At 37.0% G+C, this 72,089-nt stretch overlaps 1 protein-coding gene across 2 annotated transcripts; it reads right to left on the minus strand.

Annotated features, from left to right (window-relative positions):
* Window positions 1-16,619: 16,619 nt before the first annotated feature.
* On the minus strand, window positions 16,620-33,723 carry LOC123876218 (zinc finger protein 205-like). 2 transcript variants are annotated; one of them, XM_045922402.1, is made up of 16 exons: window positions 33,564-33,723; window positions 32,940-33,024; window positions 31,586-31,762; window positions 31,057-31,168; window positions 30,577-30,705; window positions 29,880-30,043; window positions 29,085-29,196; window positions 27,882-27,991; window positions 26,669-26,772; window positions 25,413-25,689; window positions 20,695-20,778; window positions 19,581-19,734; window positions 18,519-18,596; window positions 18,032-18,112; window positions 17,001-17,080; window positions 16,620-16,768 (listed from the first exon to the last, which is right to left on the minus strand). In XM_045922402.1, exons 1-16 carry the CDS (start codon window positions 33,623-33,625, stop codon window positions 16,739-16,741), a joined length of 1,839 nt encoding a protein of 612 aa, XP_045778358.1. In that variant the 5' UTR covers window positions 33,626-33,723; the 3' UTR covers window positions 16,620-16,738. The 2 variants fall into 2 exon arrangements, with proteins under 2 accessions (XP_045778358.1, XP_045778357.1); XM_045922401.1 differs by having other exon boundaries at window positions 18,519-18,644.
* Between the last annotated feature and the right edge of the window lie 38,366 nt (window positions 33,724-72,089).

Here is a 72,089-nt window from a genome sequence, read left to right on the forward strand (position 1 = left end):
TTTGGCAGAACACTAACAATATATATTAAGATCTGTAAACTAACCCAAATTCGCAATAAAGAAAATTGAATTGAATTGAAAACTAATAAACCGATTTTAATTTAGTTTTTTTTTGTTTGAAAGGTGGTTTGATCGAGAGTGTTTTTGGCTATATGTAATCCGAGAAAATCGGTTAAGCCGTTTGGCAGTTATAAGCTTTTTTCTAGTTACTGTAACCTTCACTTGTCGGGGGTGTTATACATTTTTAATTTACACCTGTGTTCTCTAATTAAATTTACTTAAAAACTAGGCACTCCGCTTACGAAATAATCCATTTTTAAGCCCATATCATACCAACTTAAATTTTCAAAATTAACATTAACAACATTAAATAAATGCCAATAGCACCCCTACTGTATTTATTACTCCTAAAACGCTATCATAAAATGATGCAATTGAAAAATATGTATTTATATTCACTATGAATGATATGACACTTTGAAGGCGTTACGAATTATGGAATGGGACCACCATAATTTATCATCGATTCAAAATTGTACAATCCTTATTTCAAGTGGCATAAAGTATAAAATTGATTGCCATTCAATTTTTAAGTGACAAAATTGGGGTTTTGGAATCTTATTGTATTTTTAACACTTGGCCCTAGTGTTGGGGTAAGGGGTGTTTTACACCCTCACTGATTAGCGTTCTTAATCTAGTAGGGTTGTTTGGATGTTTGTATGCAATGCCAAAAAGAAACAATTTCGTAATGTTATTTCATACTTGCCTATCAATTAATCCATACTATACTTAATATTATAAATGCAAAAGTGTTACTGTCTGTCTTCGTGTCTGCTACCTGTAGGAACTCTTTAATTTTCCGTGAAAAAAGTAGCTTATGTCTGACTCTAAGATGCAAGCTATACTTAGCTCTAAAGAAAACACACAAAATCGGCTAAATAACTTTCAAACGGCTGAACCGATTTTCTTGGATAGCTAAGAACACTCTCGATCAAGTCACCTTTTAAACAAAATAAACTAAATTAAAATCGGTTAATTAGTTTAGGAGCTACGATGCCACAGACAGATACACACGTCAAACTTATAACACACCTCTTTTTGGGTCGGGGGTTAATAAATAGTGATTAATAAACTTGCTATGTACTGCATAGCACCGACCGGTTATACAATAATATTTCAATGTTTATTTAACTGTTGCTTAATGAACTACGGCGGGACTAAGCCTGTTTACTGACATGTTCATCCCGTTATATAAAATACCAATTGTCACAGTTACTTCTACGTGTAAATAAATATAAGTTGTAGTGTAAATAAAGTTTTGGTGCAAACACGACAGATACATTATAAATGAAAGCTTAAACAGTGTTTATTCTATCACTTGTTACTTTATTGTTGTTACAAGGACAAGTGTAAGTAAATTAAAAATTTATAACACCCCCGACAAGTGAAGGTTACAGTAACTAGAAAATCTATAACTTTCAAATGGCTGAACCGATTTTCTCGGATTATAGCTAAGAACACTCTCGATCAAGCCACTTTTCAAACAAGAAAAACTAAATTAAAATCGGTTCATTTGTTTAGGAGCTACGATGCCACAGACAGATACACAGATACACACGTCAAACTTATAACACCCCTCTTTTTGGGTCGGGAGCTAAAAATACATATGTGTTGTGTGTATTACGGGTATTGTACCAACTTACCATTATTTAAAATATCATTTTCCTATCAGAGATAACAAATACATCATCAAGTCACGCAAGTTTTATCCTCATGAAAGGATTCGGGCCAGCTTTGATAAAACCCTCTACAAAATCAATTCCTGGCTACGGTCACGGGTACATTACCTAGTACAAAAATCCATAGACATTGGGGTCCCAAGGTAGTAGAATACCTATTTCGCACCAGAAAGGGCAGCGCCAGAACTACGGAAGACCCCCAAGTAGGTCCCATCAAACTAGTCCCATGTATAGCTGTTGGATCCAGGCGGAGGTGCAAGACCCTCCAAGAGGCCTATGCCCAGCGGTGGAAGTTAATCTGTTGATAATTATAATGATGATGATAGTCTACGAGTTACCTTGACGAAGTAATGTGCCTACTATTCATGATAACTCAAAATTTAAAAAACCTCCGGACACAAAAACCTCTATAAGAAAACTAGAAAAGAGCTGTGATGACTTTCAATTTGCTGAACCGATTTTCTACGATTAGGTATAGCCACATAGCTAAGAAGTAAGAACACTCTCGATCAAGCCACCTGTCAAACAAAAGGTTCATTCCTTTAGGAGCTACGATGCCACAGACAGATACACAGATACACAGACACACAGATACACAGATGCACACGTCAAACTTATAACACCTCTCTTTTTGGGTCGGGGGTTAACAAAGTATCATTAGTGAAAATCAAAAATATGCAAAGTGCAACATTGTTACCTATGGACATAACCACAACAATGCCGACATTATTTCCGCCTCACATTAAAATTCGAAATTGCCCGAACAACGGTCGTTACGTGATCGTTACGTAGGCACAATGAGACCCCACGCGGCCCTATTCTGGAAATTAAAAACGAAATTCGCATCGAAATCGTCGCGGATTCCGCACGAGCGGCCGCCGAAAATGGAAACTTAACAACCGCGGTAAATAACCACAAATCACCGCTTCCTAACACCCGAGGCGAGATTTAAATTCACGCGCGAATGTGGCCATTGGATTTCGTGCTGTGTTTCCATTGTTCTACGTCATTTTTTATACGTGATCCCAATCTTTCTACTGAATGATAGTTTTACAAACAAACACAGCATGCAATTAAATAGTGATAAAATTAAGTTAGGTACAATTACATACAGATTGTTATTAGTAGTAGGAATATTTACAAAAAGATTACAAGAAAATTTACAAAAAGATGCCAAAATATAAGCTTTATTACATTGTAGAATGTAGACAAACAGAGGAAACTATATGGAGCGCCAAACAATGCCTAGTAAAAAATACAGCAACTAAGCAGAGGAAAATTTGTACAGTTGTAGCAATAATATCAGGTCACTGTTCGATAAATAAACTCCTCTCAATTTAGGGATATTAATTACCCTCTATGAAAAGATTTCATTGACAGCAACGATTAGTTTTTTTTAAGTTGTGGTGTAAAATAAATTTAAAAAAGCTATGTTACAGCCATAAGCTTATTATACATAATACTTACTGTAGTGTTTCTGCAGAGAAAGTGCTTTTACCTTAAATGGAAAGTTTTAGAAATGCCAGTTAGTATTTACTTTAGTTTTATCCCTCAAAGGTAGGTAAACTATAGGATACAATGGAAACGCACCTTACATACTCATCAAATTCAACATACGACCGTAACATGCATTACGGTACACTGAATCAAAAAGACAGAGGGACCGAGCAATGACGTATTATTACTTTTAAATTCATACACCGCGTGTTTTTGGCCAGGAATATTTTATTTTTTCTTCGCCTACCCTCGAACGAATTTGTCACTTATTGCGTTATGTTAGAGTTTATATCATAGGTTTATTGTTATTAATAATAATAGAGGTATTTCAGTTGCTAAATGACGTCATTGTTGCACTTGTAGCGTGGGTAGACGCGGTCGGTGCGTTTCGAATTAGCGGTTTTTAGAATTTGAATTAGGTACGAAGCGAATTTTCGCCCGTAGCGAAAGCGAGTCGAGATCTTTTGTAGTGGTTTACTGAATAGGCTTATGAAGGAGCTGTGGATAATTCAGTAGACATTATAATGATGTATGTAGGTAAGTAGGAACTTAGGAAGAATATTTTGTTTACCAGTGACTCTACCATCTTTTTTTTTAGGTATTTTAAAAGATAACCGATTTTTGTATTATACCTAAGCTTGAGTTAATACTAAAAACGAGGTGGATTACATATTGATTTAAATGCTATACGTGGCTAGTCACCACCCTACTAATGGGCAAACTATGTGCCACCAAGCGTTTTACCGTTTCGGTACGATGCCGTGTAGAAATCAAAGGGATATGGAACTATGGACTTAATAAAAGCTGTCATACCCCTTCTAGGTAAGCTCGCTTCTTAGATTGCATCACCACTTACCACCAGGTGAGATTGCAGTCAACTAACTTGTATCTGAATTAAAAAACTAAGTATTTCCAATTTTACGGAGACATTATAATGGATCAATTTTAGCCAAACTTCACCTGGTTCATGAACTTTATATTCAAATTCTGAAACCGAGCGCAAAGCTCCCTGCAGCGAGGTCCGCGCCATTTCACTAACGCGGATGTGACGTCATAATGGATGGGACCTACTTCCGGCGCGCGCGCACCGCATCCGCCCGCCAATGTCGCGGACATATCCGCACGCGATTTACTAGCTATTTGGAAAATATTGCGGTTAATGGGCTCGAGTAATGGGGTTTTGGTTAAGTATGCTCATTGCTATTAGTTTTATAACTGTAGTAAAATCGGTCAAGTGCGAGTCTGACTCGCACACCAAGGGTTTCGCATCATCTTTCAAGAAATGGCACTTTTTTGTCTGTCTGTCTCTCTGTCCATTTATCCGGCTGTCTGCTAGTTTTTCACGGCCCACCTCTTTAACAGTGTTTATGAAAAGTTAAGAGATTGTATCCTAGCCTTAGGGACTGCTGTTAGGACGAGAGTGGTCCAATTTCCTTCATCCATTTCCTTTCAAAAACAGAATCAAATTATTATTTTTACTGAATATATTAAATATAACTAAAGAATTCTAGTTATATCTCCGCCCTATTCCAGCAAACTGCCATACGGCATACCTACTGTTTCGCAGAAGATAATCAAAAACTCTACAATCGAAGTGATCTAGAGATTCAAATCTAGTAAATCCAATCACGGCGTCAACGGGACAGACCCTCGGGTTGGGATCGAATTTTCCCAAAAAACCCTTTTGTTCAAACAAGGTGCCACGAGCAAGTGACGTAACCCTTCCGTGACTTCGTTGGAAATTCAGTTTGAGCCGCCCGTAGAGTTAACACACACTGGTTTTGTAAAAACGCAGCGTTTTTGTAAGCGTTACTTAAATATGAAAAATAGTGTGGTTCAGTATACCCACCTATAATTACATTATATCATTCTATAACAATTTAAGGTCGCAACCCATTTTGCGCGACTAAAGTAAAGTCAAAAGGAAGGGTTATAATTTTAGCAGTCTAGTATTTAATCGCGACCTCAACGGGACAGCCTCTCGCGTTGGGACCGAATTTTCCCAAAAACCCTTTTGTTCAAACAAGGTGCCAGAAGCAAATGACGTAACCCTTTCATGACTTCGTTGGAAATTCAGTTTGAACCGCCCGCCCGTAGAGTTAACACACACTGGTCCTGTTGTGGCGACCGACCACTGTAGGTTGGTTAGACCGCGTTTTGGTCGTCGCGCAACTGTTTGTTGTGTGACGACGGTAAATCGCGGCGGGCAAATTCCAAGAATGCCACCTGCATATTGCAGCTGCGAGCGCACCTGCTAAACACACCTGCGCGCAGCCGGTAAGAACCGGTATTTACTGGCTTTTGCGTAAACAAGTACGGTGGACGGGGGAAAGACTATAAAAAGGCTTTCCCCAGATTCCCAGTGTTCAGTGCGTTCATCAGTCTACTTTGACACTCGTTGCGTCCCCTTCGTGGACGACTCGCGATAATGAATAGAACGCATTCTGTTCCATGTAAATAATTAGTTAGCATTGTAAATACAACTTTAGTGTAAATTTTCTTATTGTGTATTATATAATGTGGGTAACAATAAACCAGTGTACATAACTTTGGGTGTATCATTTAACACCAGCGGAGTCATATATTTATACCCACACTGTAAAACGCAGCGTTTTTAAACTTTAATTATATATTTTTTTAAACATTCAAGTGTGAGTCCAACTCGCACTCAGAGGGTTCCGCACTTGTAAGTTAATGACACACAGGGCCATCTTGATGTGATTTAGTAAACTATTAGGTTGGAAACACAAATCTTTCATTTTTTAAATGTTGTCATAAATTCACGGTTTTCGGATTTTTTGCTTTACTTGTGCTGTAAGACATTACTATGTGTCCAATTTCATGTTCTAGGTCAACGGAAAGTGCCTAACCCTGGGGGGTTTTGATTCCCCCCAATTGATAAACACGACAGGCAGACAGAAAACAAAGTGTTCTTATTCTTATAAGGGTCCCTTTTTTCTAGATTCCACTTTTAATAGATTTGCAAGTTAGTAGTTATTTCAATAAAATGCTAAAATCTGTTCATTAGTATTCTATGTGACTAAAAAGTAAAATATATTTGTAAAAACCAAAAATTCAGCGGCATCTTATTGCCAGTGTGAAGAAAATAAAGCGCAGAGCTCACCCAAGAAAGCGGTGGATTTAAAATTTTGTAAATTCACAAAACCGGAGCTTGAATGGATTTACGTTTGCTCCAGACGGTCGGGGACGTAGAAATTATTATTTGGAAGAAACGACGGATAAAATAGGTACATTTTCGTAGAAAAATCTTACAATAGTTACTAGGTACATATTATGTAATTTATTAAGTACATAAGTAGGTACCTAATTACCTGCCTACTGTGTTCAGAGTTCAGACTTTAGATAAAAGTGTTCACAGTTGAACCTATGTGATTCTGAAAACAAACAGTATAGTATCACAAAATATAAGAGCCCTTTGCATCTGCATTTATTTAATTAGTCTTTATTTACATACGAGCAGGTAGGTATGTTCATGTTCCTGAATCACCACAAAGCTTTTGCCTACTTATACGATTCACTCACGCTATTATCGTCTTTTTTATTCATGTAATAAAGGAGTATATTGCGTGACACATATTACGTAGAGGATACAAAAATGATCTCAAAGAGAATAATAGGTAAGTTGTAGGTGCTATAGTATTTTTGTAAAACAAAGGCACGTTTTGTTATTATGAAGACAACGCGAACGCATCGCAAATTAAGTTTTGCTTTTTGACTTCTGTGTTTTTTGTTAATAAATTTACATAATATTGCTACCTTACGTTTATGTAATGCTGCCTATGAAACGGGACTTCATAAATGAACAGTTAATATTATATTAATAAATTAAAATTATTAATAATAAACAGTACCTACCTAAGTAGGTATGATTTTTAAGAAGGGTTTCTCCGTCACTCGCTCTATACAAACGTAGTTCGTCTCTCATTGGAATACTAAACAATCATACTCAATGGAAAATTGTAGAAATGTTCCGGGATCTAATATCTATGCCGTGGTTTTCCAGATTTCCGTTAAAATACTCGGTTTCAAAATTACACGGTCTTCAAAATACACATACAAATCTTTGAGCCCCTGTAATTTTAAAATTACATTTTTTTTGAAAAATCTAAAACACCACAGGCACAGATATTAGTTTCTAGAATATGTCTGCAAAATTTCATGGACTTTGGTTTCTTAATATTCAAATGAAATTGGGGCTACGATTGTATGGAGTAAGTGACGGAGAAAGCCCTGTTAAGACGATAATTTATTTACTGGCATTTTTAAAATTTTAATTAATCGTGCTCTATCTCCATCCAGTTATTGTTACACTAAAATAACAAGTCAGTGTTTGGTTTGTGTTACAAAAACTCGACTAATGTTATAAGCACAGAACAACCCTTGGTTCTTCCGACATCAATGGCTAAAAGTCAGCTTAAAACGAAATAATCTAATGTCCATGATACGCCACTAGATGGCGCTAAACGGCGGTTAGGTTACGCTAAACTTTGTGGGTTTGCGAGGTACATTATCATTTCACTACACTGTGACGGCTATGGACCCGGCATCTGCATATTGCGCATTCGACAATTTTTGAAGTTGTGTCCTTTGAATTTCGAGAGACACAATAAAGATAAGAGAACTATCAATTAAACGATTGAACTAAAATGGTCTGTGTAAGTGTATTTTATAAACTAAAAGTGATAATAAGTGATTATTGCTGCGTCTCCAACTCCTCAACTACTAGCGTAGTGAATAGTTTTATTATTATTTATTGGGTATAATAAGATTATGTAGTGCATTCGCGCGTTTTTTAGGGTTTCGTAATGTACTTTGAAAGGAAAAACGGAACCCTTATAGTATCACTTTGTTTTCTGTCTGTCTGACCATCTGTCCGTTTGTAGTGTCTGTCAAGAAAACCTATAGGGTACTTCCCGTTCACCTAGAATTATGAAATGTGGCAGGTAGGCAGGTCTTATAGCACAAAAAACCGGCCAAGTGCGAGTCAGACTCGCTCACTGAGGGTTCCAAACTCGGGTATTTTTTCCAACATTTTGCACGATAAATCAAAAACTATTCGGAACTATCAGAAGTCCACGGGAAGTAGTCGGATTTTAAATTTTTTTTTTAAATAATCCGACTACTATACTTAGTAACATAATATGTCACCAGATGGAGCTAAATGACTTCAGCTTGCGCTTAACTTTGGATGTTTGAGATGTACATTAACATTTAAATTCTTGTACAGCTTGACTGAACTGATGACGGATCGGGATAGCTAGATAGCTATAACGTAGGCATAAAAAAAATACAATTTTTGAAAGTGTGTCTTTTCTTTCGAAACGAAACACTTTAGTATTTACTAGCGCGCTCCTACTTAGACCTCATTGTTGCTATCTTGTAATGAAAAAGCATGATTGTAGCATGCCTATCCATCCTGCAATAAAAAACTCAAACTAAATATTGTGAAACATACTAATCTAATAATCTAATCTAGTCTAATAGAGAACCTCTCCCTTTTTTAGAAGTCACCGTGAGACGTCCACAAAGTCATAAAAAATGTGATTAGTTTAATTATTACATAGCCAGGTTTATCGTAAAACTAGAGGATGCCCACGACTTCGTCTGCGTGGATTTAGGTTTTTAAAGATCCCATGGGAACTGTTTGATTTTCCGGGATAAAAAGTTGCCTTTGTCAATTGCAGGTATGCAAGCTACCTCGGTTCCAAACATGAAAATTGGTTAAGCGGATGGGTATTTAGGAACCCCTTGGGAACTCTTTGATTTTCCGGGATAAAAAGCATCTAAAACTACCAAATTACTGGACTTAGGAAGGAAAAGTTCTAGATAAAGCTATAGTCTCTATAAATAACAGTCAATCATAATAATGAATAGTCTCCCTCACGCTAACCCAATAAGGGTCGGCGAGGTCTTTATGCAATAACTGGCTAATTCAATTTTTATTTTGATCTCGTTTAGGCGAGTACCCCCGATTGTCCCCGCGGGCCGCTTCATTTAGGCAGTTAGCTACCTACCTACAATCTACTTACATATTTTTAACCCCCAACCCAAAAAGAGGGGTGTTATAAGTTTGACGTGTGTATCTGTGTATCTGTGTTTCTGTCTGTGACATCGTAACTCCTAAACTAATGAACCGATTTTAATTTAGTCTTGTTTTGTTTGAAAGGTGGCTTGATCGAGAGTGTTCTTAGCTATAATTCAAAAAAATCTGTTTAGCTGTTTAAAAGTTATCAGCTCTTTTCTAGTTACTGTAACCTTCACTTGTCGGGGGTATTATAAATTTTTAATTTACACTTGTTATTATAGTGGCAATAGAAATAAATGCACATTCTGTGAACATTTGAACTCTACCTACCACGGCCGGCAAGATATAGTCCGCCGACATACAGACGGACGGACGGACAGCCCAGGATGTGGTTATAGAGTCCCGGGAACCCTAAAAAGCTAGAAATTCAGAAACTTATTAAGTCCTCATTGTAAAATACAAAATAAAATCAAACGGCATTTGTTCAGTGAGGGCAAATTTAATTCAGTCCCCAACTTCGGTGAAATCGAATTACCTACCAAAATCGCTATCCCACTGTGGTAGGATACAATAATGAATTTAGAGAATCTATTAATTTACTGTTGAAGATTGCTTTGAACTGTAACAGACTTGTGTGCAACTTGTTTGCCTTTATTTTTTTCATTTTATAGGTATTTCCTGATGTACCTAAGCAAAGCATCCCTTTACCCTTGGTATCTTTTTGAAATACATAGCACGATTGTATCATAAAATGTCTGCTTTCAGAATGAAGGTGGTGAGATAAAAACTGCCGATAGATGGTGCTAGTAGTATTAGTAGTATAATATACTTAGTTATTTTTTTAAGTTAGTAATTTTTTTTTCTGTCGCTTAGTGTATTTTAAGCATAGAAATAGGAAGTACTAGTGACTAGTACAGCCGAAGTAGGTACTTTGTAATTTTATGATTTAAACATAAATGTAATTCCATATTATTATATTTGTGAACTCAATTCATTTAAATATCACACTTGAGTCTTGACTCTTGACATAATAGCAAACCCCCCCCCCCCCACACTTTTCTGGGTGTAACATCTGCCGTATTGATTTTGTTCGTATACATTGTAATTTGTAGCCATGCTACCCGGCCCATAATAACGAATCGATTGAGACCGCATTCATCAAAATCAGCGCAGTAGTTGAGGTGCTACGGTGGAACACGCATAAACACATGCATACATAGATTTTTAAAATCATAAGCATTTGCCATAGTCGGATGATAAAAATATGAAAAGAATGTGGAAGCAGGTTGTAGCAAAATGTTTAAATTGTCACTCAAGCACTAGATGGCGTTAGACGGTGTTATTTTACGCTTAAGTTTAGGTGTTTATGCGATACATCTGTCAGTACGCCACATTTTTCTGTCAGACAGACGGATGTGATCCTATTACGGTTCCAACAAATTTTATAATTTGTTAAATTTTTTCAAAGCGTTCATGATTCGTCATGTGTACGCTCTATATTATCACACTAATATTATAAAGGCGAATGTTTGTATGTGTATGTGTGTGTGTGTGTGTTTGTTACTCCTTCACGCATAAACTACTGGACGGATTGGGCTGAAAAGAATGGAGATAGATTATACCCTGGATTAGCACATAGGCTACTTTTTATCCCGGAAAATTAAAGAGTTCCCACGGGAATTTTAAAAAACCTACATTTCCGCGAACGAAGTCGCGGGTATCAGCTAGTTAGAAAATATATGTGACAGTTAAAATATACCAAAGTAACAGAAAACCTGATTCACTATTATTTCACGTTTATAAGAAGTAGTCGGATTTTAATTTTGATTTGAACTACATATACTTATCTGATTTGATTTCCTTTGATACCTATGTTTCAGTTTTCAGACTTTTTGAAGTTGGATAAAAATTAATTTAGATTTACCATGTCAACAAAGCCGAACCGGACCAACCGATAGTAAACAAAAGGAGTACAATAGTACCTATTTTGAATAAATGATTTTGACTTTGAACTAATTTCACTATATTTCAGCGTTTATTGAGAGGAGTAGTCGGGTATTAGTTTTGAACTATGTCTTGTTTCCTTTGGTGCCTATGTTTCCGTCTTCAAACTTTTTGAAGTCGGATAAAAATCATTTAGATTTACCATGTCAAGAAAGCCGAATCGGACTAACCGACAGTAAAAAAAGGAGTACAATAGTACCTATTTTGAATAAATGATTTTGACTTTGAACTAATTTCACTATATTTCAGCGTTTATTGAGAGGAGTAGTCGGGTATTAGTTTTGAACTATGTCTTGTTTCCTTTGGTGCCTATGTTTCCGTCTTCAAACTTTTTGAAGTCGGATAAAAATCATTTAGATTTACCATTTCAAGGAAGCCGAACCGGAACAACCGACAGTAAACCAATTTCACTATTAGTATTTCAGCGTTTATTGAGAGGAGGAGTTGGGTTTTAGTTTTGAACTATCTTGTTTCCTTTGGTAGGTAGGTTTCCGTCTCCAGACTTTTGAAGTCGAATAAAAATCATTCAGATTTACCATGTCTAGGTAGCGGCACCGGGGTTGCAGCCGTGGGGTTTGAAGGAGGGGTGAAGGGGGGAAAGACAATGTGGAACTAGCAGTTGTAATCAGTTTAGCGAGCAATTTGCCTCTCCGGCCATGCGTGATATATGCCTGTACTATTCGGCCCCCGTCTCCTCTGTACAATTGATTTTTTAAGTCCGCCCCTGGCTTCCTGGTTGGGTTTTTGATATTCGAAATAGTTTATGGATTTTCGTAATGGCGGACTCCTTGGCATAGTGCTAAGTAGTGTGGTCTAATAAGTGGGAGATCTTGGGTTCCCGGTTAGTTTAGGTATTTTCTAAATTGTCTCTTGGTTTCATGGGAGAGTTCGGCTGAGGCTAGTTACACTACTCTACTGGAAATGCTGAGGCCTGAGCCACCAAGCGAGTAATGTTCCGGTTCGATGCCGTGTAGAAAGAAACCAATCAGGGGTACCTATGACCTATCTATGGGTTAAATGAAACTGTCCTACTCTTTCCAAGTTAGCTATCTTCCATCTTAGATTGCACCATTCACAGCATAATAAAAAAACTGGTCAGGTGCGAGTCAGACTCACGTACCGAGAGTTCCGTACTTGGGTATTTTTCCGACATTATGCAGGATAAATCAAAAACTATTCTGCATAAAATTAAATAAAAATCTGTTTTAGAATGTACTTACGGGCCCTTCCATATTATGAAACCCCTCTTGGTATTATATATCTTACTTTGAAAAATTGAAAATACTAATTTATTTATTAGTTCATGAAACACATTTTAATTTGTTTTGTGTTGTAACCACAAATTCTTAGGTTTCGGATTTTTTCCTTTACTTGGCCTATAAGATCTACCTATCTGCCAAATTTCATGATTTAGATTTTAGGTCAACGGGAAGTAGCCTATAGGTTTCTTGACCATCACGACAGACGGACAGACGTCCAGACAGACAAACAGAGTGATCCTATAAGGGTTCCGTTTTTCCTTTTGAGGTACGGAACCCTAAAAATCACAAAATCCCTGCCGATGAAGATATTCCGTTTGATGTGTCAAATTGGGATAATCCACAAAGTGTGGCGGCCGCGTGTCTTGCTACATGTCTGCGCGGGACATCGTTAATTATTGTCGCAAGTATACAATACGATGGGTTGGGGTAATTGCGAGAGCGCATTACTTTAAGCATTCATTTTGAGAAAAACTCGCCAGTCGCCATATTTTTACCCGACTAGGTAGGTACCTACTTACAGCAAAATACAATTTTACTATACATATTTCATTTATGAAATGGAACCCTAAAAACGTAACAAGATAAAGTTGAAAACTAAAACCCTACTGCGATCGTCTTAATAAACGCTGAAATACATGTTAGATTAAAATTGTATTTTTACCGCTTGGTATATTTTAATGTTGTTGTACATTTACATTTTTGAGTTCAGAATTTTCTCCTCTTTCATTTGACATTCCACTCGATACAATAGAAAAAAAATTTTTTGAGGGCCTCCACTTTTTTTGATGTCATATCCGTTAGGTCAACTTTTTTCGTATAATATGTAGCCTGTCACCTGGACCTTTACAGCGAATCAATTTACACCTCATTCATCAAAATCGGCCCAGTAGTTTAGGTACTACGGTGGAATATACAGAATCTGGATACAAACATACGAGTACCTTCCTTTTGGCGTTGCCGCAGTCGGATAAAAATGTACCTACCTATCTAGGTAACAAAAATTAATTGAGTATACTAGTTAGCCAATCATCAAAATATAAAAAACATTTATATCAATAAAAAAAGAAACTATTATACAACATTATGCGTGTGAAAAGCAATATGATGTCGGCACGCGACTGTTAATGGTTTAATTCGTGTATTAAAGGACAATAGGGACACAAAAAGCAGTGGGCGACATTGATATCATAATCAAAATATGAATTTTTTGGGGGCACCCTTCAGAGGGATTAAATTATGGCCTCTTTGGGATTGTGTTTGTTTTGGAATGATATTATGTGAAATTGATAGTTTGTTTTGTTGTACCATAATAAAAGTCCCAATTACAGAGGTAAACATCGAACAAATCAATGAAATGTAATCTCAGTTAACAAGGTCTCAAAATTCCCAGTAACAGAGGTATTTTAATGAAAAAGTGTTGGGACCTTATTGTAATTATATCAGTAGGTAAATACAGACTTCTCCCATATTATCTAAGGCTCAGTTAAACAAAAATGCTAAAAATCATGCAAAAAATCACAAACAACGAAAAATATCATGTCAGGTCCAAAGTGAAGTGTTCCAGGGTGTAAAGTAGAACAAGAAATAGGCAACCGAAGCAAATTTTTCGACTTTTTTTTGATTAAGTAAGTATTCGTATTTTCCACATCCCAAAAAATTGTAGAAAGGCAATTTCTCAGCCAATTCTTTACCTACTTATCCAAAAATGAATAACCCTATATTCTATATCGGAGATCTTTTAAGTCGTTCCCACAATAACTCTATTCACCATTGTAAGGCCGAGTCTGCACCAGACGCCACTTCGGCATTCGCACGAAAATAAAAATTCGATAAAAAACGGACCCACACGTGCTGGAACATTATTCGATAACCGTCGGGGGCGGTATTTAGATCATTGACGACAACCCTAATTTTACTCTCCATACCTTCATTCTTAATTCAATCTTATTACTAAGACTATAAGACACTAATTTAAATAAATGTGTTTGATTACATAGATGTCTTCCCTGTCCAAGTAAATTGAACTGAATGTTATATAGCAATAGAGTTGAAATTACAACGTAGTAGATTTGATGGTTTAACTCAATAGGGCTGTCAAGAGATTTCTCTATTTATTGGTGGGAAAGGCCGCGTGTCAGATCTAACACCAGTTTTAATATTTTCAGACACGTGCCAAGCACGCGTTGGTCTTTGGTAAAAAACTGGACGAGCGTAATTCGCATTTTATTGTCGCATTCTACTTGTTAATGTAATGTCGTCTTTACAATACTTCTATATATTTTTTGTGGTTAATGATTATAGCTTGTATGTAATTAGTTGGAAATTGACTGGTTTCGAATGGAATTATTGGTTTGGAAAGTGGAATTTACAGTTTAAATTGCGTCTCGTTTAAAGCCTTTGTTGTAAATTGTTAGTGTGGGTAGTTAGGCAACATTGACCTGATTGGTGAGCGGATGAGTGAGCTATGGTCATTAGGACACTGTAATTCCAATTTCCATCTCTTGTTAGCCATGCTACCTACTTATCTATAATCTAAGATAATAATCTAAGGCGGTTTCTAAATAACTATAATAGGAAATTACTTGTTAGGTTAGCTAGTAAGCAAGAGTTGAGTCTCTTGCTTAGTACCTACGACTTGACCTTCCACGTTCGATTTCAGGAAGAGTTTAATATTATGTAAGTAAATGGTTCTCTTAGTAGGAGGGGCGCATCGCATTTAACAATTCATCGTAATCCTACTAACTAATATTACCTATAAACACGAAAGTTTATATGTATGGATGTTTGTTATTATTTCACGCAAAAACTACTAAACGGATTTGGCTGAAATTGGGAATGGAGATACAGATGTAGATTATAACCTGGATTAACACATAGGCTACTTTTTATACCGGGTTCCCATGGGATATTAAAAAAACCTATAGGTATCCACGCGAACGAAGTCGCGGGCATCAGCTAGTCAATTATATTTTATTTCCGACGGATTTTTTTGAAGTCAAACCCAACACTGTCTTGTTCATTATATCGCCAAAAAGCTATTTTGGTTTTCTTGCGAGCCTACTAACGCCATCTATAATAAAATCAGGTAACTATATTTATCGAAATTACTTTATCATAAAATACTTTGATGACGTAATAATAATTCGTAATAGATACCTACTACCATTATATTTTAAACTATCTTCATTAGTAAATTATTGAATTAATTAAATTATAAATACAAAAATCTGTTTGGTGAGCATAGTAACGCCATCTATAGTAAAATTGGATGACTGTTTTTTTGAAATTATTTTAGTGTAAAATACATTTATTATTTAGTATTACAATATATAAACAATTTATAATTTTAGAATAAATTTTTATAATCAATAAAAATACTGTCCGGACACAATTTCCACACTTCATAAAAATGAGACTACTAACGCCATCTGTTAGCATTTTCTTTAACTACTAGCCCTAAAAAAGGGCTAAAGGCACGGCTAAAGCGTCTATTTCCGTCCACGTGGCGATCACGCTATATTCTGAAACAACGCGACGGCGATATGACAATGCACGTCGTCACTACATCATAATAATATCGCTTTATTTTCACTGCGACAGGAAATTGCCTTCTTGCATTGAGAAGGGGACTTTAAATAATATGTCGATTATATTATTTATATTATATATTGAATTTTTACTTAATTTTAGCCCAGTCATATTAGGTAAAAAAGGGGGGCAATCTCGGAATGAAAGATAATAAGCTGTAAATTGGTATAAGCCTTTGTTTTGTCGTTCTAAATGTTGTCTCAAAAGCTACAAATGCTATCGTGTTCGCGTCTTAAGATATTATAAGTCGAAGATCATAAAAATCGGTTTTTCGCGAATACCTCGGTTCCTATTGCTTAAATGAGATTTGCATTTATTATAATACTTATTAAATATATAGTAAAGAGTATGGAAGTATGGATTAGGTACCTACTAATTACATTTATTCTGTATTACACATATTGAGCCCTTCAACAATTTCAATGATGTTCTGAATATCAGGGAATGAAGATTAAAAATAATAAATAGTACATAATTAATTAAACCAAAATCATTTATTTGAAAACAACAAAAAACTTAGCTTATCACTAAACTTCACATATATGTATTGTTAAAACTTTATTCGTATTTAACGTGCATGCAAAAATAAAAATGATCTTCTTTTAGTCCGAGTCAGACAGCGGGATACTTTCCTGAAACATAAAATCAGTTTAAATAAATAAAAATATTTTTTTTCAATGAAACTTTTACAAGTAGGTACTTTTGAATCGTCAAATGGTATATCACTGGTTCGGAATGCCTTTCCTACTGAGAAGAAACAGCAAGAAACTTAGCGGTTGCTCTTTTCAAAGATATTTTGATATACAATATTACCTATTTCCTTCTCTCGAAGGGAATAGTCTACAGGTAGATAGGTCATCTTACCTCAAAATTCCCAATAAATATGTCAGAATCGTCCGATGGTGGAGACTGGTCAATGCTGTCCACGGTTGTAATTTGAGGGCCTAGAAAAATACAAACGGAAAAATTGTAGTAAATATTGGCCTGTAAACGTGAAACATACATGAACAAGGTATGAACTTATTTTCTTGAGCTTGATGAGATGCTACTTAATTAAAACCAAATTTAGCGACTGCATACTGGCCATGCTAGAAATTAGTATATTTATTTTAAAACATCATCTGTGGGCTGATAGAAAAACCTAATGTTCAAAACAGCACCATCTATTTTAAAACTGTTGCAATAATATTGTTTATGGTTCAACTACTAGCCGCCAGATGGCGAAAGTGGAGTTTTTTAAGTACGTCTAAGATAAAGCCGGTGTCAAACAAGACATACTTTTATGTAATTGTAGGAACTTGTTACAAATAACTACAAACTTGACATTGGCTTATCTTTGTAAAGCCAGACGAGAGAGAAAAAAAAATCTAATTGTAGCGAAAGTGTGTCTATCTGTCTGTCTGTAAGCTTTTCACGGCCCAACCGTACAACCATATATAAAAGCATATTATACTATCGAAGATTATGTAAATGATAAAAAAGCGTGGATTTGACCTGCAATTCGCTCCAGCAATGCGCAGGACTTCAATTGCTTTTATACATGGCATAATATTGTATATCAAATCTTTGAAAAGAGCAACCGCCGAGTTTCTTGCTGGTTCTTCTCGGTAGGAAAGGCATTCCGAACCAGTGGTAGATGCTTTTGACGATTCAAAAGAACTTGTAAAAGTCTAATTGAATAAAAATATTTTGAATTTTGAATTTTGAACCGATTTCGATGTTTGGTACAAAGTTGGCTTACATTCCGGGGGCGGAGTACAGACGTAGGCTACTTTTTGTCCCGGAAAACTAAAGAGTTCCCACTATAAAAACCAAAATTCACGCGGATGAAGCCGAGGGCACAGGGCATTATCTAGTATGAAACATAGGGAAATATAGTTTACAATATTTCTAACCCAATGGAATGCAGCCCATAGGTTCAAAAAGATCAAGAGAAATGAAGTCCAGAGGCGGCGATGGCGCACACAAATGGTCACCTGCAGACAAAAAAATAATAATAATTAATTAGCTGAGTTTGTTGTGGGCTCTTCTCAGACCTAGGCGCGTTTGGAACCCTCGTAGAAGTCATCCTAAGCCTAGTCACAGGCCTATAATAGTTGCGACAGCGCATATCAATCGATCGCGATTGTTAAGCAATGATGACCCAAGTACGTAACTGGCTGGGTGACCCAACTTTCGAGATGAAAATGTATGATCATGAACAGATATAGTTTTAAATTACAAAATACACACTGTCACTAATATTAACATTGGATGTCGTACCATGCATCTGGGTAGAAATATCAACGAATAAAATCTCAAATTACTCGTGGTATGTACTCGTTTATATCATTAAACCACGAAATAAGCTTAAAATAAACAGATAAGATTGTTTGTGATTACCAGATCTCAAGTTCTGCTCATCAAATCCAGTGTCCTCCGCACGCTGCAAGGGTTCCAAGCATGGCAACGCGCCCGCCACTGCCGAAGAAGAATAGCTAGAACATGGACCCAGATTCGGCTCCCCAGCTGAAAATTTAAACGATGCCTTTACTGATATAGAACATTTTTAGTGTTTCTTATGTTAGCCCTTGACTGCAATCTCATCTGGTGGTAAGTGATGATGCAGCCTTAGATGGAAGCGGGCTAACCTGGAAGGCGTATGGCTGTTTTTATCAAACCCATACATATCCCTTTGGTTTCTACACGGGTTTAATGTAAGGTGGTCCTATTACTAAGCCTGCGTTGTCTGTCTGTCCGTCCGTCTGTCTGTCTGTAAGCGGCCTGTACCTATCTCATGAACCAAAAATTTTCCAGAGTGTACCTGTTTTTTTAGGGCTACAACAATAATAAAAAAATTTGCCAATATATTCCATACTAATAGTATAAATGCGAAAGTGTGTCTGTCTGTCTGTCTGCTACCTTTTCACGGGCCAACGCGACGGTTTAACCGATTCTGACGAAATTTGGTACAGAGTTAGCTTATATCCCGGGGACTGACATAGGCTACTTTTTATCCCGGAAAATCAAGGAGTTCCCACGGGATTCCTAAAGACCATCCGCTTTACCGATTTGTATGAGGTACCAAGGTAGTTTGCGTCCATATAATTGACATAGGCAACTTTTTAATCCCGGAAAATCAAACAGTTCCCACGGGATCTTTGAAAACCTAATTCCACGCGGACGAAGTCGCGGGCATCCTCTAGTAATACCTAAATAAATGCTCAATGGAAAAGCGTCGGGATAACCAACTCTTAGGCTGAGCGTACTTTGACTGTGCTCAGACTTAAGACACTGTTAAAACGAGACAGCGTTATACCGCTGGCATAAATCCGTCTCGTTTTAACTGAAACTTAAGTCTAAGAAAAGTCAAAGTGCGCTCTATAGATTTCAACCTTAGGTTCTTAACATTTGTGAGATATGGCAGAAGATATAAAATAAAAGTGTTTCTTTCTTTATAATTACCATCGGAAGACATGTCAGTATGGTACTCATAGTGCGGTTCTTCCACAGACAGCTGCAGCCTGCCTCCCGGCTTGACCTTCGGGATGACGGTCGCCACCACTGGCACTCGGATTTGAACAGCGCCGTTGTCTGGTGTGGATTCCACGTCTATTACCTAGTAACAGGTCGAAGATTATGGAAAAACCGGCCAAGTGCGAGTCAGACTCGCGCACCGAGGGTTCCGTACTCGGGTATTTTTTCCGATATTTTGCACAATAAATCAAAAACTATTATGGATAAAAATAAATAAAAATCTGTTATAGAATATACAGGTAAAGCCCTTTCATATGATACTCCTTTTTGGTATAGTTATCTTACTTTGAAAATTGAAACATATTTTTTTTTTTTAATAATGTAACCACAAATTCACGGTTTTCGGATTTATTCCTTTACTTGTACTATATAAGACCTACCTACCCGCCAAATTTCATGATTCTAGGGCAACGGGAAGTAGCCTATAGGTTTTCTTGACAGACACGACGGACGACAGACGGACAGACAGACAGACAACAAAGTGATCCTCTAAGGGTTCCATTTTTCCTTTTGAGGTACGGAACCCTATAATTACGTGCTACCTGTGAAATGATCCATCTTTGGTTGATAGGAAGTCGACATTTTTCGGCAGGGTTTGATTACTTTTAAAAAACGTATTGCGGCGGCTGTCTCTGTTTTGAGAAATTTATCGGCCAGTTCCTAATTTTGTAGTTATTTCAATCACATTTAATTGCGTAGTTAATAATTAAAAACTTATAACAAATATTTAGAAATAAGTAAATTCAGTCATTATTTTTAGGTAATATTTGTTAATATTATCTTGTTTTTGTTTTATTATCCTTCGGAGCTATATAACTTTTCCAAATTTATTATGTACTAATATTATGCGATCGGTCATGTATATTATTACATTGTGTTACCTGCATGAGTTGTGTGTGCCCGTAAGTGGTGTGTCACACTGAATAAGACTATACTATTGTATTTTTAAGTGTGAAACATGCTGTGGGCGTACCGTAAAATAATAATAAATAAATAAATAAATAAATAGTGTTTCTATTGGCAGATGTATAGCAAAGTATACCTGCGGTTCATTGGAATTTTCTTCAGATCCAAGGATTATTTTTCCACCGATTCTCAAGTCTTCTGCTGTTGCAGGCACAAGCATCTGGAAAATGGAAACATTTGAAACAAGAATTTTTTTAGAAACATTTTCGAAAAGTTTACAGTTATTTTCGATTAGAATATAAAAGTAGAATATCTATACATGTTTTCTTCTCTCGACTATCTTGGTCGGTTCAAATAAATACCCCGTCCCGCCACACGCAGGAAAAAAGGTATTTATGTCCCCATGTTTAAATTATAAAACCTACGCTACTACTACAACTTTTTTTTTTTTTTTTTTTTTAATTTTTTTTTTTACTATTTATATACTCATACACATACATACGTACATACCATATTTAAATTATAAAACCTACGCTACTACTACAGATATTTTATTTTTTTATTATTAATTACAATTTATATACTCATTCACATACATACATACACATACATATTCTTAATTTGCGATATTATCACGTAGCGTATGTTGTTCCGGCTGTGTGTGGTGAACAAAAACAGTATCTCCTAGCACTTTGGATATCATAATTTTTCTTTAGGCCCTATATTATAATCTGATGGAACTGTTATATCTATTAAAAATGTTCGGTTTTTATTCTTATCTATGTAAATTAAATCGGGTCTGTTATGAGTTACGGTGACATCAGTTTGAACTGGCATTTCCCATAAGATTTTTGCGGTTGCGTTTTCTATAACTTGCGGTTGGGTGAGAATTTCTTTCCACCACAGGTTGGAGACTTCAAAGTTGTGTTTTTTGGCCAGACACCAGTAGACGTATTGTACAAGGTTATTATGCCTTTTGACATAATAGGTCCCTGCCAATTTTTCACACCCTGAAATAATGTGCTGCGTGGTTTCATCTTTGGTTGCACATAGGCGACATTTTCCATCTACTGGTTCTTTTAGTATGTCGCGTTGATGTTGTCGCGTCATGACGGCTTGATCCTGTATGGCAAATATTGAGGCCTCAATGCTTGGAGATATCTGTTGCCTTTTCATCCATTTAAATGAAAGTTCCTTGTATACATTAGCCTGATCTAGTACTTTCTTAGGAAATTGGCCATGTAACTGTTTACTTCGCCATGCTTCATTGTGTCTTTTTATTATTGCGTCCTTAATCTCTTTATTCGTATGTATATTTTTTTGTTGTAAATGTAACTCTCTTTCTATCTCTTGTGCTTCCTTCATTATTGAGTATTTATCCCTATGTGTATCGTGTTGTACTATTGCTTTAATAAGGTAATCGCTTTCTTCATTTAAATATTGTTTATATTTCACTATCTGTGACTTATACATGAACTCTACATTTATAAGCCCTCTTCCTCCTTCTGTTACCGGTAGGTATAGCCTTTCAACGTCTGCTTTCTGCTTATGCGCTTTTTTCATTGCTAACATTTTTCTTGTTTTAACATCTATTTTCTTAAGATCACTATTTTTGTAATTTATTATGCCGAATGAATAGAGTAAGATTAGAATAGCATATGTATTTATACCTTTGATCAGATTTCGTGAATTAAGATGTGTATTTAGTAGCTTTTTAACTCTTTTGAAATATTCTTTTGTTATTTGTTCTCTAATAGCATTATGTTCTATTTTTCCTGATTCCTGAACTCCTAAGTATTTATATTTCTGTCCAAGTTCAAGCTGTTTGAAGGTTTCCCCACTTAATAATATATGTCCTTCTCCTATTGCATTGCTTCGACATCCAGAACTAATATGTAATATATTGCACTTGTCTAAACCGAATCTCATACCTATGTCATTGGTAAATATTTCTACGCTGTCTATTAGTACTCTTAAGTTATTTGTATTATTTGCATAAATCTTTAGATCATCCATGTACAACAAATGATTTATCCAGACGCTATCTTTGAGTTTGTATCCTTTCATTTCATACTTATTGAGTATAAATGAGAGAGGATTGATGGCTAAACAAAACAACAATGGTGAAAGGGAGTCGCCCTGAAAGATGCCTCTCCTAATATAAATCGGTTCAGTAGTTATCAATTCCTGGGAGCCACGGGCTGTCATAATCACCCTCCAAAAAGGCATTGTTAACTGAAGGAATCTTTTTATGATGGTTGGGCATTTATATATTTCTAGTAACTTAAGAAGCCATTCGTGAGATACACTATCAAAAGCTTTTTGATAATCTATCCACGCCATGCTCAAATTTTTCTGTGATTGATGAGCATCTTCTAATATGGATTTATTAGTCATGAGATGATCTTTACAACCCCTAGCCCCTCGTCGGCATCCTCTTTGTTCCACTGCCATTATATTGTTCTCTTTACAGTGGCTATACATTACGTCGGCTAACACTGAAGTGAGTAATTTGTACATTGTTGGTAAGCACGCTATTGGTCTCCAGTTTTTCGGGTCTTCAATATTTTCGTTTTTTGGTATCAGTATAACCTGACCTGTAGTAAACCATTCTTCCAACCTTTCTGCACCCGAAACTATATTAGTGAACAATAAAGCTAAGTATTTATGAACACTGGTCAAATATTTTAAGTAGTAATTTTGTATTTTGTCTAATCCTGGTGATTTCCAATTGAGTAGTTTTTTAAGGGCACTTTTAACTTGGTTTTCTGTTATTTCTTGTATGTCTGTTGTTATTACTTCTCTTGATGCATGTTCTATTTCTTTAATCCAATTGGCTTCGTAATTATACTCTATAGGGTTCGATAAAATTGAGGTCCAGAATTCTTCTAATCCTTGTTTATTTGGTACTTTAATGTCTTTTTTACCATTACTACCTAAACTTCTATATAATCTGTGTTCATTAACATTGAATAATTTATTTTGTTCTTTTCTGTTATTCATATCTACATATCTCTTTATTCTACCTGCAAGAGCTTTAATTTTTTGTTTTATTATTTCTGCTGTATTACTGTGATCATTCTCGCTTTGAATATTGTATTTGGTATATAATCTATCTTTAATTTTTACCATCCTAAGCGTGTTTACTCCTCTTTGTATTTCTACTAACTGCCCTAATTCCTTCCTAAGTTTATCGATTTTGCTTTGTATTCGTTTCTTCCATGGTGGGTCAGATTTTGGTTTGACTGTATTTTTAGGCGCGTAAGGTGTTTGATTGTTGTTAACTATTAGCGTTTTAGCAGATGCATATATAATATCATTTACTTCGCGCAAACTATTGTTAGTTATTAGTAATTTAGGTAGGTAATTATTTAATAAATTTAAGCTATCTATAAATTTTTTGTTAATTTTAGCTTTAGGTAATAGTAAGCGTTCTTCAATTGGTGTCTCTTTTGTTTCAGCTAACATTTGAAGTAACTGTATAATTAATGGGTCTTGGTCTTCATTCACTTCTATGTTGCGTGTCAGTTGATCTATTATTTCTGCTTGTTCTAATGTATTTTCTGTGTGTTGTACCTGATGTGTGTTTTGTTGCTGTTGCTGTGTGCTATGTGTTTGCATTGGTGTTATGATCTGTTCCTCGTTTGAAATCGGTTCAGGGTTTTCTGTTGATATAACACCTTCTGCTTGTTTTTGTACTCGATCTAATAGTTCTTTTGAGATAAAGTTGCGTTTTAAAACTGTGCGTGCTTGATTAGCCAACTTATTTCCATTAAATTTGTGAATTTTAGGGTTATTAGGGTTTCTCTCCGTGAAAAGTTTTTGTAGTCTAGCTAAGTAACCTGAGCCGTCGGCTCTTGCTTTATAATAGCAAAACATAAGTTCCATAAATTCATCTATTGACCACTTTCTTCGTTTATCATCGCTTATATTCTCATCTGTGGTCATAGCGGTTGAGCCGGCAGAATCTGTGGGCGAAGCCCTATTCTGCAAAGCATCCCCCGTCCCCTCCCCGCCCCGTATTTGGTCGGCTGTACTATCTTCGGGTTCCCCGACTCCTGCCCGCCTGCTCAGCAAGGAGTCACTGACGGTTTGCATGCTGGAACGTCCAGCGTCAGCTCCAGACGTGCCCCGGCGCTCGCCCCCGGGAAGCGGCCCTATACGTTTCCTGTTATTAATTGTCTCCATGTTTATGGGTTGGGGTTGAGTGGCGGTTACATCACTCGGGGTCCACTCAAGTCCCCAAGGAGGCTGTTTTATAGCCAGCTAGCTAATTTTGGGGAATCAGGATGGTAAGATTCCCCATTTCCCTTAGTCGCCTCTTACGACACCCATGGGTTGAGATGGGGTGGCAACATTCTACTCTGCCGGTGCCACACGGCATAATATTATAAAGAGGAAACCTTTGTATTTTTGTATTTTTGTATATTTGTATTGAATAGGCTCAAAAACTACTGCACCGATTTCAAAATTTCTTTTACCATTACTTAGAGGGATTCTTCCGAATCCGTATAGGCTATATTTTATCCCGGAAAATAGATAGGATTTTTCGTGGTAGTGTCCACCCGTGCGAACCCGGGGCGGGTCGCTAGTAGATTATAATATTATGTGAGGGTAAAATTCGTTTCGGTGGCGTACGGTACGGTTTCTTTTAAATTTATAATAGGGAAGCGCTTGACCACAATCACACCTGATGGAAAGTGACGATGTGGCCTAAAATGGGATGCGTTGACTTAGATTGAAGATTAGGGAATAAGACTAGACAACTCCCTAGACAACTCCCTGTTACTGTGGCAAAACTGACAGCAAACCTTATCGTCTATAGATGCCAAAAAGCTTCAAAGTCAGACAAACCTGTTTACCCCCCGGAAGCTTTGCATCAACAATCTTCACAAGAACTGCCGCCCCATTATCAGACTTCAGCAAAGCGAATGGAGTCTGCCGTGTTGCGAGAGCCACACCCATATGGTAAGTCTTTATGGCGTCGACGATCACACCATTGCTTCCCCATGGACCCTCGCTCCATGCTTGTTCTGGCTTTATTTCCCATTGTGGTTGGAAAGACTGAGCTTCTGATGGGAGTAAGTATGGTCCGACCGATGATGTGACTTCGCACTGCTCGGATTGCATTCTAGAAGTTAATTGTATGTTAGGTAAATAGGTACACAACAATCTCATCCAGGTGATCCTATAGATTCAGGTGGTGCTTTTTAGGGTTGAGGTATCAAAAGAAAAACGGAACCCTTATAGGATCACTTTGTTGTCTGTCAGTCTGTCCGTCCGTACGTCGTGTCTGTCAAGAAAATCTATAGTGTACTTTCTGTTGACCTAGAATCGCGAAATTTTGTAGGTAGGTGACTGTTATAGCACAAGTAAAGGAATAATCCGAAAACCGTGAATTTATGGTTACATCATTAAAAAAATTTAAAATGTGTTTCAATTTTCAAAGATACATATAGCTACCAAATGGGGTATCATATAAAAGGGCTTTACCTGTAAATAATTCTAAAACAGATTTTTATTCATTTTTATGCATAATAGTTTTTGATTTATTGTGCAAAATGTCGAAAAAATTACCCGAGTACGGAACCATCGGTGCGCGAGTCTGACTCGCATTTGGCCGGTTTTTTTTTGGATCTTCGGCTGTGTCTTCCTTCACAAATTTATGTCATGAACAAAGATATAAAAAGAAATAAAAGCTTACAATCAGAAAAAGTATTACTTAAGTATAAGTAGAGGATGCCCGCGACTTCGTCCGCGTGGATTTAGATTTTTATAGATCCCGTGGGAATTGTTTAATTTTCCGGGATAAAAAGTTGCCAATTTCGATTACAGGGACGCAAGCTACTTCGGTACTAAACATACAAATCGGTTAAATGGATGAGTCTTTAGGAATCCCGCGGGAACTCTTTAATTTTCTGGGATAAAAAGTAGCCTATGTCCGTCCCCGGGATATAAGCTAACCCTGTACCCGTCAGAATCGGTTACACTGTTGGGCCGTGAAAAGGTAGCAGACAGATCGACAGACAGACAGACACACTTCCGCATTTGTAAGATTAGTATGGATATATAACACCTCAGTGCTCGAATGATTACCAAAACCAACCTACCTCGAGGATTCAGCTTTCGTTTCAGCAGCTGGTTGAGTCGCCACGCGCGGGCCGGTTCTGTTTCTACCAACATTTGTGGTCGTGCTGTTTTCCTCAGGATGAGCCTGTATTAAAAGCTGACAATTCTACTATATATGTTTTGTATTTGAAATTAACCTAACTGTTAAATGAGTTAAACTGTCTAAAGCTGTCTTTTTCATCTGGGAATATGACAACCATATCGTGATGATGAAACCTGAAATTACAGAAGTACTTAGAGCTTTTCTCCAAGCAGTTTTTTTCTTCTTGTCCTTGTATTATTAACCCCCGACCCAAAAAGAGGGGTGTAGTAAGTTTGACGTGTATCTGTCTGTGGCATCGTAGCTCCCTAACGAATTAACCGATTTTAATTTAGTTTTTTTTTTTGTTTGAAAGTTGGCTTGATCGAGAGTGTTCTTAGCTATAATCGAAGAAAATCGGTTCAGCCTTTTGAAAGTTATCAGTTCTTTCCTAGTTTTCTTATAGAGGTTTTGTGTCGGGGTTTTTTTTTAATTTTGAGGTATTACTTCTTAAATGATGATAATAAAACCTACGGTGGATACAAAGTGGCAAAGTGCATTGTGCAGGTTTGGCACGGAGAAAAGTCATTAATCAAAAGAAAGAGAAGACAGAGTGCTACGAAGTTAGGCGATTTGGTTGTGCACTGAGATGTTCATACCTATTGTAGGTACCCGACAAGTTGAAATGACAATAGGGGAATGAGGCGGGGGACGCCCCGCACACCCGCACGTCACCCCCGCTATCCGGCATCGGGTTAACGCGCAGGGCGTCCCCACCCCGATGCCATCTCGACCAGTCGCATACTATGCAGAGTGTTTTTTTAACTGGGACTGAGGAAATCCCAAACCATAGGAGATATAGGGAAACTGTCTAAGGAAAACTTAGGTCTTTATTTGTAAAAACAATTTTGGCATTGTAAATTTTTGGTCAAGCGTGAGTTGTCCATAAAAATCAATGAAACTGACTAATTTTTTTTTTATGCCAATCTCTTCAGTTTCGTGCAAGGATCATTTTATTGTATCGAAAGAAAAAATCAGGACAGCAGAAGTTAGTCAATTTTTAGTAAATATTCTTTCATACAATACAATAAGGAGTTTTCTAAGACAGTTTTCCTATATGTCCTATGGTTTTGGATTTCCCCATACTGTCCCAGTTAAAAAAACACATTGTATACCTTATTTTTATGACACACTAGGTTCGATTGCTGGTTGAAGCCCCTCATACAAATATTGCACCGGTAAGGACGCTCGTTGGTGTGAGTGAACAGGTGATTACGTAGGTTGCCTGAAAGTAACAAAAAATTTTAACACTTCACTGTAAAACAAAAAGTTTTAAAGTGCCCAGCTAACGCCTGGAGCATTGGCGTAATTGGCTGGCGTGAGTGCCAATAAGCTACTCAATTTGTACTCGATCTAGCCTACTCTATGACTAGGTAATAAGTAGTTTAACTTCAACCTAAGCTTATAAATTATTTGATACTAGCTGATAGCCGCGACTTCGTTCGCGTGGATGTACGTTTTTTAAAATCCCCGTGGGAACTCTTTGATCTTCCGGGATAAAAAGTAGCTTATGTGCTAATCCAGGGTATAATCTATCTCCATTCTAAATTTCAGCCCAATCCGTCCAGTAGTTTTTGCGTGAAGGAGTAACAAACATACACACACACACACACACACACACACACACACACACACACATACAAACTTTCTCCTTTATAATATTATTAGTGTGATTGTGATACCTACTAAGAAATTGTTCAATGACACATCTTAGTCCCATTCCATTTGGTATGTGATATAACTTAGACTAAAGGATAAAACTGTAACTTGTAAGTAATAAGGGATGCAGATGGAGTAAAGACCTGGGCAATAGGGTGATATTATTATGTAATGTCCAAATTGCGCATCACCAATCGTCATCGTCGTCTATTGCTGATATTTCTTCCACACGAAATTCATGCAATTTCTAGGAGCCGCGTTGAATTTTTTATTCGAATACAAGTTGACTGCCATCTCACCTGGTGGTAAGTGATGATGCAGTCTAAGATGGAAACAGGCTAATCTGGAAGAGGTATGGTAGTTTATTATTAAACCCATACCCCTTTCTATACGGCATCGTACCGGAACACGAAATCGCTTGGCGGCACGGCTTTGCCGGCAGGGTGGTAACTAGCCACGGCCGAGGTCTCCTATCAGACTAGATCAGAGATTTGGAAATTATAAAATTCTAAGACCGTGCCGAGAATTGAACCCGGGACCTCCCACTAATAAGACCACATCGCTTACCACTACACCACGGAGATCGTCGGTTAATTGCGCGTTGTATTTGCCCAAGCCTTAATAAGGGATACAAATAGGAAGGATATGTAAAGGGAAACCTTTCTGGTGGAATCCTTTGGGACAGATGTGGCACTTGTACGGTTTCTCCTCGGAATGCGTCTTGCGGTGGGAGATAAGGGTGGACACACGGTTAAACGTTTTGTTGCATACCTGATAGGAACAAGCGTTTTATAGTACCAACCTACTTCTGTAAGGTTATGGATATGGTAAGGTAAAACATCGACATAAAAGAAAGAAAAAAAGGGTTTAGGTATTTGGTGCCACAGAAAGTACAGATAAAATAGTAAGTAATAATAATAAAATTGCTCGAAATAAGGTGTCCTATTCATCTTTTGATTTGAACGTACCCACTACCCATAGTAAAATTGGAGGGGAAACTGATGCTGGAAGGCCGTCCCTCTAATAATAATATGAGTCATCATCAAGTGCGGATTGGCAGACTTCACACAACTTTCAGAACTAGGGAGAACTCTTAGGCATGTAGGTTTTCTCATGGTGTTTCCTTCACCGTTGGGTCAGTGACAGCCCAAAGTATTAGCAAGCTGAAGTGGCAGTGTGCAGGCCATGCCTGTCGTAGAGGCGATGGCCGTTGGAACCGGAAAGTCCTTGAGTGGAGACCGTGTATATAAGCAAGTATAGTGTGGGACGCCCTCCAGCACGATGGACGATATAAAGAGGCTGGGGGAAAGTGGCTGGATGAGGAAGGACCGGGTGTGGAAGCGCTCTTTAGGGAATCCCTTTGTTTAAGAGTGGACGTCCACAGGCTGATGATGATGATGATGATGATGATTGTAATAATATGTAATAATAGGTAATATGTATAGTCTAAATACTTCGCATGCATAAGGTCTTGCAGCAGAATGTATGGCGCGATGCTGACTGAGGGTGGAGAGCTGCCTGAAGCTCTTGGTGCAAGTATCACAATGGAAGTTCCTCTCGTCCGTATGAGTTGGCAGATGACGCATCAGCGTGTATTGATGCTGGAACTCACGACCACCTGGTGAATATGAATGCAATAAGGACTCAGTAGTAGCAAAAGCTACCAACAGTAAGGACTCAATAAAAGCAAAAGTTACCGTTATCTATTGGTGCTTTATAAAATGACTGTAAAGAAGTTTGTGAAGAATTTATGGGATTAATTAGGTAAGTGGTTTCCTGGCAAGTATACAAGCTGACGCTGTGCAAATCCTCGACGTCCCCAAGAGCTAGAGGTATCTAGTCATAGGTACTGGTACTGATTCTGTTGGTAACTAAATTTTAGAGTATTCGCATTCTCTTTTTACTAATTGCAATATGAAAGGGACAGACAAAATTTGACAGTTTTAAATGTAATTTAGAGCTGTCAAACCTCGTGACTTTAGCTGCCAGTCGCGAGCCTATTGTTTAAATTTGTAGCGTTTACTAAAATTTTGAGTCTGTAAATGTAAAATTCATATTCCGTCCTTATTTAGCAATATTGAAAGAAGGATGATGCAGATACTCTAAATTTAGTTTAGAGAAAGACAACAGAATCGGCGCTACTGTACTAACAAATTCCACAGTCCCACAGCTTCACGGTTCTTCCATGGCGTTTGACGTACTTCACGTAATGCAGCCTCGACCGAGGATCGGATTTGTCCACTTTACAGACGACGCGGCCCTTGGAATGGTTCGGAGAGCCTGCAAGATAATACAGGATGTAAATCAGAACGCTAGCAAAAACGAAGAGAGGGGATAATACTGGTGATTACTGATAAGATACCACAGAAAAAGAAAAAAAAAAATCATGTATTAGTTTTTAAAAGTTCACAATATATTGCGAATAAAACATCTGACTGACGCTAAAGGTCAACGAACGGAGTCAATACCGCGTCGTAAGGTGGGGCACTTAGCACCAATCGAAATCGCAGTCAAGTGCTAACTTGTAATGTAATTTTTAAAAATGTCACATTGAAGAAAAGGCGCGTCGTTTAGCATTGAATCGTCACACCAATGTGTCTTGAACTTTATAGGAATGTGACATTATCTTACTTGAACTGGGCCCTTCAGCAGAAGTCGAAGACACAAGATCGGGCTCAACGCAAGGCTTCCTTTCAAAAGTTAAACCGTTTTTTGATTCCGGTACGGAAATGCGGTCAGCTTCCTGAAAAAAAAAACAATTTGAAAATACAGGGTGTAACCAGAAAGCTAGCAAAAACGAAGAGAGATGGTAGTACTCTGTATTTTTTTTAATTCAAAATATAATGCAAATAAAACATCTGACTGACGCTAGAGGTCAACGAACGTTACGTAAATAGGCCACTCGTGGTCAATGCCGCGTCGTAAGTGGGGCATTGACCCGAGGTTTGCACGCTATACATTGCGGGTTGAAATACTAAATCACTTAAACTACAAGATAAGGCAAATAGTTATTGGCATTGGATTGTGTTTTAGTAGTATAATAATAACCCTAAGTTTTTGCTAGCGTTCTGGTTACTTGGTTGGCTTCTTTTAGACTGCATCATCACTTATCATCGGGTGAGTAAACGTTTTTCATCAGATTAAAAAATAACGCGTGTACCTTCATTTCCTTCCTGAGTGCAGCATCCAGATCTTTTCCGAAGCTCGTCTGGCCTGTGGTGCCGAAACCGGGTTCGGAGATCAGGGACGCGATCCCATCTTCCTCCGTCCATGCAAAGCTCGCCTGCTCTGCACCTTCAGGGAAGAATCCGTCTCGGAACAGACGAGGTGCTTCCAGCTAAACCAAATCACATTAGGTACAAGGAACCAAAAGCTTAATCCATACTAATATTATAAATGCGAAAGTGTGTCTGTCTGTTTACTAACTTTTCACGGCCCAACAGTTTAATTCAATTTCATCAAAATCGGTTGATAAACCGTACAAAGTTAGTTTACTTCCTAAGAGCCCGGAAGAGGCCCGGAAAATCAAAGAGTTCCGGCGGGATTCTTATAGGCCCATCCGCTTAACCGATTTATATGAAATTTGATACAGAGGTAGCTTGCGTCCCGGAATTTGAGATAGGCAACTTTTTATCCCGGAAAAGCTAAGAGTTCCCACGGGGTTCTTACAAACCTAAATCCACGCGGACGAAGTCGCGGGCATCATCTAGTTTGCATGGTCAATATGCAGCATGCCAATTGCACCGCCCGCCCTCCCTCTGCTAAATATGCAGGAAAAGTCAGCCATCAAGCAAGCACCACCACTCAAATCTCCCAAAACAGACTCAACGCATGTTTTACTCCGACACCGGAGCATCCTCAGGAAAGGTAGACCTTACAATGCACAGTTCCTTAAAATAGTTTCACATTTCAGTAGGCACATTTTCCGAGGAAACTCCGATATCGGAGCGAAACGTGCGTCGAGTGTGTTTTGACTTTTGGAGAATTTGTGTGGTGGTGCGTATTGCTTTCTTGGTGGCTGGCTTTTCCTGCATTTATAATTTAGTTTGTTACTACTTAAATAATCAAAAATGAGTCCTCACGTGCCATTTTAACTTTATGTGTCAACTATAATGTCAAAAGTACGATTTAGTCCTTATTTTAAAAGTGAACCCTGCTTTGACTTCGTCTGTGTTGGCGTTTGATGGCGCGCGTGCGGTGCCTTTTTGGAGTGTTTTTTTGTTAGAAGTGGCCGGTTTTTGTGTTCTGCTGGTGTTTATTGGTGGTGGAACTGACTGGGAAGTGCTCTAAAGGGGCGCCGCGCGTATGTCGGCGGGCGCCGGCACAGACGAAGTCCATACTTATACATATCGTTTCCCTAACTTATAAATAACTACAAGACATTAGCTAATCAGTGTAAAGCCAGACGAGAGAGATAAACCCTACTTTTGACATGACAGCTGTTGACACAGAAAAAATGGCGCGTAAGAACTCATTTTGTACAGAATAAGGATACCTTATACTAAGATACTTACATCATTCCTTCCGAAGGAAGGGTTAGAATTCGAAGGCTCGAAATATTTCTTGTCATACTTGTCTATCAGGCAAACTTCGCGAATACTTAAAAAAAACACCATAGAAATTCAAAATGAAGGATATGAATGACAGAATACGTTGTAAATGAAAAAAATAAAAAAAAACTCCGACACAAAAACCTCTACAAGAAAACTAGAAAAGAGCTGATGACTTTCAAACAGCTGAACCGATTTTCTTCGATTATAGCTAAGAACACACTCGATCAAGCCAAGCCAACTTTCATACAAAAAAAAACTAAATTAAAATCGGTTCATTCGTTTAGGAGCTACGATGCCACAGACAGATACACAGATACATAGATACACAGATACACACGTCAAACTTATAACACACCTCTTTTTGGGTCGGGGGTTAAAAAATACCTATCGAGTAATAACAGGTCCGAAGCGAACAAAACGAAATATTTCAGTCAATCGAATTAACAGTCTAACAAAAGCGAAGTAAGACTTTAGATTACAAAGAAACAATATTCTGTTTTAACTTAAAAAGCTTAAAAACTAAAAATTAAAACTCAGGTAGGCTCTGCTCGGGTGAAATTTCTCAAAAATAAACGAAGATCGGACCTTATTATCTCATCTCCAGGCCGCATCAGGCTGCTTTCTTTTATTTCCTCGTCGGAAAACATTGATTTTGTTTAATTTCAATTATTTCGACAAAAACACACGCACGTCAAACTTTCCTTTTTTCCGGACGCCGTCTATTATTTTTCACGATTATCCATTATTTTCGTTTCTATGGCTACGATTTGCACTTATTTTTTGTTTTCGAATTGAAAAAGAAATAAGCGGCCGTGCACTGTCAAAATTACTGGCTGTTTAAAAAATAATATGTAACCTCATTTGAACTTATCGAGGTCAACGCCCTCTAAAATGTGCTGCGTTCAGAAATACATTTTTTAATAAATTAATAACAAAAATAATCAGATAATTTTAACTATGTTTAGAAATATTTTTTATATTAAACTATTTTAAATACTAATTTGTTTTCTTTTTATTTTTTACAAAATGTTGTAAAATATTGTGTATGTTGTGGATATCAGCATGGAATTAAAAAGAATACCTACCTACTTCAAATGAATAGTATAAAAAAAACCTCGGTACAAGAAAGCAAGCCGGAATATCTTTGCTTGAATATTTTCAAAGTGGTTTGTTATAACGTCTAAGTGGTTTGCTCATTTCGCCGCCACTCGAAGTCGAGTGTACTCAGACTTGCCAGTGTTTTGAGCGAATATCTCTTGTTAATAAAAATGTTTTGAGGGAATAACTCTTGTAAAATGATACTTACCTACTCAGGTTCCTACTCTTATGCGTTGTTTTTCTTGGCTTATTTGTAACTTACTAGATGATGAGTTTGTTGTGGGCTCTTCTCAGACCTTGGCGCGTTAGGAACCCTCGTAGCTTTAGTTTTAAGTTACGTAATTAATTATCACCACTATATCGTACAAATTTAACTATTTCGACCATCAAAAGCAGTACCTAGTACAATTGTACCCATTTTGAATAAATGATTTTGATTTTGACTTTGACCTTGTTGCCCGCGACTTCGTCCGCGTGGTTTTAGGTTTTTGAAAAATCCCGTGGGAACTCTTTGATCATCCGGGATAAAAAGTTGCCTATTCAATTCCAGGGACACAAGCTACCGTTGTACCAAATTTCATATAAATCCTTTAAACTGTTGGGCCGTGAAAAGCTAGCAGACAGACATACAGACAGACTTGGCCATCATGGTGGACTGTGGCTTTAACTAAGTATTTTTTGTGGATCGAAACATAATCACGAAATATTTTATCGGTTGGCAGTGTTACCTAAGAGTATTCAAAAAAAAAACGATTCCGACGAATTGAGAAACTCCTCCTTTTTTTGAGGTCGGTTATAAATTCATACACCATGCGGTAAAGGGAACAATTTTTAGGGTTCCTCAAGGGGAAAAAGAAAGCATTATAAGATCACTCGTTGGAGCCGTTGGGGGTTGTCGGGCACATAGGAACCTACTGACGGACGTTGCATCGCGTTCTCGCTGTAGCTCCACGTCTCCTGGATCGCGGATTTCAAGAATATTTTGAAATCCGTCAATATTACCGCAGTACCATCAAAATACCATCAATATTTGGATCGCGATACAGCCACGATCGTGTGACAATACTGAGAGTCTAAATAGGCCCCATAATAATTGGGTAGATGATCAACTTCGCCTACAAAATTATTTAAAAAATTATTTAATAAATAGTTCTCGATACCTCTATATACCATTAAATTGTACATATAGTAATATAAAAATCCTTTAAGTAATATTACTGAACTTTTTAAAAGTTTCAAAATTAATTTTCCAGCGACATCTACGTCAAACTATAAAAACTACGCCAGATTTTATTGTAGCGTCATCTAAAATCTTTACTTTGAACTAACATGCAACACCGTGGTTCAAGACTAAAGCGGACTAAATGATACAACGCAGTTCAATAATGTACCGCTAGATGGCGTAAATAATATTTTGTTCTAATGTAATTTTTAGACCAGAAGCTAGATGGCGCTGTTAATTGAAAATGAAAATGTTTGTTTTTTAGTTAATTAAGTTAATTTATGCTAGCCCCCAAAAACTACTGCTATACCTACATCACATCATTTTTACCACAGTCCAAGACCACGTTTTAATTATAATGACTAGAAATCATCACAACAGAACCGTACTCAGAAGTCCAAATAGTTTATTTAATTAATAAATTATCATCATAGTTCATAAATAATTATTCTGACCGCCACGAAAATTAAAAAAAAAAGTGTTATTTGTTGTACGATGAAACTTTTCGTGTGCGAGTCCGACTCGCAAGACCGATTTTTTATTCATTAGCCGACTATTTATAAATCGCTAGCTGACGCCCGCGACTTCGTCCGCGTGGATTGAGGTTTTCAGAATCCCGTAGAAACTTTTTGATTTTCCGGGACAAAAAGTAGCCTATGTGTTAATCCAGGGTAAATATTATAATCTATCTCCATTCCGAATTTCAGCTAAATCCGTTCAGTGGGTTTTGCGCGAAAGGGTAACAAGTACACACACATACAAACATACATACTTACATACTCTCGCCTTTATAATATTTAAATCATAACACCCATCTAGCTGTCACTTGTAACAACAATGTAAATACGTATTAGCTGGCAGAGTGATCAATTACCAGCACTATCCAGTAAAGGGAACAGGGGCATGAATATTCAGTATCTTGGCATCGCAAACAGGTCCTTATCTAGAGCCTGCCATCCCGTCACGTGGACTAAGATCGAGCGTTCTATCCTGTCTAAGACTGCTTCAATGCAAAACTCAACAAAATAACAGATTATTAGAAACGTAAGTATGGTATCTATCTATTATAGCAAACATTTAGGGCTATAATGTTTAAAAGTAACCTTGGTAGGGCTATCATTTAACAATGTGTTCAGAAAAAACATAACTCCGAAAAGTTAGAGGAGCGTGCTAGCTTTTCACGACCCAACAGTTTTAGTGATTTTGATGAGGTAAGTACAGAGTTAAGTTACATTCCGGGGAAGGACATAGACTACTTTTTGTACCGGAAATCAAAGAGTTCCCACAGAGACCCATCAGAGATTTGTATGAAATGTACAAAGGTAGCTTGCATCATGGAAATTGATAAAGGCAACTTTTATCCCTGAAAATCAAAGAGTTCCCACGAGTCGAATCTAAATCCACGCGGATTAAGTCGTGGGCGTCATCAAGTAATTAATAAATTACAAGTGTAAATTAAAAATTTATAACACCCCCGACAAGTGAAGGTTACAGTGATAACTAGAAAAGAGCTGATAACTTTCAAACGGCTGAACCGATTTTCTTGGATTATAGCTAAGAACACTCTCGATCAAGCCACCTTTCAAACAAAAAAAACTGAATTAGAATCGGTTCATTAGTTTAGGAGCTACGATGCCACAGACAGATACACAGATACACACGTCAAACTTATAACACCCCTCTCTTTTGGTCGGGGGTTAAAAAGTGATATAGGAATTGTTTGTATTTGATGTTTTAACCACAAGGCTATCACCGCTTTTTTTATTAAAATTCCTGGCTAAAAATCTAGGAAAGAAATTCTATCATGACCTGAAGTAGTAATTTCCCACACCTCGTCTGTGATAGCAGCGCGGAATTCCTGCACGCAGCACGCAAGTCGCAGCTTTTGACAAATGATACGTCGCACACGCTGATGACGTCACGAACGTGTGATGCGGGCTGACGAGCGTACACGTACTGCCAAGAGAATTGCACACTCTTTATTTTTCCTTCACCGTCCGTAAATGATATTCATTGCTTAAAACGCATATACTTCCGAAAAGTTAGAAGAGCGTGCCTAGGATTGCATCCTCCGATTCGAAGGCCAACGTCCATACATCTACATTGTCAGGCTATCATCATTTTTTTAAAATTAAAATACCTGGTTAAAAATCTAGGGAAAAAATTCTATCAAACACCTTAAGTAGTAATTTTCCACAACTCGTCTCTGATAGCAGAATTGAACACTATTTCTGTATCCTACTCTCCTACTAAAATTATAAATGCGAATGATGTTTTTTTATTGCTCCGTTGCGGAGTTGTTGAAAGACAAGGCTTCAGCCTTCAAGCACAGCTGAATGACAAACTTCAAGCAAGCCGAAGGACAAAACTGCAAGCAAGCTGAAGGACAAACTTTCAAGCAAACCGAACGACAAACCTTCAAGCAAGCCGAACAATAAACCTTTAAGCAAGCCGAAGGACAACTCTTCAAGCAAGCCGAAGCACGTCTTTGAATTTCCCGCTACGCTCAGGATTCTATTTTAGATCACAATCTGTCGCGGCAAAATAACAACTTTGCAGCCTTGTAAAACAATAAAAAATTATTGTTACTAACTTATTTTTTTTAAATTGAAAATATTACAACAAAACTGAAAGCTAGCCATATCTAATTACTTTTCATTTATATGAATTGATAGAGGTACTTACATTTCGTAGGTACTATTATGTATATTGAGTAGGTATAGTAAAATTAGTGCCCATACATAAAATTTATTTTCGCAACGAAACATTTATTGTTAATACTTAAGTGCTAATGATTCTTTATTGTCTGCGAACCTACCAAGCACAAATAACAATCTCAATAAACATAAACCACAATACATTATTGTGTATAGTTATTTTGCAAGCGAGTGGATGGTGATATCTTATAGAAAATGGTCACATACTCCATTATGTGCCGCTAACAATAATTCTGTCTCATACTTTACAATTTTCTGAATAAGTGTCTGGTTATAAGCAGGTGGGACGGCTTTATGCAATAACAATTAATCACAGTTAATTTATTGTGCGCTAAAAAGGATAATAGGTGTTATCTTCACAGTATTTTAACAACAGTGTTTTTTAATTTTTTAATTTAGTGACTGTAGCAAAACAAGGTATATACAAATTTTCAACAATGATGCTACTTAATACCTGAGTTGAAAAAAAAATCTCTATTTTGAAATGAAAAAGATATTCAAAATTTGCGTTTGCTTTTGTTTCTTGCGCATGCTTGTTTGAAAAAAATTATGCTTGCATCTTTCAAAACCTTCTTAGCGTAGTAGTCTTGCGAGAGGCCTCGGATTCGATATCCGGCGGGAGCAATTTGGGAATTAATAATTTCTTAATCTTTTGGTCTGTTCTGGTGGGCGGCTTCGGACGTGGCTAGTTGCCACTCTATCTGCAAATATATGCTTCCAAGCTATTAGCGTTCCAGTACTGAAAAACAGACAGACTGACAGACAGCAAAGTGACATTACTAAGTAAGCCTCTTACAAAACTCACTACATATTTAACTTTCGCATAAACCTTATCGCATATCGACAGCAATTCGATCTAGTAAACGAAAATGACTTCGACACGATGATCGTTGTCGTCCGTTCCACTATTTGCTGTACAGTGGGCCAATAAAATTGCGCACTTTATTTTCCATGAATAAAGATTTTGATACATCTTTTATATGTATGAAAATAGCCTCAAAATAGCATATTCTATGCTAGAGAATGCTACGTCTTCTACTTTTCTGTACAAGTTAGTTATGAAAAAGCAAACGATACAAGATATGTACGAGTAGTTAAGCTCGCAAAAAACTATTATAATTATATTTTATTAGCTGATGTCAAAATATAAGTAGCCTATATCACTCTTTAGATCCTTACCTATACCCATGCAAAAATCACATTCGATTCGTTGCTCTTTTGCGATGTGATTGAAGGACAAATCGCAGACCAATAAACCAACAAACAAACACACTTTATGGGTAGTGATGTAGAAGAATAGAAGACTATCTTGTTGCAGGCATTATGTTATATTTAGTACAGAGATAGTTAGCGTCATGGACTAGATATTTTTTATCCCAAAAATCGATGAGTTCCTACGGGATTTTTAAAAATGAATCCACTCGAACAAAGTCACGGCCATCAGCTAGTAATAGTTTAATAGTATTAATTATATTATTTAACTCAATTTTAGAAAAATTGTCGCCTTGTATTGCCTTTTAAGAGGATCGTCTAGTTGTAAATTTTCATACAAAAACCGATAACGTTTTTCTCGTCGTAAATATAGTCCAATTTTCATAATTAGGGTTCCGTACCTCAAAAGGTAAAAAGGGAAACCTTATAGGATCACTTTGCTGCCTGTCTGTCTATCTGTCTGTCTGTCTGTCTGTACGGAACCCTCGGTGTTTTAGCATTTGACGCTCTTCTTCATGGCTAACCAAGTGAATAAGTACAATAACGTGAAACTATTTCCTATATGCCGTCATAATATTGCGGATGATTACAAAAATAGCGCCAATCACACTTCGGACGTGTCTCTGATCATGATCGTTTTAGTAATGTGATCGCTTGGCGACTGTCATTGCCATTTATAGTGGGTAAATTGTAATCAATCTTTTGTAACTGGCTCTCGAATCATGAACGTGATCTTATAAGTTTTTTAACCCCCGACCCAAAATGAGGGGTGTTATAAGTTTGACGTGTGTATCTGTGCCTGAGGCATCGTAGCTCCTAAACTAATGAACCGATTTTAATTTAGTTTTTATTTTGTTTGAAAAGTGGCTTGATCGAGAGTGTTCTTAGCTGTAATCCAAGAAAATCGGTTCAACCGTTTGAAAGTTATCAGCTCTTTTCTAGTTACTGTAACCTTCACTTGTCGGGGGTGTTAGAAATTTTTAATTTACACTTGTTGAATATGTCATTTAAGTTAATTATTGTATGACAAGCTGATACTTGCGACTTCGCGAGGATTTAAGTTTTTAAAAATCCCGAGTGAACTCTTTTAATTTTCTACGATAAAAAGCAGCTATAGGTATGTCTCTCTCCAGCCCAGCTAGCATGGGCAGTAGATAAAAATTATATCCCCCGATAATATCCACTGATGTCATACAAATCTGTGGATATAATCGGCGATATAATTTTTATCTACTGCCCATGCTAGCCGGGCAGGTCTTTAGCTATATCCATGCCAAAATACTTCCATCCGTTGTTGCATTGCGGTGTAATTGAAGGACAAACCAACAAATAAGCACACTTTTGCATTTAGGAATATGGATATTGATCATTAGCAACTACTTAGCTGTGTTCCCGATGGGATTTCTCATCGTCAATATCAGTCTAAGGAACTGTCAGTCTGTCAGCGGGTTGTATCTCATGAACCGTAATAGGTAGAGAGTTGAAATTTTCACATAGTGTATTTCTATTGCCGCTATAATAGCAAATAATGATTATTTCAAAATGACCGCCAGGTATCTACAATCTACATACATTAAAAAAATTGAAAAGTACGTAATCTTGTATCATGGTACGGAACACTTCGAGTGCGAGTCCGACTCGCACTTGGCCGGTTCTTTTAATCGATCTAGGATCTTAACTAGTGATAAAACCGATGTTTATTATGTCTGTCTACACGTTCTACACTATCCAAATACCATAACATTGTTTGTTATAGCGATCCCACAATCATGCGCCACCCGTAGTACGGCGCTGGTTAATAAACACAACCTTCTAAACGCTTTACAGATAATTTACTTGAACAAATTATATATGCCAGGCTCGAGTCACAAGCGACGAGCGTTTTTATAATCTACTAGATGATGCTCGCGACTTCATTCGCGTGGATTTAGGTTTTTCAAAATACCGTAGAAACTCTTTGATTTCCCAGGATTAAAATAAAACCGACTTCAAAAACGACAAACACTAAAAAGTAAAAAATAACTGTTGTTTAGCTACACGTGTAATGCACCTAGGTATGAAGTCGAGCGAGCATATTAAAACAAAATTAGAAATCCAAGAGTGAAGCTCGCCCGACTTCATACCTAGGTGCATTACACGTGTAGCTAAACAAAAGTTATTTTTTACTTTTTAGTGTTTGTCGTTTTTGAAGTCGGTTTTATTTTTCTTTTGAAAATTTTTTATTTCACAATTTTTTGTGGCCCCACTGTACTATAATATGCTGTGCCCAGTTATAACCCTACTGTTTACTAAGCTATTACACTGATCGCGAGCAATTTGCTCCTATCCATTGAGGAGTTCTGTTCTCCACCTCCGAAGATATTCATCAGATCTTCACCAAATTTATATGGGACCACCTGCACAGTATACCCTTTCAAACAAAAAAAAAATTTTCCAAATCGGTCCAGGGGTCTTTGAGTAATCGGGGAACATACATAAAAAAAAAAAAAAAAGATCCCGACGAATTGAGAACCTCCTCCTTTTTTGGAAGTCGGTTAAAAAGTAGCCTATGTGTTAATCCAGAGTATAGTCTATCTGCATTTCAAATTTCAGCCAAATCCGTTAAGTAGTTTTTGCGTGAGAATAACAAACATACACACATACACACAAACTTTCACCTTTATAATATTAGTATGAAGTGTGATTCTCTAAACAAGTGTTTTAAAATTTACAACACCCCCGACAAGTGAAGATCACAGTAACTAGAAAAGAGCTGATAACATTTAAACGGCGGATTTTCTTGGATTATAGCTAAGAACACTCTCGATCAAGCCACCTTTCAAAAAAAAACTAAATTAAAATCGGTTAATTAGTTTAGGAGCTACGATGCCACAGACAGATACACACGTCAAACTTATAACACCCCTCTTTTAGGGTCGGGGGTTAAAAATAACTTGTTTGATACTACATTCCCGCTGTTGTCTATACCTTGACCGGTGTCCTAGGCAAGGATGCGCGGGCGCAGCGGGGTGCGATCTGACAGTAACAGACACACGGTTAACCTTTAGATTGAGACGTGAACCGCGCCATAATAGCCTCGAGATATTGTGATAGACAATGTATTATGTTAATTGTCTAGTGTAATTCGCTATGGGATTATAGTGTGTGTGTAAAGTACACCACAATATTATGTTTTTAATCCCATACCCAAAAAGAGGGGTGTTATAAGTTTGACTTGTGTATCTGTGTATCTGTCTGTGGCATCGTAGCTCCTAAACTAATGAACCGTTTTTAATTTAGTTTTTTTTTTTGTTTGAAAGATGGCTTGATCGAGAGTGTTCTTAGCTATAATCCAAGGAAATCGGTTCAGCCGTTTGAAAGTTATCAACTCTTTTCTAGTTACTGTAACCTTCACTTGTCGGGGGTGTTATAAATTTTTAATTTACACTTGTTCGTATTATGCGAACGTGTTTGTAAAGATCTGGGCATCTCGTTCTCTTTTTACTGTTTGATGTGCTTAACTTTGGCATGAGAATTTCGGAGAAACGCGTAAGCGACGATTTGCCCGACGCTTTGGACTTTCTGGAATTAGGTTTTTCATTAGTATCATGCTTCATACTTAGTCAGTTTACGGTTAAAGCACAGGTAACACGGTCATTTGGGTCACGTAGTGCGCGAGAAGCTACTTTTAGGGTTCCGTACCTCAAAAGGAAAAACGGAACCCTTATAGGATCACTTTGTTATCTGTCTGTCTGTCTGTCCGTCCGTCCGTCCGTCGTTATTTTTATGTATAATAGTTTTTGATTTACCGTGCAAAATGTTGGAAAAAATATTCGAGTACGCGACCCTCAGTGCGCGAGTCTGTCTCGCACTTGGTCGGCTTTTTATGTATACAAAAGTATTTTATGTAGACAAAGGCCTTTCCATGAGGGCACCAAACACGGTCCTGCGCTCTCCTCATCCACCCGCTATACCACCTTTTTCCTTCAAGTAGGTAAGTATGTATGTAGGTGTAGGTAGGTACCTATAAATACTGGTCTTTTATCACCAAACAAAATAATATATCTACCTATTCATGCATCACGAGAACAGCTGGTGTTCTTTTTCCATAGAACAAACAGCTGTTACCTATGAATCGTTTGCATAAACCATGGAGATAAACGGGTTGTGAAGCAAGTGGTGGGCAAGTCTTCAGTGGAAGGTGTCATGACCCTCAATAATGACGATAAAGACTGAGAGAAAGAAAAAAGGCTAGTATTTTTATAACAAATAGCGAGCAAACGACCAGGCACCCAGGTTGTGAGGAGTTTGACTTTTTCCATAGAATGGAAAAAGCCAAACAGTTTGCGAAAACAATTTATAAGCAATAACTTGTTACAAATACATTCTTAAATTCTTCCGATTGCATAAAGCAATTAATTTATTTAGGTAGGTAGCCTCTTTCACTTTTGTCCAAACGTGTATCAAAATATAAATCAAATTTTCCTTGTTTCGGCACAAACATGTTTTGTATCGCGCCATGAGACTAAAAGTTGATCTCGAAAAGGCATGACCCAAATAATTAGAGCTGCCTCACATATAAATCATCTTTCGAAAAATATTTACGAGCCAACGCAATCGGGTGGCCTTTTAGTGCGAAATTCCAATAAATAATGAAAGCTAAGCTATGGGTTTGTAACGAGTCGTATATGAACAAGTGTAAATTAAAAATTTATAACACCCCCGAGAAGTGAAGGTTACAGTAACTAGAAAAGAGCTGACCGAACTTTCAAACGGCTGAACCGATTTTCTTGGATTATAGCTAAGAACACCTTCGATCAAGCCACCTTTCAAACAAAAAAAACTAAATTAAAATCGGTTCATTAGTTTAGGAGCTACGATGCCACAGACAGATACACAGATACACACGTCAAACTTATAACACCCCTCTTCAAAGAAAAATAACACCCATAGTTATCTTACTTTGAAGGTTGAAATACTAATTATTTGTAATTGAACATTTTTTTTTGTATTGTAACCACAAATTCCCGGTTTTCAGATCTTTTCCTTTACTTGTGCTATACGACCTACCTACCAGCCTTTCATGATTCTAAGTTAACGGGAAGTGCCCTAAAGGTTTTCTTGACAGACGGGCAGACGATTCTATTTATTATTTAAAAAAAATCTTTCTATTCTATTCTATGGAAAGTACTGGGTAGCGAACTAGGGAAATAAACCAGAAATAAAACAGAGCTAGGGTATTTTACAACACAATACAATCGCTTCGCTCTCATTGGTTGCCAAACCTATCGCCAGCAGGTGGTGTTAATTTAAAGCTTACAGAGTAAGCGCATAAAACAGTTTGAGGCAGGCATTATACGGCATTACTTTTAACGGTAAAGTTTATTTAACTTCGTATTCGCAAGATTTATACGCTAAGAATTAGACAGGAAATTGATTTGCCCGAGGCGTCTATAAGACTCTCGATTATAATATGATATTAGTTAGTTGTCTACTATTAAGATATTAGGCAAAATTAGCAATTTATATTGATAGATGTGTGTACATTTATCAACATTGTCAGTACGCAATTTATATTTTTTTAATATACCTACCTTTTTACATCACAAATGAATAAGAAAGTCTGAGAAAAAAATTTGATCCTTTTTTTATGCTGATTTAGGTTTTTAAGAATCTCGTGGAAATCATTTGATAGAATACCGTATATCCTTCCATTTAATATTATAAACCAAACATCAAAAGCGGACAAATAGATGGCCTATGAAAAGCTGACAGACAGACAGACAAACATACTTTCCCATTATTACTTTTTGACGGCTTCCCTGGCGCAGTGGCAAGCGGTGTGGTCTTATTAGTGTGAGGTCCCGGGTTCGATTCCCGGCAGGGATTTGGAATTTTATAATTTCTTTTCTGATCTGGTCTGGTGGGAGGTTTCGGCCATGGCTAGTTACCACCCTATCGGCAAAGCCGCACCGCCAAGCGATTTAGCGCTCCAGTACGATGCCGTGTAGAAACCAAAGGAAGGAAGGGTTAAAGAAAAATTGCTATACCTCTTCTAGGTTAGCATGCTCCCGTCTTAGACTGCACCATCACCTACCACCGCGTGAGATTGCAGTCAAGGACTAACTTTTATACATTATATTTAATAGATATTACAATATAATAGATATGTATATTAGTATAGTTTAGCATCCTATCGGTACTAATCTATAAGTACTAATACTCTTCCACGAGTCGTAGTAGACTAGTTTACTTACATGTAAGTTATAAATAACTCACAACATTTTAAAACAAACCAATTGTCAATAAGTAACTGGGATGTTGCCGGCGACAGATTTGCGAGGCTCCGACGGAACTCTATCCCATATTTCTTTCATTGTGGGATTTGCATACAACGCACACAACTATAGAGTTGCTTATAAATAGAACTCCCAGTTTAAACCTACCTAAGTATTAAACAAGATAAAGTTAAACAGAACTAAAACACAACTACTACCCGAGAACTACCGGTAGATAGCGATAAAAAAGTATAGCATGAAATTGTTTTTCTGTCGCTCGCTAATTTTTTCCCTCTTTCATTCGATATCCCACTCGATGTAATAGTTTTTTTTGCAGACCCCGACTTTTTTTGATGTAACTTTCGTCAGGTCAATTTTTTCCCTATCAAATGTTAAGTACCCATGTCTTTATTCCATTGTTAAGTTTAGTAACCTACAGGTACGTTTTATAATCATAATCATGATTTATTTATTGCAAAACACACGAAATACTATAATTAATATTATAATTACATATGAATATTATAATTAATACAATAATTAATGACAGCTACAATTCACACTTCTGATTGGCTGACGGTCGCTCACTATTGGTTACAATGCATTGTTGCAACAAGAATAACATAGCCAATAACAACAATTGCGATTGAAATAATGATTGATGCCGGTTTTACGGAGTCGAGCTACAGTTTTACGGAATCGAGCTACAGTTTTAAGGAATCGAGCTACAGTTTTACGGAGTCGAGCTACAGTTTTACGGAATCGAGCTACAGTTTTACGGAATCGAGCTACAGTTTTACGATCCTTTATTGATATCCACGCGATATGCGCTTGATTCTACCTCTATGAAAAGTGTTCATTTAAATGGCCAATTCTAAATGTTCTAAAGTGTTATGCTCGTTGATTGAGGTGGAGAGCACACAACAGAGGTGTCATAAATTCGAGTTGTTATCGGCGTACGCGCGATTTATCGATGATAAAGCCGATACGAAGCAGTGTGCCTTGCCTAATGAGGAAGATTTAAGATGCTTGCTTTTTGAATATGTTTACTTTTATACGTATCGTACCTACTTATATAACTAACTCAAAATTTAAAAACCTCCGACAGAAAAACCTCTTTAAGAAAACTAGAAAAGAGCTGATAACTTTCAAACGGCTCAACCGATTTTCTTCGATTATAGCTAAGAACACTCTCAATCAAGCCACCTTTCAAACAAAAAAAACTAAATTGAAATCGGTTCATTCGTTTAGGAGCTACGATGCCACAGAGAGATACACACGTCAAACTTATAACACCCCTCTTTTTGGGTCGGGGGTCAAAAATATGATGTCTATTGTCGATATTGTTAAATACTGGGAACTTAGGCTTGAGCTCCGGAATGACCAGAATTTTAGTGTAAATCCGGAGTTATCGTGAACATAACCGGAGTTTCAATTTTCATATTTTTGAAAAAAGTCGAGGTTTTCCATCGGTTACATATACAGTAGGTACGATGTTTCGTAGTAAGAAGTTACAAGTACATTAATTGTACATAATATGAAATAGAGTCAAACTTACCCAATTTTGTGGATGGAAAACCTTTTTTAAAAAAACTAAAAGAAAATCTTACGAATTAATTTTACCAGGTCGTAAAACAGTTTCCTTTTCACTTTTCTAAATGATTGGTTGTATTTCATGCTTAAGAGGCTTGAAGGAATATTCAAATTTTATTAACAACGCCTGCAAACGTCATGCTAGTTTACAGTGGAAAAACAATCAGCCATACCAGTCAATTCTCGTCGCCTGTCAATCAATGCGCGGAAATGCCTTGATAGACGCCTGATTGTGGCGGAACGACGGAAATATGCGAAATTGTTCGCTGGCTTGTTGCAACGCCCAATGAGGGTACGCTAATAATATTATTATCCGGGTAATTGTTACACTTCTTTTCAGTAAGAGTCTTTTTAGGGTTCTCCAGAGAAAAAAGGGAACCCTTATAGGATCACTTTATTGTCTGTCTGTCTGTGTGTCTGCTATGGCCTGTGCTATTTCCCAGTGGCAAAACAATCAGCCATACCAGTCAATTGTCGTCGCCTGTCAATCAATGCGCGGAAATGTCTTGATAAATGCCTGATTGTGGTGAAAAGACGGAAATATGCGAAATTGTTCGCTGGCTTGTTGCAACGCCCAATGAGGGTACCAAATAATATTATTATCCGGGTAATTGTGACAGTTTTTGTCAGTAAGAGGCTTTTTACTCGCCAACTCGTTTCTAGTTTTTAGCTCAACTTGTTTCTCGCTAGTCGTCGGCAGTGGGACATATGCTTTATGCTGGACCCAGATAATGGTAAAGCGAATAACGTGTCATTGATAAAAACACTGACCTCTACACGCTGGACCTGCGATTGTCGACGTGTGTTTGAAGCAACTTTATTTTCGCCATTTTGGCACTGATACTCTTGAGTGTACTGAGAACGAAATGTTAGTGATGAGACATCTATGAACATAGTGTCAACACGAAGACCATTTCATACAAGATGCCTATATGTTAAAAATAAATTATTTCTCAGGAATGATTAAACAGAAGGTTTTCCAAAATTCGTAAGATCCACATCCGTTGCTAACCATTTAAAATTATCGATTTAGTACGTTTAATTATGCCAAATGTTTATGACGTCACATCTGTGAATTTCATACAAGCTCCTTTACTAAGCGAGCGTTTTGGCGTTTGATAAAAGGTCACTGATTGGACTAGTAATCATCATCCCTATTTTGATTCCCGGTACATTCTGCACAAAAATAACTGACATGTTGCATGGCATACGTTTTCCAGTGTACATAATATAGTAATTATATGTCCATTTCAGTGGATAACAAGTGTAAATTAAAAATTTATAACACCCCCGACGATCCAAAGTATCTGAGTTTTCCAAAACATCATTTTCAAATAAATAATTATGTATTTAGGCAACGTCCATCTTGACAGCGTGACATTTGTCTATTGACATAATATTATGAACCTAACGGTTATCTAACCTTCTTTTCTACAAGAAAACTAGAAAAGAGCTGATAACTCTTAAACGGCTGAACCAATTTTTTTAGATTATAGCTAAGAACACTCTCGATCAAGCCACCTTTCAAACAAAAAAAACTAAATTAAAATCGGTTCATTCGTTTAGGCGCTACGATGCCACAGACAGATACACAGATACACAGATACACAGATACACAGATACACAGATACACAGATACACAGACACACAGATACACAGATACACACGTCAAACTTATAACACCCCTCTTTTTGGGTCGGGGGTTAAAAAGCTTTAGAAAAAGTCAACCCACCAAAAACATTTCATGTATAATGTTGCCAAGACTCACAAGTTCATAATGCTTTCACTGTTAAAAAGTGATGAGATCTCTAGTAGAGCCAAGCCCCTAGCTGAGCTTAGAATTGCGCTGCCCATGGGACCTATCCCAAGTCCAAAGTATATAGCTCTTAAATGCTCTTGAGTATATCACATTTATAACAATAAAGAACAAATAACTCTACTTACAAGCTCTGATTTTACAAACCCTAAATCTTGGTTAAAAAAGGACGGCTTGGCCGTTTAATGTTCGTGGTACTTTTATCTGATATGACATTTAAGCCCGGAATAGCTTGTGCGACAATCATGAAGTATAATAAAAATTAGTAATTGTCGAACAAACTATTCCTTATGACCTTAATATAATATGTTATGCCATGTAATGCTTTCACGAACATTAAACGGCCAAGCCGTACTTTTTTAATCAAGATTTAGGGTTTGTAAAATCAGAGCTTGTAAGTAGAGTTATTTGTTCTTTATTGTTATAAATGTGATATACTCAAGAGCATTTAAGAGCTATATACTTTGGACTTGGGATAGGTCCCATGGGCAGCGCAATTCTAAGCTCAGCTAGGGGCTTGGCTCTACTAGAGATCTCATCACTTTTTAACAGTGAAAGCATTATGAACTTGTGAGTCTTGGCAACATTTTACATGAAATGTTTTTGGTGGGATTTCATTTCTTTTTGGCAGGTGCCCTAGATTTTTTTTTTGGATCTATTTTTTGTAGGTACCTACATCATTTTCATGGCCCGCTCTCTATCGTTACCTCTTTTTTAAAAGCTTTTATTCTTGCAATGTATGTAACTATGTTTGTTTGGGTGGAATCTTGCAACTCAATTTTAAAGCAGATATATCAAATTTCAGTCTTTTAGGACTTCAGGAAACACATTTTTTAAATTTACAGACTGGGAAAAGTTTATTTTCCTGTTGTTTTAATGAAATCCCTAGCCTACATACCAAATTTCAGTCTTCTAGGACTTAGGGAAGTATTTTAGAACTTTTGACTAGAGGGGTTTTGAATGGCAATAAATCTGAAACCATAACAGGTAGACAATTGATACTTGGCACGTTTGATAAGTCTGTCAAGGACATATTATCCTGAAAATATCAGCATTCTAGCGATAGACTTTACAAATAATTTGCTTCCCCCATACGTGGGAGTGGAGGGGGAAATTTTTAAATTTCTTAATTTTCCTGTAGTTTGTATGCAATTTCTAGTGTACACACCAAATTTCAGTCTTCTAGGACTTCGGGAAGTACCCTAGAATTACAGACTAGAAGTTTTGACTGTCAATAAATCTGAAACTATAAAAGCTAGACAATTGATACTCAATGCGTTTAATAAATCTGCCCAGGACATCTTATCCTGAAAATATCAGCGATATTATTTCTAGCGACAGATTTTACAGATTTGCTTCACCCGTAAGAGGCGTAGAGGGGGGGCATTTCCAATTTCTTAATTTTCCTGTAGTTTGTAGTCAATTTCTAGTCTACATACCAAATTTCAGTCTTCTAGGACTTCGGGAAGTACCTTAGAGGTTTTGAGTAGAGGTTTTGATGATCATCAGTGAGGGACGAAATCGGCGTATTTTAGGTATCAATAAATCTGTAACCATTAAAGCTAGATATTTGATATTTAGTATATTTAGTAAATTTGCTGAGGACACCTTATACTGAAAATTTCAGCTTTCTAGCGTCATCCAGACCGAAGTTATGACGGGTCGAAAATACGGCGAAACACTTCGAGAAAAAGGTACGTAGCGCCCCGGCCGCCGTTTGGCTCGTCTTGGCGGGGGCACTGCCGTGCCCCCTGATTAGGTATCTATAATCGCGATTAACATGTTACATTGTCTTAATTGTCACGCATTCCATCAGCAAATTAACGTACAGATAGGCACATAAAAACACTTAAAACCGACTTAACAGGGCTCTCTCCGTCACTTACTCCATACAATCGTAACCCCACTTTCATTTGAATATTAAGCAACCAAAGTCCATGAAATTTTGCAGACAAATTATTCTAGATACTAATATCTGTGCCTGTGGTGTTTAAGATTTTTCTAAAAATATGTAGTTTCAAAATTACAGGGAATCAAAGATTTGTATGTGAATTTTTAAGACCGCGTAACCTTGAAACCGAATATTTTAACGGAAATCTGGAAAACCCCAGGCATAGATATTAGTTCCCGGTACGTTTCTACAAAATTCCATTCAGCAAGTATGATTGTTTAGTATTCCAATGAGGGACGAACTACGTTTGTATGGAGCGAGTGACGGAGAGACCCCTCTTAATAAAAATCTAACTGGCACCTGCACCGTATAACTTCATTAATTATCACATTTTTTCGCGGTTTTCATCACAGAAACAACATCATAGTGACAATAAATTACGTTTATTACCACATATAGGTACATTGAAAATAACATTTATGGACACTTCGGTACGGTACAGTTACAGCTTACATTCATATCGCAGTTTAGTAACCATACAGTAGAGCAATGCATTTTGTAACGACAGAATTCTAGCATTATATCGCTATAAAATAATTAATTGATGTTGTGTGCATGCTCTTGTCTTGCAAAAAACCGGCCAAGTGCGAGTCAGACTCGCGCATCGAGGGTTCCGTACTTGGGTATCATTTTCGACATTTTGCACGATAAATCAAAAACTATTATGCATACAAATAAATAATAATCTGTTTTATAATGTACATGTAAAGCCCTTTCATATGATACCCCACTTGGTATAGTTATCTTACTTTGAAAATTGAAACACATTTAAAAAAAAATTAATGATGTAACCACAAATTCACAGTTTTTGGATTTATTCCTTTACTTGTGCTGTAAGACCTACCTACTTGCCAAATTTCATGATTCTAGGTCAATGGGAAGTACCCTATAGATTTTCATGACAGACACGACGGACGTACGGACGGACAGACAGACAGACAGACAGACAGACAACAAAGTGATCCTATAAGGGTTGCGTTTTTCCTTTTGAGGTACGGAACCCTAAAAAACCGCAACAATGGTTGCGGTGCGTACGAATGCAAATTGATCGGATTCGACGAAAATGATGAAACAAACTTTAAACAACATTAGGTAAGCTTGACTACTTTTTTTTAATTAGATATGAACTTACGACGGTTATGTTATTAGTCTGACCCCTTTTTTTTTTTTTTTTGTTGACGCTGGGGAACGCATCCCCCCCGGAGGGAGGGTATGTGGGACTCGCCGGCCGAGAGGCGACCGGAATACCCACTAAACCCCAGCGGCGCTACTGCGCGTCGCCTGGCGACTGGGTCACGGGAACGGCCGAAGCAAACAACCGCGACCCAGCCAGCGACGTCTGCTAAGGCAGACCCTCCACCGGGGACCTGCTCGGTCCCCATCGACGCACCTCCGGGACGCACCAACGAAGTGCGTCCCCCGACCTAGGGACGCGCACGTCGCCCGCGTGCCCGGCCCGCCCGCCTATCCTCCGCTTCATCCACTGTGCCCTCTGCTAGTCAGAGGGACACGCGGAGAAACCTCCCCCCCTGCCAGGTCATTAGCCATAGACAACAATATCTCCGAAGAGAAATTATTAGCCATGTTACCGGGGCGCACCGGCCCGAACACTGCTCTTCCCCTCGGACGCATCCAAAAGGGACCAGCAGCATCCAGGCACACTGGGAGGTTACCTGGCTGGCGCCCCATTAGTCTGACCCCTGAACCGCTCAGCTTAGTTGAAGTACAACCTACAAATGTCATTTTTAACCCTCGCCCCAAAAGAGGGGTATTATAAGTTTGACGTGTGTATCTGTGTATCTGTCTGTGCCATCGTAGCTCCTAAACTAATGACCCGATTTTAATTTAGTTTTTTTTTTGTTTGAAAGGTGGCTTGATCGAGAGTGTTCTTAGCTATAATCCAAGAAAATCGGTTCAGCCGTTTGAAAGTTATCAGCTCTTTTCTAGTTACTGTAACCTTCACTTGTCGGGGGTGTTATAAATTTTTAGTCTCTTTGCTCACGTGAAGTACTTGTAAAGTCTACTGATTGATCTGATTCGATATAATAATGCCCTCTTTCTACAATGTTTGTAAATAACTTCTTTGCTTAACGGTATGATTACTAAACTGTGATTATTTCGAAGGAAAACTTATTCACCTAAAATGTGCATAGTTAAAATTGATTAAGTGTTGCGCATAACTGGCGGTTCTATTTATATAATAGAACTATTCGAAGCCGATGATTTTTCTTGTTACAATTATTTAAATATAAAAAATTTGTGAAATGAAACCTACCTATTTCATTGTAGAATCATGCAAAATCCTTTTGTTAATAATTAACAATAGGTAATCATAACAGGGATCGCTTTTGATTTTCCATATCATGTACTTACTACTTATATGTAGACAGTCTTTTCTTATATTTTACTAGATTTTCCCGTGACTTCGTCCGCGTGTCTTTACATTTTTTAAAGATTCCGTTAGACGTAAGTACCTAACAATAGGGAACCTACAAGCAAAATCTCAAGTATTTAGACACACCACCTTTTACATTTTGGCTAGCGTGTTAGACTATGGATTAAACACTAATTTTGAGAGGAGATCCGTGGTCAGTCAGGAAAATGCATCGATTAATCAATAAGTTGAACATTGCCAGTCATTGTAGCATATCTAGTTTAAAATAACATATTCCTTCCATATAAATCAAACAAACTTGATATGAATCCGACCTCCACGGGAAATTAATTGCGAATTATGTTTCGTATACAATCAAAGGTATTTTGTACCAAAACGGGACTGTCCCAGTTTTGTTTGGGCAAGTGTCGAGTGGCCGGCAAATTGAATTGATTGGATCGTCTAATAGTTGAAGAGCTGAGAGGAATTGTTGTACATATTCTCACTAGATCTTCGGGAGGTATTATTTCCTCAAAAGGAACCCTTCTAGGATCATTTCGTTGTCCGTCTGTTGTGTCTGTCAAAAAAATCTATAGGGTACTTCGAGGAGGCCCGAAAGTTCCGTACTCGGGTATTTTTTCAACATTTCGCACAACAATTTAAAAACTATCATACATAAAAATAAATGAAAATCTGAGAGTGTACAGGTAAAGCCCTTTCATATGATATCCCACATGGTATAGTTATCTTACTTTGAAAATTGAATATAGGTAGATATTAACTTATTTGTTCCTGAACACATTTTTTTTAGTAACCACAAATTCACGGTTTGCGGATTTTTGCCTTTGTTATAAGACCTACCAACCTGCCTCTCATGATTCTATGTCAATGGGAAGTACCCTATAGGTTTTCTTGACAGACACAACAGACGGACAAACAGACAGACAACGAAGTGATCCTATGAGGGTTCCGTTTTTCCTTTTGAGGTACGGTACCCTAAGAATAGTATAGCAGCAGCTATTATTTATAGGTAGAATTTTGCGATAGAATCTAGCTGCGATTAACTAGCTAACTAGCTTCAAAAGAACTTAACAAAATATTTTGAATTTTGAATTTTGACTCTGGATTTTCCTAAAAACGGTGCTGTGTAGATTCAGCTTTAATCAAATGATTTCTGAAAATGGACCACCAGCTCTTAAGCCGAATTGATAGACTCGTAATAGAATTATATCAATTTAGATGATTATTGTATGGAATATATGAATTTGTAAAGTTAACTTTTTATAGGTTTTTGTTAGTTACGATTGAAAATTTTATGGATGTTGATTGGCGATTTTCCACGGTTATGGTACCATGCAGTGTAACTTAATTAAGGTTTAGAACTGCAATGGATGTTATGTTAAGCTGCGACTTTATTCGTGCGTGGATTAAAAATAATTTATGATTCTTCTACTAGAGAATTGTTTATTTCTATTTGAAGAAAAGTTTTAACAAAGGTCTGTATGTAGCTGAAGGTTTATAACAGGAGGTTTTGACTATGTACAGCTAAGTGTAGTGCTTTTTTATTTTGAGAGTTATTACGTGCAAATGGTAATGCCCTTAAGCGACCATAGACAAAATTACCAATGCTTGCTGGGTAATTTTTTTTAGATAGTCATCTTCTACATTCTTCTATATAAGTAATAAATAAGTCTTGCCTGTAAAAGATTGCTTTAGTAATAAAACCCACCCCCTTGTATAGTTTCTTCTGAGTGTTTTATTTTTTTTTGTATAAGTATATGTTTGTGTGTGTGCAATAAAGATTACAAAAATATAAATAAAATAATATAATAATTAATTAATTATATAATTGTAAATTAATTTTAATTATTTAAGTTACGTTTTATTGAATAAATATATTTACAAAAAAAAGTCTACGTGTGCAGTTTGGTGGGATGATATTCTTGTATTTTTTAAGCACTAAACAAATAATAGGTAAGTATAATACAAAAAAAACTTAACTTAAATCCTATTTACATTTAACTTCATGTATGCACGAGTTAAGTGAGAAAGGAATTTCCAGGAACAAATCATTATTAATACTAACTAACATTTATCAATTTCTTCCATGCATAGTTATTCGTACGAGTACGTAGTGCAAGTTGGGAACAGGTTAACAATAATACTCCTTAATGACACCGCCATATACGTCGCCTGGAGCCCGGATAAATCAGGCACGGGTGGCGATGGAATAACGGTTTTTATGCTGCGTTTAAACAGGAGAGTAGACTTGAAACCCGCTGCACGTATTTTGTTAAAGTATGGTTATTTTTAAGGCTTGAATACCAGCGGCAATGCCATACAAGTTGCCACATCAGGTATGGGTGCCGATGGAATAACGGCTTTTATGTTGCGCTTAAATAAAAGGACAGACTAGAAACTTGATGAGTTGAAACTTGATGTTTTGTGTAAAAGTATGGCTATCTTATAAAAATGAGTAGAAAACAGAATAGCAACAACACTTCTATACAAGTCGCCTTGAGCCTGGATTAATCAGGCATGGGTGGCGATGGAACAAAGGATGCTACGTTTGTAAAAGAGAACAGACTTAAAACTCGGTGTATATGTGGTGCAAAACTATGGCTTTGTGATATACCCATAAGTAGAGTATGGGTAACAACAATAACTCTATACGTTGCCTAGAGCTTGGATAAGTTAAGCACAGGAGCTGATTTTTTTTTTTTAATTCACTATAGGTAAGCGCTTGACCACAATCACACCTGATGGAAAGTGATGATGTGGAATAACGGCTTCTATGCTGCGCTTAAATAAGGGAGTAATCTTGGAACATACCGTACATATGGTGCAAAAATATGCCTATCTTATAAGTGCGAGTAAAGAACAGGATAACAACGAAACCTACATACACATTGCCTGGCGCCCAGAGCAGGCATAGGTTCCGATACAATAATGCTCTAAGCTGCGCTTAAACAGGAAAACACACTTGAAACTCACCGTGGTATTTATGGTGCAAAACTATCTTATAATGCGAGTAGAGAAGTAACACTTCTATACTCAAGTAAATCAGGTAAGTTGGAATGTCATGCTCTGTACAAAAAGGGCAGCTGGATTTTGAGCGTGAACTTAGTATATATTTTTTTTTTTACTAACTTATAGAATGTACAGGGCATTTTAAATCTGTTTAACTTGTATCCTTTGGTGCAAATATTAATGTGATACTGAGCAATAATGTTAGATTATAATAATTTTGAATAAGTACTTACATTTTCTGATACCAATATAATTGCAGAACCAGGCGATTCGCAGCATGAGTGCTTTGATATATTCTGCGATGTTTCTAAATTATTTAATTTTTATAGATACAATCATTTATACAACAATAATAATAACCGGGACTGTTACTTTTCTTAATTATATTGGCGAGAAAGTTTACTAACACGTTTGAACGCAGCATGCCGCGTAAGTGAGCAAGTTGATGATAGGAAATACCCTATTGTTAAGTAAATGAACACTACCTATAAAATCTTGTAAACTATCTAGTTTCTTAAGCATAGATTATATTATGGCGCTGCAAAATGAAACTTTTATTGCCAGTAGCATCTTACCAGATAGTTATATTAGTTTATTCTTACCAATATTATAAACTAGCTTATGCCCGCGATTTCGTCCGCATGGATTACACAAATTTCAAACCCCTATTTCACCCCCTTAGGGTTCGAACTTTCAAAAATTCGTTGTTGGCAGAAATTCTAATGCATAGTTCTAACACAGTATAAAGAGAGACACAGTAGTCCAACGCATGTTAGCCTCACCGTGCCACGCGAATAATGATCATTAAAAGATGCTAAAGGACTTACGACCTTTGACTGTACATAGAGATCATTGAAGTAAAATGAAAAATGTTATCCTATAAAAACAAGATTCCACCACATTTTTCAGCCACTTTGAAACAATATCCGTTGTAAAATTACGTTACGTTACGTTATTTTGTAAAATTACCCCAACAGAGGGGCTGGGAGATTGACAATATTGGCTTTTCTTTGCCTATTGATTCGTACTTTGCACCTACGATTTAATAACAGCTACCAGGGGATTGGCTCGATTGGGGATACAAATTAAATTCCTCGATACTTGATAGATACCTACTTATATGTACATAATATACCTACAACGCACCTTACCACATTGCCCAAGTAATTATAATATAATGTCAAATGATATTCGTCAAACTTTCGAAATTGTGTCTGTCTGTTTGCTAACTTCTCACGGTCCATCCGTTTAACCTATGTTGACGGTGAGTGCCTCTCGAGGCCGGACATAAGCTTCGATTTGTCCCGGAAAATCAAAGGGTTTCCACGGGTTTCTTAAGGGACCTATATCCATGACGACAAAAGCTGCGAGCATGATCTAGTTATGTATAACTAAATACTACATATAGTTGGTAATGGATTTCGTCTGTGGTGGCGTTTGCTAGCGCGCGTGCAGTGCTTTTTTGGAGTGTTTTTTTGTGAGAAGTGGCCAGTTTTTGTGTTCTGCTGGTGTTTTTTGGTGGTGGAACTGACTGGGAAGCGCTCTAAAGGGGCGCCGCGTGTATGTCTGTGGGCGCCGGCACAGACGAAGTCTATACTTATACATATAGTTTCCATAACTTGTAAATAACTACAAACTTGACATTGGCTAATCAGTGTAAAGCCAGACGAGAGAAAAAAAAAAGAGTTGGTAATTGTATGAAAATGGATCTACATCGCTACGTTAAGTTCTACTTATTCGGTCTTCAATAAGGAAAAACATCACACAAGAAACATCAAGAACAATTTTTCATCTAGAGAATACCTTCATTCCTTGTGCCTTGTTCTGAGCGCTCATCATGTATTTAACAAGGAATCTCTATTGATGATAGCGTTACATTCATAAGCGAGCGCGGGAAACAAAACAAAATGGCCGCCTGACCGCAACAATCACTCTTTTTAGGGTTGCCAATATTAAAACTAAATAAATTATTGTAATTTAGTTGCGTTAGTTTTCGGATAAATTAGTTAAAACTCTTGAGTAAAAGAAGAAATAAGTTTTCTTTTACAATTTCACTTCATTTTTCTGTGCGAGGATTTCACTCATGCTTTTTTTTTTTAAGTAGAACTAAGAACATGTCCAAACATTGAAAGATAGGAAGAAGATCAGGCAACGAGTTGTTACAAACTGAAAGTTGGAACCAGGTAATATCTGAAGATTCAAAGCTCACCTTCTTCACGTCAATTAATAAATAGCTAGTTTGGGCCTTTTAATTTATGCCTCTGCTATTAGTAAGGACTAAGGATTACGTATTGAGGAACTTTGGGCTTAAGGTCATCGCACATCAGGCACGGAAGCTTTTATTAACTTCGTGTACCAAAAGCCTGATCCACGCGATAGGTGACCCAAGAGCTGGCCAACGGCTTAGCCCAGCCATTTAGTGTGCCAATAGCACCAGTATACCCATCATAGTGTATTGGGCACTAACGGAGTATATTTTTTGTCAACATTTTTATGTAAACATTTATTTTATGTACTGTTGTGTATATTTAAAAGGGAATGAAGTGTATTTATAATAATATATGCCACCCACATGCCATTATGTTCAACCCTGCAAATCTAGCGGCGGGCAATTAAAACGAGTTTAAAATCTCGTTCCGCTGACAAATTGCAATAAATAAGAATACTTAAATCCGCACGGCGATTTAGACTGAAACGGGAGTAATATGTGATCTTTAGAGTATGTTTTATTACCTACGATATACGGTTCAAAATACCTACAACTATCATTAACGCAGAAACTGGTTAAGCAGTTGCAGCATGAGTCATTACCGCATCTTTAACGGATAGACTGTATGGTGACAATTATATAGGTACATCTTAGAAGAGAACCCTAGCAATATTTATTTTATACTGTGAAGATAAGTAGCTTTAAGAGGCTTGATGTGCCCACGCAACAATGTACTTTAAAGCCAAATAAATATTATAAAGCTTATTGATGTATCGAATTTATCTTAGGACTTCTTCAACAGTTTCGTTTACAATCCCACGTCACAAGTTCAATTTTTTATTTATTTATTTATTTATTTATTTATTTTGATCACTTAAAACTATCATTACAGGCTAACCTAATGCGATAGCTAAGTTAACTTAAATTATTTATATCTACTTATTATTACATACTTTTATTATGTACAACTAACTGACTTAAACTTAAATAACCTACTTTATTTAAAACTTAACAAAAACGTTGTGGCCCTTATGAACTCGCTCAGTGAGCAGCTGAACAGGTCTATGTGTTCAGCGACCGAGTTGAGCGTGCAAGTCGCGCGCGTGAGCGGCGCCCGCTGCTGCAGGCAAGTGCGAGCGCGCGGTTGCGCCAGCAGTGGTGGCCTGCGTCTGCGTGACCCACTGTCGTTCGGCACGCAAAAGCGTATCTCCTGCAGAACAGCAGGGTTATGCACCTTCCCTCTTAGCACCTTAAATACGTATGCCGCCAGGGATACTTCTCTTCTTAGTTCCAGTCTGCTGTATCCCACCATGCCCATGACAAACAGAGTGGGATACAGCAACGGGTATCCCGGATACACTCCGTACAACTTTAGGTACATAAACCTTAAAAATTTATTTTGAATGCGTTCCAGCATCACTTTGTACTTAGCTTCACCCGGTGACCATATGGATGCGTTGCATTCCAAATGGCTTTTCACCAGGGCTTCGTACAAAGCACGCAACGCCTTGATATTGGTAAACGCATTCGCTTGTCTTAGAACAAAACCCAAATTTCGATACGCTCTCTTACACGTATCGGCTACATGTTTCCGGAAATTTAAGTCGGCGCTGAAGTGAATCCCTAGGTCCCTAACCTCCGTGACCCGCCGCAGCGTCTGCCCATCCAGCTGGTACTGATGGTGGCGCGGGGCGCGCGCGCGGCTGAAAGTCATCACAGAACACTTGGAGACATTAAAATGAAGCTTGTTCTCCTGGCTCCACTTGCTGACTGCATCTATGTCTCTCTGTAGTCTATCGTGATCCGAGATCTCTTCTACTTCCATGACTAATTTCAGGTCGTCAGCAAACAACAGGCACGTCGACTCAGTTACCACCTCCGGTAAGTCGTTTACCATTAAGATAAATTGGAGGGGCCCTAAGTTGCTACCTTGAATTGATACCTAAGTTAAAGCTCAGTTAAAAGTTCAGCGTATTGAAATACTGTAATTAGGTACCTTGAAAATGGATTTTTTTTTGTTTCAAAGGGTATACTATGCAGGTGGTCCTATTTTGGTGAAGATCTGATGAATATCTTCGGAGATGGAGAACATAACTCCTCATTCGATAAAAGAAAATTGCTCGCGTTCAGTGTAATAGCTTAGTAAACAGTAGGGTTTTAACTGGGCATAGCATATTATAGTACAGTGGGGCCACTAAAAATTGTGAAATAAATCATTTTCAAAAGAAAAATAAAACCGACATCAAAAACCGCAACCGCCACAAACTCTTCCACTTTTCTAGATTTTTTATTAAAACGGTATCTCTGAAGTTATTTAATTAGGTATGTAATACTACATTTTATTTCTCAAAAAATATTTTGTAATAATTGTTCTTTTGTTCATTGACATAATTATTATCTTATTTTTAACCCCCGACCCAAAAAGAGGGGTGTTATAAGTTTGATGTGTGTATCTGTGTATCTGTGTATCTGTGTGTCTGTGTATCTGTGTATCTGTCTGTGGCACCGTAGCGCCTAAACTAATGAACCGATTTGAATTTAGTTTTTTTTGTTTGAAAGGTGGGCTTGATCGAGAGTGTTCTTAGCTATAATCCAAGAAAATCGGTTCAGCCGTTTGAAAGTTATCAGTTCTTTTCTAGTTACTGTAACCTTCACTTTTCGGGGGTGTTATAAATTTTTAATTTACACTTGTATTATTTATCTCTTTTTTTCGAAATACTAAAGTGAATCTATGCTTTATGCTTGGTTCTAGACTGTTAATGAATGGGGTTTATTTAGCTGTAAACTTGTGTACACAATACCTTAGATTCGATAAAGTCAGTACCTATTAATTTTTAAGATACCTGATGGAAAGTTAATGAGATTAATTATTGTTTACCAGGCGAGATAGTAATCAAAATGTTGATCGACATCAAAAATTTTAACATAGCAGACTGATCATTATAGCATTATGATAAAATTGTACTTAATAAGACGCGTACGTGGACCAGTTTTCATAATTTCTCATTCTTTCTTTTCACCCATCAATTTCGCATTGTCGGCTCAAGAAAGGTAGCCGAACTGTATCAAAATGCGTATATAAATCAAATTGACCTCGAAACGTTTTGCATTCAGTAAAGGAGATTGTCCAAAATTGTATAGAGCGTTGGCCCGCTTGATGAAAACTATTGCTTAATAAGATTTAAAAATACCAAATTAAATCATTTTTAACTTTTCGATTTCTTTAAAATTCCTTTTGTAAATTATGTTTATAGATCAAGAATCTGTCTGCAGATATAGAAGAGACAGAGACCTTTAATTTTTGTCATACTATGTCTATGTTCGTAATTATTTATCATTCCAAATAGGTACGTTATTCGATTGGTTTATTTAAATGTGGATTTATTATCAACTACCATAATAAATGATTTAATGGTTACTATAGAAAAACTCTGTTACATCTTTTGGCGCTTATAACTTATATAGTGGTTAAAAGCATTAGTAATAGGTAATAAGACAAATTATTACTATTCTTCTATTAAGGTCTATTTTTTCGTTTGGTTGATTGGTTAGTGCATTAACCAGTGGTAGATACTTTGACGATTCAAAAGTACTTGTAAAAGTTTAATTGAATAAAAATATTTTGATTTTGAATTTTACCATGAGGCCCAGATTGGACCGTTTCCTTTCGGCCATTATCGGGCACCTCGGGCGCAAAAGAAGCAATTCGGGTCAGTTTTTTGGCCTTTTCCACGTCAAGTCCCGTAAGATTTGCGCACGAGTCGATTGTAATTGTACTTGTGCACTCATTGTTCTCCCGGCAGATAAAAAGAAACATGGCCGAACGTTTAATTAAAATTTTGTTCCGAGAAGGGGAATTTGGCTCGGTTTTTGTGAGACATTTTGTTACATATTCATACATTAATGAAAAGAAATTTCTGGTGGTCCGGCCGCTCGCTACTTTCGCAAATGTTGATGAGGGAAATTACATATTAACGGTTGTTCTTGTAAGGAAACTGTTATCTCAAATCTGGAGCTTTTTATAACATAACATCGATCGATTGTTCTTTAAGGAACCGGCGTTACTATTAAATACAGCATAATGAGATAAGTGGTACTGGTACCCAAACGAAGTAGAAACGTGCAAGTGGAAGATATAGAAGTCTGTGGTTTATACACACAGACAAGACATCTACGTATGTACGTATGTATGTTTTAAAAACGGGTTTACAATCTATATACCTACGTTATATTAACAGAAGATAATAAGAATTAAAAAATCTACGGTAGAACAAGGAATAATTTTATATAAGTTCAAATAAGTAAAACAGTGACTGCATTTATTATTTATATTTTATTCATTCTGAAATAATTCAATAATTTATAATTCAATTAAATTCGTTTGCAACACTTAAACAGTAGCACCGGTTGTCAAAGTTTGACAGCTAGCCCAAAATATAATTCAATTCAATTAAATTGATTCGCCACTATGCAGTAGCAATAACTGTCAACGATTGACAGTTAATACATATAATTACACGGCATCACATAACAAATCACTTTACACCTTCATAATGAGACGTTACAATTATTTTTCTATTTATACAAATTGTTGGCAGTGACAGTATGGCTAGAGGCATTGCTAGTGAATGGTAAGCGATACCAAAGTGTAGAAATCATACAGTGGGGAATTTATACAGTGTGTCCAGCCTAACCGAGCCTCCGAAGCTGCAGTTGAAAGATGCAAATAACCCACTTTTCTGTGTTGGGTGCTTACTTAACATTTCAGAAACTTATACTATCTTACAACCTACGAATGAACTTTTAATTTTGCAGTTAATGGTGATAAATTATATGTACTCAATCCCTAGACAAATTTTTTTAAAGAATATTAGGCATGCTTATCATGACTAATCAAATCAAATCAATTTTTAAAAGTAACCTTACAATAGGTTACGTATTATACTAAAACTTAGCTTAATTTTAGGACCCGTGATTATGCATTTAAGATACCTGCTTTTGGTCTGCAGTTTTGCTCCACTGTATGATTGCTACATCGTGTCCGCTGCCTGAGGGAAAACTATGATAGACATAAGTTATTGTTTTAATAAGTTACGTAACGTTCTAAGTAGGGTCTTAAGCGTTTACTGTATTAGGGATATTTTATTTATTGTCCGTACGTATTTTATTTCTATAAGATTAAAAAGTCTATCTATTTTACTAGATAGTTAAGTATTTATAAATTGATGTTAAATATATTTTGAAAGATCCCATTTAAACTTTCAAAAATATTTTCTTAGGGGTTACGAAGTACGTACTTTACTATTAAAAAAATAATTTGTGGTAGTGGTCTACGTTAAATAGACAATAACCTAATTATGAAAATCTTAAGTTTTTGGCTCCAGAGGTTTGAGGAGTTTGTGACAGATGTCAGACAGTCAGTCAGTCATCTTATCCCTTTATACATGTAATAAAAGGCCTCCTAGTCGGCAAGTCGTACTCGATCCCGGGCACGCAATTTAAAAATTTTCGGAGTTATGTGAGTTTAACTGTGAAGGTAAACATCGTGAGGAAACCTGCACAACTGTGAGCTCTCCATAATGTTCTCAAAGGTTTGAGAAATCTGCCAATCCGCACTTGGCCAGCGTGGTAGATCAAACCTTTCTCACCCATAATATGCTCAGTAGTGATAAGTGAACCGGCGATCGATCGACGACTATGATGATACATTAAAACTGTAGGTACAGTCAAAGGCCGTAAGTCGTTTAGCACCTTAATTATATTCGCGTGTCACGTGTGTGGCGTGTTTATAGAAAAACGTCATACCTAAGTGCGACAGGTTTTTGATGCAATAGTTTCGCGGAATTGCTATTCGAATTCTGAGGCCGACTGTAAATACCATGAAACTACTATCACATGAGTGGATATACCCTACAATGCTCTTTTAAAGGGGATTGTTGTCGACTTTTTACCGACAATGGCCGTAAAAAATCTATTTTATTCGTCCCGCTCGTCGGTGTTTATCGTCGATTAATTTCAAGTGAAAGGTAGCTGGGTTTAAAGTCATTTTACTTTAGTACTATTTTTAGTTTTATGGTATATAGTGTAGTACAAGAGCTGTGACAAGATATAATCTTCAAATGCTACATTACATTGAATGAATCTGCTTTTATTGTACACCACAAAATTAATACAAAAAAAAACGGCCAAGTGCGAGTCAGACTCGCTCACCCAGGGTTCCGTACTCGGGTATTTTTCCGACATTTTGCACGATAAATCAAAAAGTATTATGCATAAAAATAAATAAAAATCTGTTTTATGCATTTAATACCCCACTTTGTATAGTTTTCTTACTTTGAAAATTTAAACAAAAATTTCTTACCGCTATTTTACCCCCTTTAGAAGTTGAATTTACAAAAATTCTTTCTTAGCGGATGTCTAAGTCAAAATACATAGCTATCTGCACGCCAAATTTCAGCCCGATCCGTCTGTTCAAGTCAGTTACGTTTTTTTTTTAATATTTAGATTATGATGCTCCCTGCCATTTTGTCCGCTGTCTCTCAGACTATAGCTGGTAATGTATTGTTATAGTCTAAGAGGTTATGATGCCAACTAATTATGGTCGTTAAATTCTTGATCATGTGATAGCGCCGGTCGGAGTTGTCAACTGCATTCTGACCACAAGATATTCCTGAATAGAATTTGCTTAAGAAAAATTGTCTTTTTCACCCGACTACGGCAAAGCCAAAAGGAAGGGTTATGATTTTAGCAGTCTATGTAAGTATGTATGGATGTAATATCGCCTAAACTACTGAGCCGTGATGAATGGGGTGTTCCAATCGATTCATTATTATGGTCCAGGTGACATAGCCTACATTTTTATACGAATAAAATAAATCATACATCTATACTAATATTATAAAGAGGAAACTTTTGTATTTTGTATTGAATAGGCTCAAAAACTACTGGACCGATTTCAAAATTTCTTTTACCATTACTTAGAGGGATTCTTCCGAATCCGTATAGGCTATATTTTATCCCGGAACACCCGTGCGAAGCCGGGGCGGGTCTCTAGTAAAAAATATTTTTTAAGTATATTTCAGCGTTTGTTAAGATGAGTATAGTCGGGTTTCAGGATTGAACTTTAATTCTACCCGACTTCGGGAAGGTAAGTGTTTGGTAGTTGTATGTTTGTTTATCGCATCCTTCGTAGTTGCCAAACTTCTCAATAGATTTTGATAGAGGGGTACCATAAATCGACTTACCTTACTTACTATATAGTGCCATAAACTGGTAGGTCGATGTTTTTCTCTAAACTATTTAGAGTAGCTGCATCGTTTTCTTCTTAATAATGCTAAAAAAGGACGGAAGATAAATTTTCAATTAAATACTTTAAATCTTAGTGCTACTAAATACATAGGTACATATATTTCTTATTGGCTTTGCCATAGTCAGGTAAAAATAATCCTTTAGGTACATTGTAAAATGTATTATGATAATAAGTTTTCGTTTTATACACAAACTTTGTACTTTTTGTTGTTATTAGACCAAAGCAGTAGAGGTACACAAACTAAAGCGTGTAACAAGTGTAAAAAAAAAATTTATAACACCCCCGACAAGTGAAGGTTACAGTAACTAGAAAAGAGCTGATAACTTTAAAAGGACTGAACCGATTTACTTGGATTATAGCTAAGAACACTCTCGATCAAGCGACCTTTCAAACAAAAAAAAAAACGAAATTAAAATCGGTTCATAAGTTTAGGAGCTAAGTACGATGTCACAGACAGATACACAGATACACACGGCAAACTTATAACACCCCTCTTTTTGGGTCAGGGGTTAAAAAGGAATGCGAATTATTATTTTAGAACAGCGTTAATTTCAATTTTACCGTTGGGTGCCGTATGGCCATAACACCCATACCACACACGACATTGAAGGATTTGTGAACACCGCATCTCAACAAAGCGCATCGAGGGAGGCAATAAAATTTCATTAAAACAAAGTAAATAACGCGAATGCCGTGCGTTCCTCTTCCTTTTAATTTATGCGACAAAACCGAGCTTATGCGGCAAGGGAATTACTCAAACTGGCATCGAGCATTCATCTTTTAGTAAAATAAAATGCCGGAGCATTTGTTTAAGCGATAGCTTTTGCTAACGATCTTTGTAGACTTTGAGACTTCCAACTTCAAAGAGGAAAGATAAGACACGAAAAGCCGGTCAAGTGCGAGTCAGATTCGCGCACCGCGGGTTCCGTACTCGGGTATTTTTTCCAACATTTTGAACGATAAATCAAAAAACTATAATGCATAAAAATAAATAAAAATCTGTTTTAGCATGTTCAAGTAAAGCCCGTTCATATGATACCCCACTTGGTATAGTTTAAACCGTTAACAGGGCTCTCTCCGACACTTACTCCATACAATCGTAGATCCCATTTCATTTGAATATTAAGCAACCAAAGTCCATGAAATTTTGCAGAAATATTTTAGAAACTAATATTCTATGGTGTTTTGGATTTTTCTAAAAATATGTTGTTTTAAAATTACAGGGGCTCAAAGATTTGTACTTATGTGAATTTTTAAGACCGCGTAACTTTGAAACGGAATATTTTAACGGAAATCTGGAAAACCACAGGCATAGATAGTTTCTAGAATATGTCTGCAAAATTTCGTGGACTTTGGTTGCTTAATATTCAAATGAAATTGGGACTACGTTTGTATGGAGCGAGTGACGGAGAGACATATTTAAACCGATCAATGTGTGATTCGAGTTTGCAAATGTTTCGTTTACTTCATAACAATCATCCATTGCGTATTGTATGAAAAGGGGACACGGAACTTAAGCCCTAACTGAAATCGCAGGCTTCGAATTGGCTCCGAACAGGCTTTACTTTCAATAAGCTAGCAGTAAAACCACAATAGAACACAACGGCCGCCGTCAAGCACTTGTCGCGTAGAGTTATAGCTCGTCACTTAGCAATAAATAGTGATTTTCGCGTTCCAGGACACGGATAGACCTAGAAAGTAAAGATTTACGTCACTACTAGGTTAATTCATATTGTAGACAAGAGAGCATCTGCCAAGTTTCTTTGCTGGTTCTGCTATTTAGGATGGCCATTCCAAACTAATGTTACAAAGCATGTTACATAGGTTTATTTGAATCAAAATTTTGTTTTCCTATTCTACAGATTTTCTCGTTGCTACTATTATTAGGAACTAAGCCCTAATTAGTGTAATCGCAGGCTTCGAATAGGCTCCGAACAGGCTTTACTTTCAATAAGCTAGCAATAAAACCACAATACTCGTAGAACACAATGGCCGCCGTCAAGCACTTGTCGCGTAGAGTTATAGCTCGTCACTTAACAATAAATAGTGATTTTCGCGTTCCAGGACACGGATAGACCTAGAAAGTAAAGATTTACGTCACTACTAAGTTATCTCTTATTTTAGACAAGAGAGCATCTGCCAAGTTTCTTTGCTGGTTCTACTCTTTAGGATGGCCATTCCAAACTAATGTTACAAAGCATGTTACAAATGTTTATTTGAATCAAAATTTCGTTTTCCTATTCTACAGATTTTCTCGTTGCTACTATTATTAGGAACTAAGCCCTAATTAGTGTAATCGCAGACTTCGAATAGGCTACGAACAGGCTTTACTTTCAATAAGCTAGCAATAAAACCACAATAGAACACAATGGCCGCCGTCAAGCACTTGTCGCGTAGAGTTATAGCTCGTCACTTAACAATAAATAGTGATTTTCGCGTTCCAGGACACGGATAGACCTAGAAAGTAAAGATTTACGTCACTACTAAGTTATCTCTTATTTTAGACAAGAGAGCATCTGCCAAGTTTCTTTGCTGGTTCTGCTCTTTAGGATGGCCATTCCAAACTAATGTTACAAAGCATGTTACATAGGTTTATTTGAATCAAAATTTTGTTTTCCTATTCTACAGATTTTCTCGTTGCTACTATTATTAGGAACTAAGCCCTAATTAGTGTAATCGCAGGCTTCGAATAGGCTACGAACAGGCTTTACTTTCAATAAGCTAGCAATAAAACCACAATAGAACACAATGGCCACCGTCAAGCACTTGTCGCGTAGAGTTATAGCTCGTCACTTAGCAATAAATAGTGATTTTCGCGTTCCAGGATACGGATAGACCTAGAAAGTAAAGGTTTACGTCACTAGGTTAATTCTTATTGTAGACAAGAGAGCATCTGCCAAGTTTCTTTGCTGGTTCTTATCGGTAGGATGGTCATTCCAAACCTGTGTTAGATTTATTTACTTAACTCGAAGCACTCGAAAGCACTTTATACAATATATGTTAATCTGAATTTAAATTCTGGTTGATTTTATTCGACAGATTTTCTCGTAGTTACTATTAGTAGGATAGTTCCTAATAACAGTAGCTTTATTATAGTAGTGGCTTTATTATAGTAGTAGCTTTATTATAGTAGTAGCTTTAATATAGTAGTATTATTATTAAGTATATTTATTAGTAATAGTAGTATAATTATATTTTCACAGTCGTAAGTCTTACTGCGACATCCTTAACACTTTAACAATAGAGAGCCACCCTTTATAAAACTGAATCATGCTCGGTTACATCCTACGTCCGTTGTCCCGCAAGCACGTCCACTATTGTCCAGCATATAAGGCTTTGATATTTTTATACGATAGCTAGATACTAGCTCTCATTCACAGAATTCAGAATAGGTGGTTATAGAAGTGGTAAAGGATCGTAAACTCGTCGCCAGACAGGTGTCTTGTGAAACATCATTGAACATCACTGCACGTTATGAAAAACCAGATGTATTTTTGTTACAGTATAATTTTAATAGCTTTGGATATTTACGATATCATTTGTATAGTTTCATGTGTCTATGTATTGTTTTTCTGTAACGTGTGAGCAAAAAGACCTCTAAGTAAAATAAAATAAATATTATTTATTTACTTTCAAATTCATCATCATCAACATCATTTCAACGCATCGCTCATTTATTATTGAGAACAGTTTCCTTTCAGAATAAAATGGAATTAATATAATATTTTAATGAGTTGTACAAAATCGGCAACATTGTGTAACTACACAATAAATACTGTTTCTATTAGGTGTCTTTTGTTATTGTGTCATCATCATAATTTCAATCCATAAACCCGGTCCACTAGGCACCGGAGCATCGGTCTACTCTCAGAATAAGATGGAATTAATAACCACACTAATATTACAAAGAGGTAAAGTTTGTAAGTTTGTTTGTTGAAAGTAGTCTCTGGCACTACTGAACCGATTTTGAAAGTTCTCTCACCAGTAGAAAGCTACATTATTCCTGACTGACTTAGGCTATTGGGTTGAAATCTCTAGAGCGCATTTTGTCTTTGCTTAGACTTAAGTTTCAGTTAAAAAGAGACAGATTTATACCAGCGGTATAACGCTGTCTCGCTTTAACAGTGTCTTAAGCCTGAGCAAAGTCAAAATATGCTCTATTGATCTCAGCCTAGAGATCCCTACAAGAATTGCAATAAGTTAGGTACCCGTGCGAAGCCGGGGCGGGTCGCTAGTAATATAATTTTCAATCCGTACTGGGCCAGCGTGGCAGGTTAACCCCATGTGGTAAACAAGCTCCTCATTATTTCTGAGGAGACTCGTGTTCAGTAGTGGGCCGGTGATAGATATGATCAATCCATGTTTGTGATCGGTATAATGATTAATGATGATGATACTTTTGTATGAGCTATAAAAAATCGGCGACATTTCTATTAGAATTCTGTGGTCCCTTTGTACCAAACTAACTGTACGCCGGTTACTGACATGCTATGACAGAGATCGCTTTATATCATGGTTTATGGAGCATTTGTTCCAATTTATCAATTTATTAGTTTATTCGAGGTCCCCACTAATATTTATTGCTGATAAAATCTAATCAACTTCAACATTTTACTATAGGTACTAGGCCTAGCGGCCTAGGTACTAGCGGTTCGAATGATAACAATCATGAATTCAAAAGGGTTCCTCGCAATGATTTCTATATGTATGTGACGTATCTACTTACTTCTTTAAGGACTTGTAACTCTAAAATGGAACCCTAAAAAGTAGGTAGGTACGACACATACGTATCTAAAGAGAAGACTATAACTACGACTTATGTGTCATATTTGTAGAGCACTATTTTTTTACTCTAGTGCTTTTGCGACTTCGTTCAAGTGGGTGTAGGTTTTTAAAAATTCCGTAAGAATCCTATAATTATCAAGGATAAAAAATAGCCTATGTGTTAATCTACGGTATAATCTATCACTATTCTAAATTTCATCCAAATCTGTCTAGTAGTTTTTGCGTGAAAGAGTAACAAACATACACTCATGCACACAAACATTCGTCTTTATAATATTAGTGTGAATAAATTAATATAAGTTCTTAATTAATTTAGGTAATATGAACATCTTGTCGTGCAGGGCAAGGTGGCACCAGAGGGCGAGGAAGGTCGCCTACGCGATGGACCGACCAAATTAAGTCTGCTGTGGGCGGTCCCTTGCACGAGTGTACCAGGCTGTCGGCCAGCAGGGAGAAGTGGCGAATGCCCGTGGGGCGTATAACATCTGCCCTCTTGAAAAGACGTTGCTTGGTGATGACCACGACCGCTCTGCCAAGAGTGCTACTAAGACGAAGAAGAAGAACAATAATATGAACGTAGCATGTCCATGTTAGGCACTATGCTATTGTACATTGGTCAAAATAGTATAGTTAATCAATACAAATCCTCAATAGCTCAACGGTTATCGGAGCGGACTGAAATCCGAAAGGTCGGCGGTTCAAACCCCAGCCGTTGCACTATTGTCGTACCCACTCCTAGCACAAGCTTAACGCTTAGTTGGAGGGGAAAGGGGAATGTTAGTCGAATTCAGCAGTAGGTACATACCTACCCAGCAATCTTTATAAACCTCCTTTCTAAATAAAACGAATCAAAGTACATATTTTGAATTCTTACTGATTTTATTTCGACAACTACCCAAGTCAAACAATGAAACAAAGCAAAAATCAGATATATCAATTTTATGATCAAAATAACACGATCCAGCAATTGTAATGCAATGCAATAATTGTACTTACGCCAATTATTCGACTATCTAAAACTTGCTAAGTCGTAAAATTGTGAAATTCCGTTGGAACGAAACAATAAAACGACGGACAGTTCGGGCTTAGTCGTTGTAAAAGCGATTGTTCTATTTATTTAGCGAGACCTTTGTACAAGTAATACATACTACGTACAACTACTAAGTATATAATACTTTAGTATACACTAATATAATATTAACATCCGTTAGATTAACAAGATAAAGTAAACGCTGAAATATTAGAGTAAAATTGTTTTTCTGTCGCTTGGTATATTTTAATGTTATTCTACATTTATAAAGGTACACACAGGAGTTCAGAATTTTCTCCTCTTTCATTTGACATTCCACTCGATACAATAGCAAAAAAAAAATTTGGAGACCTCCACTTTTTTTGATGTAACATCCATTAGGTTAATTTTTTTGGTAAAAAATATAGCCTATGTCACCCAGACTTTTACAAAGAATCAATTGACACCTCATTCATCAAAATTGGCCCAGTAGTTTAGGCACTACGGTGGAACACACAGAATCTGGATA

The sequence above is a fragment of the Maniola jurtina genome, chromosome 21 (assembly GCF_905333055.1).
Source record: "Maniola jurtina chromosome 21, ilManJurt1.1, whole genome shotgun sequence".
NCBI classification, from domain to species: Eukaryota; Metazoa; Arthropoda; class Insecta; order Lepidoptera; family Nymphalidae; genus Maniola; species Maniola jurtina.

Bases quoted from the DNA above. Each gene is read 5' to 3' on its own strand.
- LOC123876218 (XM_045922401.1), bottom strand. From the start codon at position 33,625: ATGTTTTCCGACGAGGAAATAAAAGAAAGCAGCCTGATGCGGCCTGGA. The intron at 33,025-33,563 runs GTCCGATCTTCG...GTTTTTTTTAAG, and splicing joins CCTGGAGATGAGATAATAAG to TATTCGCGAAGTTTGCCTGA. The intron at 17,081-18,031 runs GTTAGAAATATT...GTATTTTTCTAG, and splicing joins TATGGGCTGCATTCCATTGG to GCCCTCAAATTACAACCGTG.